This window comes from Amblyomma americanum, chromosome 6 (genome assembly GCF_052857255.1).
Source record: "Amblyomma americanum isolate KBUSLIRL-KWMA chromosome 6, ASM5285725v1, whole genome shotgun sequence".
NCBI classification, from domain to species: domain Eukaryota; kingdom Metazoa; phylum Arthropoda; class Arachnida; order Ixodida; family Ixodidae; genus Amblyomma; species Amblyomma americanum.
The window spans coordinates 24,097,603-24,167,328 of NC_135502.1; the positions used below are offsets into that span (position 1 = coordinate 24,097,603).

A 69,726-nucleotide genomic window follows, 5' to 3' on the forward strand; every position below is an offset into this window, starting at 1 on the left:
CGGAAATTTCGACCACCTGGGGTTCTTTAACGTGCACTGAAATCGCACAGTACACGGGCCTCTAGAATTTCGCCGCCATCGAAATTCGACCGCCGCGGCCGGTATCAAACCCGCGTCTTTCGGGCCAGCAGCCGAGCGCCATAACCACTCAGACACCGCGGCGGCACATACACGATTTCACATCGCTGATTACATCATACATGGCAAACAAAAAAAAGCATGACATGGCGAATAATGGCGCGAGTTGAAACGAAAGACGAAACGAGAGAAAGGTAGATTTGCGAGCCTACTAAACGTTGTGAGAATTTTGTAACAATCCTTCTTTAGATTATTTGTTACATTGGTCGTCCCCACCTTTGACACTTAAGCTAGTGAGTGGTATTACTTGACGGTCGCCAACCGTGGTGTCCCAGGCTGCAGTTGCCTTGGCTGATATGGCTCTATACTGAGTGAGAAACGGCATGGTTAAAAAATACTGCCCCAGGTCACCTCTAGCGTTGCGGCCACATCCGAATATGACGATAAGACGCCAGCGATGATACGCCCGTTTCAAACTATAGCTACGGTTGTCTTCAGGCATCGCATGAGGCGCCTCAGGCCGGAGAAGTTGCTTCCGGGTCGGACCGACCCCCGCAGCCTGAGCTGAGGCCCCCGCCACCGCTCCGCGACCAGCTGTCCTGGAATCCGACGCCCGTGCACGGGGACACGATTACTTCGAGGCCGTTCTGGAGTCCCGCGGGCAAAGGGTCCTCTATCGAAGACGAACATGTCCGACTGGCTCTGCTGTCGTCCGTCACGGCGTTCATGTTTATCCTCATTGGGTTCGCCTTCCTCAGCCGGGTTGTGTCCGAGGGACCGTGTTCGTCGCCAGCCTGCCAGCTCCACCGCGCGGTGATCGACGCCAACCTGAACATGTCGGTTCCACCGTGCCAGGACTTCTACGGCCGAGTATGTGGCCGATGGGAAGCGGAACATGGCGCCGAGTCTGTCAGGGACGCCATCTACCGAGAGTGAGTGAACGTTAGGATGGTGTACTGTACGATAAAGGGTTTTCCGAATCTGTATAACACATGACACCGCCACTTAAGCTTTGAAGGCAATGAAGGCGCGTAAAGAAAGGATACTCAACGGGTCAGGACTAGTTCTGTGCAAACAAGAACTACATGAAGTTTTCTGGGCGCCTCCTATTAAGAAAGAAGGAAAGAAAGAAGGAAAGAAAACAGAAAGAAAGATGGCTCTTATTTCAAGGAATAGCTCTCGGCCGCTGTCTAATGCACTTCATGCTAGAGGCGAATTCAACCTAAAAATGATGTTGAACTGGTCTAGTTTGAGAGATCTATTTCGAAAAATAGCAGATCTTTTCGTTCTAGGTAATAAACCAGACCGAACATTGTTTCTTCGTTTCTACATCCCTCCGTCTTCATTGCAAGGCGTCGGAATGTAGAAACAAAGAAACAATGTTCGGTCTGTTTCGTTACTTATAACGAGAACGAGCTGTTATTTTTCGAAATATAACTCTGAAACTAGGCAAGTTCAACACTATTTTTAGTTTGAGTTCACCTCTAATATGAGTGCTTTAGATGTATTTGGGGGTTTAAACTATGACTCTTATTAATTGAGTGGTGAAGAGGTTCGATCAGAGGTATACGTATGGCGGAGTATGCCTTCCCTATGCCTACTCTAACCTGGCATACATAGTCGTATCTAAAGTATCTGTGCCTTGGTGACAGTTGACAGGAACAAAAATTACACGTGTGCTAAGCCAAATGTGTAATTTACTCAACGGCCGCTTTTATACCTGGTTCACCGCCAAAGCAAAGTGCGAGTGACGCTCGGCTCCGGTCCATGCGTTCTCACATGAGGACAGCCGTCAAGGGAGAGCATTGGTCTAACTGGACGTTTGCATTTGGCGTTTGTAGGGTTCTGGCGCAGTTTTAAAACAGAACCTTTCTCGAGCTTTAAGCTATAGTCCCAGCGTCGAAAGAGAGCACGTTTTGCAGCCGCTTTTAACACCGAAACTTCAGTAATACTCAGTAAGAATAAGAGTAAACTCCGATGCGCAGCCAGCTTGAAATGTATAGGCATTTAGACGTTGTTGCTATTGTAAAAGGATACTTCCTCCGGCGCATATACTAATATTGTGAGAATTTCGTTATAGAACGGCTCGATGAGAGCTACAGAGGTGTTATAATAGACACGAAACAGAGGCATATATTTTAAACCCCGCAGGTTCGCGTTTCCTGTATCCTCTTGTTAGTTTCGGTACTGGTCAGGTCTTCGTCAATCTAGTTTGCTGCACGAGTGTTTTAGCAGTGGAAAATATTTTTCGTAATCGCCCCAGATGGTTTATGGGGTTTAATGTCCCAAAGAGACTCAGGCTATAAGGGATGCTGTAGGGGGGGGGGGGGGGGGCACTGCGATAATTAATTCCGACCACCTAGGGTTCTTTAACGTGCACTGGCGTACTACAGTACACGGGTTCTAGCATTTCGCCTTCATTGAAATATGACCGCCGCTATCGAGATCGAACCGGCGTCTTTTGGGTCAGCAGCCGGGTAGCAGAAATACTGGACCACCGCGACGGTTTATCGCCCCATATAGAACTGAATAACTAGCCTCCTGTGTCTTGTATACACTGAAACCTTCACGGCAGTGCGTTAACTGTTGCTTGCGCTTATGTGTTCGTTGTGTGATTTCTAGTCACATGGAAGATATCGGACTATCTTTCACAATAAATATAAATTGTACACAAGGATTTAAAATCTATGCAGTGAAGACAGCTGAGCGATGATTCCAAACATATTTTTTCTCTCTCTGCTTCCAGGTCCATAGTCTGATAATAATGCCCCCAAAAACATTTCACGACAACCTGCGGTTGAAATGCGCTGAATTTTCATGCAATCTTCCGCACAAAAGATCTCCCATTACTAATTTTGTCGTAAACCAGACGAACTTTTTCCATTATCGTCTCTTACCTACCTTTCGGGGTACAGCCAAATCCTTGTTTTCGTGATAGCGATGCTGACCATTTCGAATTAAATTTGAGGCTGACTCAGACTCAGTGTATTTTCCGATATGAGCCAATAAACACGCGGGACAGACACGTGATAAGCAACTAACTTTATAAACTCTACTTTGCGAACGGTACGACGAAACGGCGCTGACGAACGGGACAGAAGAAGAGACAGACATCAGCGCATGCGTCTGTCTCTTCCGTCCCGCCCGTCAGCACTGTTGGGTCGTACCGTTCATCATGAACCAACCAGCCTGACTCAGCTCTCTCCTTGGATCCACTTTGCGCCCAACCTTTTCACATAAGTGCTCTTCTTCAGATTCATGACCAAAGTGACGACGATGGCGACCGGCGTGAAAACGACGGAAAAGGGGCAGACTGCAGTGCAGAAAGCTGCCACATTCTATCGCTCCTGCACACTCGTCCACACGGGGAACCAGAATCACGTGAACGAGGTTCGGTCAATGTTGGTGGACTTTGGCGTCTACTGGCCTCAGGTAACCAACGCTTCGAGCATCCTGCACACCTTCCTGTCCATGGCCGCCGCGTGGAACTGGGCGAGCGTCCTGCAGTTCGTCGTGCAGCGGAACGGGCACGTCACGGTGCGACCCTCTCCCTACTTCTGGTCCGTGCTCTCAGCAAGGCAGCGCATGCTTGAGAATACCACCAACCAGAGCTTCTACCGGCAGTACTTCGACAGCGTGGTGGCTGCGTTCGGCCGGGCGGCGGAAGAGCATGCGTACACGTACGAGGAGCTCATTGCACTGGAGGACAACGTGGTGCCCGGCCTGAGGGCTGCGCTGCTGAGCCCGGAATGGAGCAGCCTGGAGAACAGCAGCCTAGACGCGATAGTGAGCAAGACCCGGAACCCTTTCTCGGCCACCGAGTGGGAGAGCAACCTGCGATCGAACTTCAACTTCTCCGATGGCTCCGTTTTGAGCATAAGCGTCGAGCACACGATGTTCTTCGTGCGCTTCTTCTCTCTGGTAGCCAGCGAGGGCGAAAGCCAGATGGCCTACTACGTTGGCTGGGTAGTCGTGCAGGCCCTTTCGCTCCTGGCCAGCTCGGAGATGGTCACGAAATACTATGTGGGTGACGGCGTCATAGCGTCTAGAGAGCACGCGCTCTTTTGCGCAAACCTCGCACACGTCTACATGGGCGTGGCTTTCTACGCGGATCACCAAGCGAGGGAAGTGATTGGCAGCGTCCTGCAAGACGTCTTTGCGGTTGAGACCCATGTTCAGACGGCGTTTCGCAGTAGCATGAAGGGGTCGCCGTTTTACAGCGCAGTCCCCTCGTCGATGGTCGGCAAGGAGGCACTCGTGCAATCTCTGAAGCTAGTGAAATCTCTTAACGCCGACAAGTTGAACAATATGTACAAGGACTTTTCCGACATGGGTGACAACGTGTTGGACAATGTGCGGCGAGCCGTCGAGGGTCGCCAGCTGACCGAAGCCGACACGAGCTTGCCGGACTTCGTGAACAACGGTAGCGCGCGCTTCTCTTTCTCTCCCCACCGCGGCTACTTCAAGCTCTTGCCTATCGCTCTTGAGAAGCCCTTCTACGAGCCGGGAGCACTGATGGTCGTCAAGTACGCGACTATAGGCGGGGAAGTAGCCGACGTCTTCTCGTCGGCCGCGTTCGCCGGCAGTCCGGAGGCGTTCGACCGGAAGCTTCAGTTGGCCTTCACGCTCAAGTCGACCTGCTTTTTCGGCACCCAGGTGCTTATGCGTCACCTGACACTTGAGGACATCGAGCTTGTGCGAAGGGTGACCTCACTTCGCGTGATCTTGGCCGCCCTGATGGTGTCGAACCAGGGACGCATGCGGTCCGCATTGCTAGCCGGTTACGAGTCCTGGACAGACTTCGAGCTGCTTTTGTTCTTCTGGTGCTTTGTGCAGTGCGGCAGTGTCAACGGTCGCCGCAGGTGTAACGGCCCACTAGCCATGGTGGACCAGTTCTCACGGGTCTTTGGCTGCAAGAAGGGTGACTCCATGTACACTGGACGCGATTGCAGCATATAGAGCTGAACGCAGGCAAGAAAAAAGTAACCACGACGATGACTTGACTTTGGACAAATTGATGGTAAGGTGCTTCATTTCGGCCATTAACTGCATAGTCAAGACGTTGTTTTAGTAGCGCTCAGTGCCAGCAGCGCTGTATTGTCATTTGTTGAGTGACTGGCTCATTCTTTTGTTGTTTCTTTTGTTCTGAAACGTTGGTTGCAATTTCCTTGGGACGAAAAGGCACCATGAGTGCTAGTGCGCTCGCCAGCTTGGTGGTCAAGCGCATTCCTGTGGCAAGAAAAATACAAACCCTCATTAATTACGATGAAAACGCAGGTTCCTTTCAGTATTTACTTGTTATCTTTTTCACCACTCCTGCATCAGATATTTACGTCCTATGAAATCCACCAAGAGGTCAGCTCTTAATTAAGTATAAATGCACTGCACTTTCGCTGAGTAGAATATTCTGTGACTTGAATGTGACTGGGTTTATTGGTGGTTGGTTTACCCAGGTTACACTATCAGAGGTTTTAGATCAGCTCTATGTCTTTGCAAGCCTGCACCGAACTCTTGTTGAGTCGCCGATAAATTAGAATGAATCCTATTCATTGTGCCAAGTATTTGTACGCACCTGCGAGTATTGCATCATGTTTTCCTTTTACGCGACAAGTTTATGTGCTGGATGTTAAGAGCGTCCGCGTGATGTATGATTTGGATCTGAGATTTCAGTTGACTAACGAGTGCCCGTGTCAAGAAATGCATGCAGTTTCTGTTCATTGGTTTCGTTAATCAATCTGTGCTGAAGATTTTGCCAGCGGACACAAAATCTAACTATAGTTGGTGCCTTAGCTGTGCTTATACTGGCTTGCACAGCGCTCTTCATGGTATAAACACTACCCTGTATCGCACCACGAAGTGTGAAGGCTCAGCGGCTTCTCTGACGCACCTGTTTCGCTCAATGTTCTCATGTAACGTAAAGAAAAACCGTTTTTCAGCGTCATGAGGGTTATTTAGGAAACTGTAGCATAAGTTCTTGCTTTTTTCTGAAGCGGCATTTCACTGTTGCAGTAATGCTCTGAAAGAAACTTTTTTAGTTTTTTTTTTGTTTGATTCTGTGCTATTTTTTACGCTTGTGTAAAACTGTCTTTTCCTTTTTCTCGATTTTTGGAATAACCGCCTTTGTTTTAATCTTTCTGACCTCTTTGAATGTTAGTTTTCTGAACAAGGATTTAGTAAAGCGTGCTTTCTGTGGTTCAGTCGCCGTAGTAAATTAAAGGGAACAATTGGAGTGTTCGACCAAAGGAGAAAGATGACGAAGGATTTTGTATCCCTGCAAAGGTGAAAGAGAATACAACAGGTGGATATGCTAAAGCTAGAGATGAATCCGTCCTTGATTCCATGGAATTAGTTTATGAAATCATTGAGGGAACCAGCGCCACTGAATTGTGGAGCATAAATATTGTATCATTAGTTTCCATCTCGTTCAGAGAAAGTGCTTGAAGAAGACAGATACTTGAATAAGTCGAAACATTATTCACCTTGGACGAAGGGTTAAACGACCGAAAAGAAATAAGAGCGTCACTTATTCCCACATTTGATTGACGGCGTGTGCAAGTAAATTTCTAGTCATTTAGCAACTTTAGCAGCTTTAGCAACTATAGCAACTTTAAGTCAGCAAGACATTTCATTAGTAAAGACTTTCACAATTAATTTAGTCGTGCCTTACAAGGACACCACTGAGTTGCTCTTTTTCTTTATTGCTAGTCGAGTTGCTCCTCCGATTAGATGCAATGCAAAAAAAAAAAATATTCACGTGGTTCAGACAACACCACAAATTGCTTTTTGTGCCGTTATGCTGAATTTTCTCTTCCTTTTTTAACGAAAATTTTCTGTTGATCTTTGCCATTCTATTCTGTGCCTCCCGATTGGTTAACATCCAGAGTTGTGCTTTGCCATAAGAAAGGAGACCGCAAGTGTTTGGGCAACTACCTTTCGATTTCCCTGACCAATTATTATAGGCTATTTGGACACATCGTCGCCAGGCACGTGTTTGAAATATTAAATACTGACCCGTGTTTCCTCCATTCCAACACTGCTTTAGGAAATGATTTTCTACTGCCACGAAGTTGGTTACACCCATCCATAACCTTCTTGCAGTATTAGATAAATCTGGGCAATTTAATTAATTTCTTAGAAGATATCAGCGAAGTATTCGACAAGGTTCTACACAATAAACTTCGTGCATCTTTAAATCTGGTAAACTGGATAGCTTTGTACCTCAAGAATCGAAATCAGTAGGCTAAGAGCTGTGGACACAGCTTGACAAACGCCCGGGACATCAATACATGGCAGTAGCGAACGTAAAAAAAAAAGTTGAAACACAATATGAAAGGTACACCAGACAACATGAGAGATGCATATTACAATCGCTTTTCAGTAAACAAAAAAGAAACGCATTGACAGCTGATGTAGAGTATCAATATTACATTAATAAACATACAAAAATTAAGAACTCAACACTTGAAAGTTTTATTTTTATAGGAACAACACATAAAGCAAAATAAAATTCAGTTCACTGTAGTACAGTTAGATTGGCAGGTTACATTTACATTTGCACAAAAGTGGTCCTTAGCTCCTTGGAACTAAAATCGGTTATGCACTTTTATTTGTTTAGTATAGTATATGGCAGATTATGAGCCAGTGAATGTAGTTTATAGTTAGTTCTTAAATGCGGTATTCCCAATATATCCGTGCTCCGAATTTTAACATTTATATTCCTGTAGCCCAAAGATCCGAGATTTTCTAGAAAATTTTTAGCACTTGATGTAGAAAGAGACACAACCTGTAGTAAACGAAAGCCATATATGATGAATACGTACCATGTTATATGTACTAATAGCATGGATAGTTTGTGCGTTGGCTGTATATTCGTAATGTGACAGATTGCTTTTTTTCTGTAGAAGCTTATATAATTATACAGACGCAAACATGTAGTAGCAATGTTGCCTCTAATGTTGTCGCATTCCACTCTGGAGGTGGCTTAAACGTCCGCATGATTTTTAATAAAGCACAAGGGTTACTTGGGCAAGGAGCTCCTTGGAAAGCGTGCGTGGTCTGCACTAAGCACGGCTAAAGACGCATTTTCCCATAGAAGTTCAGCCCACAGAGGCCGAGGACCAGGCCAGGATAATGCCTCTGTCCACTCCTCTCGCATACCAGGCGCATGCTGAAACCACTAGGCTACCATTGTGGTTTTCGGGCTCCAGAGCATTTTTAAAGTTTACTCTGCTCTCTTTCAGAAGCGTAATAATAGCAAAGGCATTTTTACAGCAACAGCTGTTCGGCGTCGTCACCGTCGGCTAACCGGTGGGTGCGTTAATGACATCCACCCACCACATCCATCCACATATAACATCCACCCACCGGGTGGATGTCATTAACGCTCCCACAGCTCATTAACGCACTCACCTTATGTCACGGTCAACCTGGGTCGCGTAACCCTACGGGTTGCTCTGTTTGGAACAGCCGCGTGCCACTGCAGGGGTGCATCACTTGTCCACTACACCAGTGCGATATGAGATAACTATCTTTTCTGCCTCAAAATATCCCCAAAACTAAATGCCTAAACAGCTATCGCTGAATCGCGCGTTACATTGTCGCAACCGTCCTGGTTTTTTTTTTTCTCGCAATTTCTATATGCCTGTAATTTATTACACGTAGTCATACGCCGTACGTTCGAGCACTGAGGCTGAGTTTATTGAGAATACAGAGAAAGAAATTAGAAATGCTCATTATGTACAGAGCAGTTCTATTTGCCTAGTATATTTGATTTTCCTAGATTGTTGAAAACGATTATACCTTGCGAACGACACACATGGCTCACGCTGGAAGTTATGTAGAACTCTCCACTCACCATATAAACTTGGAACACAATAATTATTGTAGATAAATTACTTTTCAGAGGCAACAACCAAGATCACACGATTCGGCAAGTTTCTGAACTGCCGCAATGTTTTGATTTATATATGAAGCGTCTAAATTTGTGTCTGTGTATTGTGAGAAACGATACTAACAGTTTTACAGTGCAGTTTCGTGGTAATATTCTACCTTTCTATACAAGTCAAACTTTGCCCATTAGTTTGTCGGAAATAACACTCCAAGAAGACGCAGAAGTTCGTATTTGCGAGGGAAAATGGCTGCAGAGGACACAGAGGACAAATGAACCAGTCGGCTACACGCATCAGTAGGATGTAAGTATAATTCCAAAGTGAGCCCCGTGTTAGATGTACGAGGCAGAGTGCTTTTGTCTGGACGTATAGGTTATGATATTGACTATTTAATACAGAACAAAATTATGGTTATGATACCAAAAAACGTGCGTCGTGTGGAATAGCTTTAAAGCCAAGGCTGAGCTGCGCTGAGCGGTTGCAAAACTTGCAGACCACGAAAACGTTTTCATACGTTCACGATATTGTTCATTTAAGTCCCTACCGAGCCATTATTAGATAGCGTAGTCAATTATTTCTGTCGTGGCAAACACTCACAGAGTGTTCTTGTAGCTTACAGTTCACGATGAATGACTAATTTTATAGTATATATATACGTTAACACAATTTCAAACCTGGACTGCCTTTTTCTGCTTTGTACTCCTTTTGCGTTGTCCCAAGGTTGATTCCCAATTCAATGTGTCCGCTGCGTCGAACACACTGCACAGTTTTTCAGGGCCACGCCCTGAATATGTTTGGTGAGAGAGGCGCCGGTCTCCGCAGCGAGCGCAGCTTATCACAGGCGCGTCATCTCCCTCACGAAAGACATGGGGTGGCGCGTGCTGTGGCCCAGGCTCAATTCTCGTCGCATGTGCGGGTTGCTGCTCGGTGTGTGCACAGCGCAGGCGCGAACGAACACCACCGTCGTCGCTCCGGCCACGATGACTGCTGCCAGCGTCAGGTACCAGTAACGCTGGGAGAAACAGTGCGGTATGGCTTTTGTCATGCTTTGTTTTCAAATTTAATAAAATAGTTATTTCGCAAGTCGAAAGCGAATAAACTGGATATTCTACTGGCTTAGAAGAAGCTATGAGAAGCTTAGCAAACGTCCAGGGAGCCTTTAGAGAGCACGGTGGTTGAAGCAGATTTGCAAGGTTCAAAAGGGGAAGCGAAAAATGGTACTTCATGGCGGGGAAGAAACGCGGAAGTTCGCTAAAAGGAATGTTGCACCTTGGGGACGAAAAAGATATACGGAAGGCAAAAATATCATACAATGAAAAAGGTGTGCGATGGAAATAGTATGGTATGCAATAACACTAAAAATAGTTTTCAGACGTCAGTTTAGAATACATTTCTCATGCGCCAGGCGTATTCCGGGCTTATCGCTCTTTGCCTGTAACCGTGGGTAAAGCACGTCGCCTTAATGCATGCAACTTTGAAAAAATCGATATAGAGCAATTTAAAGCTCTGGACAAAGCAATGGCCCAAGTCTTCCAACTGACTTATTTCAGAAAATATCCCTCCTGGGCTCGCTCAAAAGCATATATTGACGTGGCAATGAAAAGAAGCACTCCCAGCTACTCCATATCCCCTTCATTTTGTCTTTTTCGCACCTTTTATGGCGCTCAATTTCTGGACGAAGTGACAGAAGGCGGTTTGATGCCAGCACAGAACACCATGACAGTGAACAGTTTTGCGAAAAGATTCGCTCACAAGGGGACTCTATACGGCAGCGTGACGTTGGCTCCGGCGCAACTGCGGACGCCGCCTGCATGGCGGTGGGAAACGTTCGTGTTCCTAGTACGATATAATGGACTGCTGAAGGGTATAGTTAAAGATTACTTGATTAGATGGATAGTTCTTCTATTCGGGTCAGTGATTTAACAAATTCTATCTTTAATTAACTATGAAATCGAACTAAATGAGACGTCATTTAAAAGGCTACTCAAGTCAGACACGCATAGTTTGGCTTATTGCCGCGCCATTAATACAGCCACTCCTTAAAAATTACCTTGAAAATAGACCACGTCCTTGAAGTAAAAAAATAAAGAGTAGCTGAATAAATCACCAGTAAAGCGACACCACTAAAGCTGGTGGTTAGCACACGCTTCGCATATAAAGTTGCTTCTTACACAGGCTATAGCTGTGCACCGAAGAACACTAGTACAATTGAACCGGTTAGTCATTCCCTTTTAACACGCAAGCTCCCCAAAAGGTTTACTTATGGTTGTAAAATTCATGCGTTTCTATTCGATGCTTTCTCACATCGTGAATATTTCACAGAGTTTCCTCTTCAATTCACTCTTAGTTACGCACGAAGACTTTTCAGTAATGTGCATTCTTGCTCAAGTGTCTCATTTTGCGGCACGTGTGTTCCAGTTTTCCTTGCCAATATTTCATTTTGAGCTGCCAAGAACAAATGTCCTAGGGCCAATACAAACATTTCTTTTAGTTATCACCTTAACATGATTCGCCGATGCATGGCTGCTGGTCCGTGATGGTAGCCCGCAAAACAGAAGCCCTATCTGGATGTGCCTGATTAAGGATTATGTTGCTGTCTATAACATAATCAACAATAGTCCATTCGCATACCTATAATTATTTCCTTCACACCGCTAATATCAACGCGATAAGGAGCCTGAGTCACAGAAAAGCACGCGTTGTCGTCGTTGGCCGTGAGCGAAACATCCACGAAAAAATCTTGAAAGAAGCGACTTAAGTGGGCCGTGCACTTAGGTGGCCCACCTTGTTGGAAGGTGCGCTACCTAGGTCATGTGATTTTACGGTGTCGTCAGAAACTGTTCACCAGATTGTGAGCAAAATGCCCACCGTGGCAGGTGGCAGTTAAATCAACGATTGGTCGCGCGACGTTGCTCGGCAACATTGGTCTCATTATCCCAACCGGCGGTAGCACCTGCCATCGCATGGGAGCGGCGCATCGCTTAACCGCTGCACCACTGCGCCCGAAGTGGTATGATGAGTCCCAGGGATCTATGAATGTAAAGCAGAGAATGACCAGTTAATGACAGAGAATGACCAGTAATGGGCTTTAGCCCATTAACGCTTTCACGTTATACCTTTAGGCGAAGCTTGTCTCCTTCAATTTTTTAATGTCCCTTCTGGGTTCTTTTTTTCTTCCTCACGTAAAGTTTTTGAAAGTGCATTTTTTGTTGTAGTGTCTCGTTTTTCTTTTTGCAGCATTTCCATCAGCGGAAAAGTTTTCGGGCAGATTCATAAAACTTCCCTCACCTCTGACCGTAACTAGATTCGCTTATGAACGGCCGCTTGTCAGTGATGACGGTCAGCATGACAAAAACCTTATCGGGATGTTTAGCGAGCATAAAGAAATCACGAACTGCGTCCTAGTGAGACCAGTTTGGTGAACTAGGCCTGATTTACAGCTGCAAGGTTTCTCGAGATTTCGAAGCGAGCAAGTGCGAAATCATGATCCTCACCACGAGGGCACTGGCTGTGCCCTTGCCTCCGAACGCCAGCCGCTGTAGCCTGAAGAGGATGCCTTCGGCGTCGAGGAGACGGCATCTCTGGAAGACGTCGCAGTAGCCCTGCAGGTCGTAGCACGGAGCGCCAGGCTGCATGCGTCGGCCGCAGAAGTCTTTCATGCTCTCGAATGCGCAGGCCTCCTTGCACTCGCTTCCCGGCTCTGCAGCATGCAGAAAGCGCAAGCTGTTTCCCTGACACGTGTGTAAATATATCGGAGTTAGCTGACGAGGGTAATAATGTAAGGTCGACCACGCTTGTCTGGGGTAAAATCAACGAAAACACATTTAGCTTTCCCGACAGCAACAACAGCGAAGCTATATTTCTGAACAGGTAGTTGCTGTAAAGACTACTGCATACAAAACCTATTCAGGTAGGAATTTGTGAAGCTGGAAGAACTGCGAGATTTCGAGACATCCTCCGGAGAGTCAAGTTTGAGCACAACCCGTACAGTTTACACCTTCAGTATTCGGACAACCGTACTTCACACCGCCTCACAGCAATTGGATAGGGAGGCCGGTTGCTGGATGGCAGGCGAGTTGCCTTTGTCTAAATCATCTGTTGTACTTCGGGAATATGAAGATGATATTTTTTCTTTTGAACTTGTAACCGCCATTTCATCTGTGGGGATACACGTCTCTGCGCACGACTGGCGCCCCTGTGGGCCAACAACGCACACGCGGAGTAGTACTTTCTCCACCAAGTCACCTGGAGTACGCTCAGAGCGGTCTCGAAGCTCTTCGAATGTGCCCATATTTAAGCTACTATCTGTAAAACGTTTTGCTTCATTCTAGTTACCCACTTTTTTTGCTCATTCGGAAGAAGTTTCCGGCTGCCAATGTTCTAACAATGAATGCGATGGAGAAATGGCGCGAAAAAGACAAAGCAAGGAAAAACGAACACAGTACACAAGACGAGCGCTGGCCCAGCATTCGTTGCCTTGACTTCGGTCTTTTGTCTTTTTTTTCTCAGCTTTAGCGTGAAAGCACTGCTACGAGATACCTCACCCCCAATCTGGGAATCTGGCGTCAGGGTGAAGTGAAGCCTCATGCACCACTTCACGCGTGCACCATAGGCGATGAAGAGATTAGAGCACAAAGCTAGAAGCAAGGTAGCGATGGTCGAGGGCAACAAACGGCTGCGCTCGTTTTAGCGATAACATTACTGGAGAGACCGGAGCAGCGCCGATAGCGAGAGCCGAGGGGGATAAGCCGCTGCGCCCGTTTGCAATTCACGTCTAGCGGTGTTCGTGTCATTGAAAACGTTAATCGAGAGGCGTGGCAGCGTCGAGGTCCCTTTGCTGCTCGTGCTTTAAGGACCATTCTTGTTAGCGGAAATGTGTCTCTCTGCTCCCGAGAACTGCGCGCTTTGCCAGTCGTTGTTCAGTCCGCTCCCGGCTCTTAGCTTCCTCTCCTTGGGCCAAACCCCAGGATTCCAACGAGCAAGGATTTCAGATGCCAGCGAGGACCCAGAGCTGTTCAGGAGAGCAATGTATTTTGCGCTTCCTAGTTTACACCCAGAGCTGGTTCGGCGGGCTCACTACCCAGAGCAGCAAAGGCAACGCAGGCAACGAAGAGTGAGGCTAAACAGATCGAAGCATCCACCACTATATGTTGCAAGGAAGCGAGCTTGGGTAGTGGAACAGCAGCGTGCTCGCCGCCAGCGCCAACGAGGAGATGCACCAGCCTACCGTTGCACACTGGAAGAAGAATCAGCATCAGAGGGTCAACGAAAAACAAAAGCAAGGCATCATTTGGCAAAGATTTCATCATAAAAGTCAGGTAAAATCACGGCAGCTAACTAACGTTCACATCAGGATTGCCTGATCGCCCGTCCAGTTTTACTGACTACTAGGCTTTGTCTGCATGCCGAACGTTTAGTACAGCTAAAGCAACAGTTCTCTTTTAGAAGTTCTGCTGGTTGGCTAAGCTGTTATAGCATGAAGCTCGCAGCTTATGCAGGCGCTCGTGCAGTACACACGCATGTCTGACAGCTGTGAAGGCAGGGTGCACCAACCGTGCTCTTTGCAGGCGATGAGACACATGTCTTCCATGCTTAGGTGCGCCGCGGTGAGGTAGCACTCCTGGAGGTTGTACAGGCGGCACACCGGCTTTCTGCATTCGCCGCTCTCGCACAGCTGGGTGGCGCTGTTGCACAACGTGCCGTCCGGCTTCCAGTCCGACGAGGGGCATTCGCCGCTGTTGCCGCTGGACTCACAGTCAAGGCTGGTTGCGAAATGCGCCGCAGAAATCAACTTCCCATATCGACGGGTTTCGCTTTGTTGCTGAAGCGAACGACAGGGGGAACATGATCGTGAAGGGAAAGATATATGGCAGTTAATAGTAACTCACAACGGTAGGAACTTGGCCGAGTCGGTAATGGTGATCCATAGTATGTGAGGGTAGCGCAAAACGGGACAAAGGACAAAGAAAGACGCACACAACACAGCGGCTGTGCTATGTGCGTCTTTCTTTGTCCCTTGTCCCGTTTTGCGCTACCCTCATATATAATAGGGACTGAAAAGCCTACCGGCCTAACTAAATTACCCGGAGCTTCGGGCTCGTGAATTTTGAGTGCAGCAGGGTAAAAGATGTATATTACAGGGTCACATAACCGATGCTCCAGGGGTTGCGAACAAATTTTTCAAAAGATGTTTTCGTGGATAAAAAATTGGTAGACAGCTCAAACGTAGCTAAAGATTAAATTCTCGTGCCATTCTCCCTGCTACAGTGAGTGACGGGGCTAATTTGTGGCATGCACCACACTAGCCGACTAGCCGGCCAGTTGAATCCCCAGAGGTTTAACCTTAACAATAAAAATAATGCCGTTTTTTTTTATTTCGGCTTTTGACTCTCGCTATCTTTCGTAGGCGTTCGAGGCTGGCCTTGTGTGACGGTGCTGGAAGAGGCTTTCCTAAGATGCATCTTTGTGTAATCAGATGTAACTCAAGAACGAAGAGGCAAACGCCCCTTAAAGGAAGGCCTGCAGCCAATGGCGTCAACCGATTGTCATGACGTCATGGTAAATTGCCTTGCACCTACTAGCCTAACATGTTAGGAGGCTGGCAGATGCAAAGATATTAACCGCCGATGAACAGGAATAATCGAGACGTCATGACAGTCGGTCGATGCCATTAGCTGTATTCACCCCTTTGAGGGACATTTGCAGCTTTTTTTTTTTTTTGCGTGCGACTACAGCTCAGTGTAATCAAATCTGGTGGAATGCGTTGTGGAAGTTGTCATGCTACCATGATGGAAGGGCTATGTAAACGCAGGCTCTTTATGTAACGCTGCAAAAGAAGTGCGTCCCAGAAAAGGGGGGGGGGGGTAGCACCAGAGAGTGATAGTGACGTTGTATTGGACTTCTCAGGGTGGAGAGAACAATATGTTCCAGTAAGATTAGTTCCGGTCGCACCATAAACTGCGCTTGGTGTGGCTTTGCAAACTGAACGCACAGGTATCCGACGTCATGCGACAAAGCTTTAGTACTGCGGAATTCCATGGTAGTAAGATGGAGATAATGCTCAAACAACTGCGCTGGCCAATAACATTGTTATCCGTGTGGGTCGGACGGAGTGGACGCTCTTCAGAATATGCTATGTGTAGATAGGGGTGTGACGTGGTAGAGGCAGTGTTTTCGTAACCTTTCACGAAATGAGCCACCGCTTTCTCAGGGAGAACAATTGGCCATGCTCTAGCAGAATAAAAGGGATATGATTTTTTTCACAGACTGAACCCCTGTAGAAGATCGAGTGGGTCTCGCTGAAAATCAGTGAGGGCAAGCCTACAAAGGATACTCGCAGAAAGCCTCGAAGATGCAGTCGTCTTCAGGTCTGCACACTACCGATGTGTTGTGAAAGCGGCACTGTGCGCTGCAGCAGGCGTCATTGCTTGGGCTGCAAATGGCAGGAAGAGGTTGAGCATACGTATTCTTTCAAAGCGTTTCGCTTTCTCATCGTTAGTCACAGCCAGAGCTCCGTACTTTGTGAAATATGCACAGGAGTTGCGGTGAGTGTACCATATACTCTCCGAACCTGAAGCCCAGTTACGCTCAAGCCGCTCTCTGCTTAAGTCAGCAAGGTTTGCGCAAAGCGCTTTCCTGCTGAGAACTGCTTCTGGAACAGGTCAGTGCGCGTTAAACAACACCAAATGGTAGCAATTAATCCGGAGCTCACCAAACTGGTGCCTCATTCTTTGTTCCTTCTTTTATTCCTTTTTCATTCCTTTCCCCATGGCGCAGTTTATGTGTGCAGCGAGAGTAAGACAGCAATTTCCCTTTAATTTCCTTACAGCTAATCTTCTAGAATAGGATAGATCATGAACAGAATACTTCGTAGCCAACGCAGCGTTCATTAGGCAGCATAACACGCAAAATAGTGGTAACGTGTTGAACGGCGGGGCCCATAAATAGTTATTTGTGTACAGATCTCCATTCGTTGTGCATGTGGATCTAAAATAAAATCTTTTCCGGCGAGGCGCTTAAACGGAGCTTCGAAAGAAAAGACAAATTTCCCACTTTAAAACTAATGCAAAATCACTGATATTCCTGAAACAAAAGCTCGATTCTTGGTTGCGGAGCTTCAATAGAATTTAAGACAAAATTCCCAAGTTTATTTCTCCGCTTTCAAAGTTGTGGATAGACTGCTGCTCTTGGAGAAACTAATGTTGCGCTCTGTCACCAGAACCCTTTACGGTTGAGATACTTTCTTTTGCGAGAAAAAAATAACAGTCAACTGGATTAATTAGAGATAAAACTATTACGCTCGCATGAATGAGAATGTCCGCAGTGAAAAGCATGGAGTACAAGACAGTTGAACATCAGAACTGTTCTTTTTGTTTTTTGTCTGGAACACGCACTGGAACACCTGAATGTATTTTCTAGCTTCCACGCCAGCTCGAACGAATTGAGGGACAGAGTGCGCGCTTAAGAATATGAGCAGAATTGAGGTGATGGAATTGACAACGCTTAGAGGAATGTGCGAGGTTATCAGGAAGGACGGAGTATGAAATGACCATATCGAAAGTATACAGGTAGCGTCGCAAACATAGGAGCGGAGCTACCGAAGTCAAGGTACTGTTGGTTTGATAAAGTCACGAGAAGTTGTCTTTGTAGCCATCACAGGACAGGAAGGAGCGGGAGAACTGGTTGACAACCTCTCCCTAGAACAGCGAGATGAGCTGAAGGAGGAAGAAGCGCGTGCATACCTGCACACAGCCCCCGGTTTGAGCGTGCACGCCTTGCGGTTGATTTCGCCGTGCTGGCGCGCGTAGCAGCACGTGTCGACGCCGCAGTCCTGTCGCTCCCAGCCGCAGTCGCACTCCTCGTTCTCCTCGCGGATGGAGTTGCCGCAGAACGGGCCACGGGGTTCTGCGCGGGCGAGCCAAAGAAGCCACTGGTGGAGATGGTGTCCTAGCTCACACCACTAGATTTCACCATGTATTATCACTATTACCATAGACAATTCCTTTAGTAACCACGCGCTGCAAGTACCATTCCAATACATACTTTTTTTTTTATCAGCCCGGTGATCCCTTCTCTGTTTAAAAAAGATGTTCTCAGATTTATTCTGTTTATAAAATTATATGCTGTTTTGGCGTTTACTTGAGTGCAAACCATTGTCTGACCCAGGGTGGCGTGACGTCATCAGGCAGTTTACTGCCTTTGGCCGCATCACCCAAGACAATAGTCCTGTTTTCCTGTCTTGGATAAATACAATTAAAATCATCATCGTCATCATCATGTCGTGAGGTTTATGTACTAACAACTCTCGTAAATGTTTTCCACCGGATGCACTGATGTATTGACTCAATCTTATTTACTATTATTACTGCATAAAACCAACACATATGTCTAATGCAGTAAAACACTGCGTTGAGTGAGAGCAGGTTTATAGTTGTGTAAGCGACGTTGATTTTTTGGGGGGCTCATGCGTTGGCGTTCACCTTTAACACATATTAACTATCGCACATACACAGACACGGACAGAGAGAGGGAATAGGACGCACGCTAGCCGCGTATCTGTCCGTGTCTATCTATATATGCGATAGTTAACATGTATGATTACTACGACCAACTAGCACAATTGACAGCCTTAGCAGTTCACTTTTCCTGAACAGTTTGTTTCTTTTTGCGCTCCGTGCTTTCATTTCGGAGTTTTTCGCATAGGTGTCCTTGGACACGTATGCGAACCTTAGGAAGAGCGTGTCAGGATGGCATGTTGGTGGGCAATCGCGCGGGCCATGTTTCAGCCTTTCTCTGCTTTGGTTTACGAGCGCCGTTTGTGCGGTCGCATGCGTGAGAGGTGAGTCACTCTGACAAGCTTTTCCACAGTGGGATGGATTTTCGCCTCGATCTTCATGATCGCTTTCCCACACCAGCTAGGCGTCTGTTTTGAGAAAGCGAGGCACAGGGAAAGGGGGGGGGGCGGTCAAAGGAGGCGATATTCCCTCGTTCGACTAAGAATCTGACGCAGTCGTGATGTCACCTTTGACGAATAATATCAGTGAAAAACGAAGTAATGACTGGGTTTAGCATTTGTTATATTTGTTTTCTAAAAAATGTGCAGAGGCTCTATAAGCACTGCATCGCGCACCTTCCGAGCCGCCTTTCTCTCGCTCCACTTTCTGATGGGCGCGTGCTCAAGCAGGCCTAGCTCAGGGGGTTGCTTTTTTGTTGCCAGCTGGGACGCGGCGTCCCTTGCTTCAACGTTGGACGGTTGGCTAAGTCTGCCGCGGATAGTTTCATCGGCATGCTTACATGTAAATCATCGTGTAAATAGTTTGGATAAAGCCTTCGCCCGCCCAACGCTTCTCGTCTCCGTCTTCTTCAATCTACAGCGTCCTCTGCGCTCAAGCAGCGCACCAAGCCACCGACAACTGGTTCGGCTTTGCTGGCATCATCATCGTCTTAAGAGCGCATACTCAAGGAAAGTTTCCCCTGCCTTTGAAATTCAATTAAACCTAGCCTACTCCAGCTGCGACCACCTTTTACCCGCAAAATTTCCAACTTTATCCGCCCGCCGAACTCTCTGCCTCCTGCTGCGATGTTCGCTGTTCCTGAAAACCCACTTTGTTACCCTGAGGGACCATGGTTATCTCCTATTCGCACAACAAGCCCTGCCGATGCAAATTTCTCATTCTTGATTTCAGCTAGGACATGAGCGACATGCCCTTGTTCTCTGCCCACTCTGCTCGCTTCCTGTGTCTTACGTCGCAGTCAGACAAAGAGTACAACAACCGCTATTTCCGTGACGTTGAACCCCACCTTGGAGGCAGTTCGGTCGGGAGCCCTTGTTTGAGAGCATCTGCATAAGGACGGCCGCGATGCTGCGTACGCTGCACACGGAGAAGCGCCGGTTGTTCCGCCTATCGCCATGCGTGGCGCTGGCGAACATGATGTAGTTGCCGCTGACGCCGTCGGGCAGGCACTCGGGAAGTTCGTCGTGCTGCGTCAGAGAAATGCACTAAACGCATGCACTCGGTAGTACCGTATTTACTCGCGCATGAATGCTTTCGTAAAATTAATGCTCCCTTAACCTTGGCTTTCAAAAAGTGCATTTTTTTCTCTCGCGTATTGGGCGCACCGCATTATTTTCGCACGCAGTCTGCTGCTGATAATAGTGAATGCGAGCAGGTGCCCTCTTGTGACCGCCAGGACAACAAAGATGTATGTATGTATGTATGTATGTATGTATGTATGTATGTATGTATGTATGTATGTATGTATGTATGTATGTATGTATGTATGTATGTATGTATGTATGTATGTATGTATGTATGTATGTATGTATGTATGTATGTATGTATGTATGTATGTATGTATGTATGTATGTATGTATGTATGTATGTATGTATGTATGTATGTATGTATGTATGTATGTATGTATGTATGTATGTATGTATGTATGTATGTATGTATGTATGTATGTATGTATGTATGTATGTATGTATGTATGTATGTATGTATGTATGTATGTATGTATGTATGTATGTATGTATGTATGTACGTATGTACGTATGTATGTATGTACGTATGTACGTATGTACGTACGTATGTACGTATGTACGTATGTACGTATGTATGTATGTATGTATGTACGTATGGATGGATGGATGGATGGATGGATGGATGGATGGATGGATGGAAGTTAGCAGCGCCCACATTGAAGCGGCGTGGTGCCAGCATGCTCGTCTTTTCTTTCCTGATATTTTTCCAGCAATCCGTCAGACTTAACGATATTATTTATGTCTATAAATTCACCATTCTTGTTTAAATAAAATTTTTAATCCCGAACTTGTAGCCTTACGTCACCGCCCTCCTGCTTTTAACTTCTACCGCAGGTTCATTCACTTTAGCTTTGTTATCTATTAATTCTAAAGCATCAGGGAGAGTGACTGAGCCTGCATCGACATTCGGAGGAAAACTGCCGCATTCTATAGATGCTCTTTGTTTCTACAGATTTACCACATATTAGACATGTTTAATCTTCCTGGGTAAATTTCTCTTTGTACCTTCACGTTCTAAGGACCCTGACCTATAGCTTCGAAAAATACGGCGCTGCATCTTGAGCTGTCATAGAATTACTCTTTCCTGATTTGCCTTTTTCTATTTCTATATAGTTCTACATTCTGCTCCTATGTCCATTGAATTAATCGTTTTTTTTTAATTTCTGCGCTTTTTACTTGTCGTTTAAAGCTCATTACTCCTCCGTTCTTGTTTCATGCACACTTGCTGGTTAGTTTCCAAGCCCTTTTCCACCACTGTGAGTCAACGCTTGTTCTTTATATGTATTTAAATATCTTAGCTGCCCACCTGTTGCTGTCCAAATTGTTCAAGCATTCTTCATATAATAATTTACTGTGAGCTTCACGTACTTCGAACAATGTCCAGTCCAGTTCCCCTTTACTGCCTCATTTGTGGTCTTGCTGTGAGCAGCTAGTGCTAATCTTCCAACAACTCTGATTTATTTCTAGTCCCGACTGAACTTGGACCTTTCGGCACACAACCTCATTCCCAAAAGTATGGCTTGGAACCATTACTCCTTTTCAAATACCTCTCAGTACTTCACTCCAGTTGTGCCCCCATAATGCCCTGTGCTTCATTATCGCGGCATTTTTTCGTCCTTTCGCCTTAACAGCCTGTTACTGCTTTTCCTTGTATTCATGTCCTTCGTTTACTTGTACCCCTGGACATTTATATCTTGCCAGTCAAGGTAACTCATGGCCTTACATTATAAGCAGATGATCAATGGAACCGTTTAAAATCATCAGACCTGAATTAGTTGTTCTAAACGTAAAGCCTGGACTTTCTCCTTTCCGTTGTCTGCACAAGAATTAACCAGAGTTTGCAAATCTTCCTGGCTATCTGCTAAGAGTGCAATATTGTCCGCATACATTAAACCGGGGAGCCGCTGCTCAACGACCTTTCCGCCTTTCCGCCTAATCTGCAGATTTTCTTGCAGCTGCCTTTCCATATTTATCATATAAAACATTAACATCAGCGGTGATAGAGGACAACCTTGCTTTAATCTTTTGCGCACCTCGACAGTTGTCGTACTTCTTATGTCTTCGCATGTAATTTAAACTTTATTATCTCAGTATATTTCCTGTAGGAAATCAATTACTTCATGACCAATGCCTTCATCTTTCAGTCTTTTCTACAAGAATTACCTGTTTACGTTGTCGTACGCACCACTTATATCCAGGAAGGCTAAATACAGAGGCCTCTTTTCTACCCTAACTATTTCTATGCATTGGGCAAGCATGTACTGGGTAAGCATGAATCTAAGCGCTTATGAACCCGACCTGAAGTTCTCAGGATATCTTATTATTTTTTAAAATCTCACCGCCAGCATTGCCAGGATGTTATCGTAATCGGTCTGAAGGATTTAATGTTCGTCCTATCTCCTTTCTCTTTGTGAATCAAATTCAATCGATGATGTCACTAGCTGTCCGGAATTTGCTTTTTTTCTATTACTTCATTAAGAACCTCACATGAACTGATATCTGCAACCATGGCCGGTACGCGTGACGCATAACCTTAAGGCAGGCTTTGGTCTGTATGGATGTTCTGTGCTCCTACATAGATCCTGACGATCACATTCGAGGGTAGCAACAATAAACGAGCCTGGAGCATCTGTGTAGGCCACGGAAATTAGTCAGGTGGTAGGTAGGCGCCATAACTGAGCCAGGAACGTCTGTGGAAAACGATCACAAGCTCACATACAAAACCTTGCTACCGTATTTGACATCGCACGAATTTACGCTGTTCTCCAGTCATTTAGCTGCAAACAACCATATCTGGCTTGTTTATGCACAAAAGTACACCATACATTTATAGCACAAAAAAAATTGTAGTAGAAACATGTTGATGGTTACTGTTGGTGATCCTCCGTGTCGTTTTGACCTGAACCCTTTCAGCACCGTCTTACCACCTGTCTCTGTTTTACGGCTCAGTACATGGAGAAAAAGCCGGCGGGCCAATACCTTCTGCGAACAAGAACAGTATTGGGTCACTCGATCACTGGCAATACCGTAACCACCACGTGACGTACCGGCGCGCCGAAATTGTGTCCGAGCTCGTGTGCGAAAGTGATCTCGGAGATCCGCAGCGCCACGCGCATGTTCTTGTTGAGGAAGGTGACCACGCCCGTGTTAAGGCTGAGCTTCCCGACGTAACCGCTGGTGGCGCTGTCCGCCGCAAAGCCAGGGCTGGCCTCGAACGGCTCGCAGATGCCGCCCGAGAATCCTGCCCGAAAAAAAAAACTAGTATCACTCACCGTTTCATTTAATAATGAGTCCACGCTCACACTGAGCTTCTGCAGAAGGAAACGCGCATAATGCACATGATGCATGATGATACTCGCTTGAATAAGTGAAGACCGCTAAGCTTTTAGTTTTGACTGTCGCGCCAGAGGCCGCACCTAAGTTTAGGGCGTAGAAAGCAACTCAAGATTTTCAAGCCTCCTTTGTTAATGGCTCACAAATAATATAAAACGGTACACCGTCAACCAATAAGGGCCACAGAAACGGCACATTGCCCATAAAAGCCATTATCTCACTTCTTGTTTCGAGACTACACATTTAAATCAACCAATAGTTTATAATGAGAACTTAAAAATGTCCCCTTTTGTGATGAGAACATGAAAGGCTTCATGAATCCACACGTTCTAAGCACCCGCCATATAGCACTGGCCAGTGTTACTGACCGTCGGGTTCGGCCATGTAAGCGAGGCCCAGTGTTCCACCGGGTAAGTCTCGATGAGTCCACAGGTACGAGGCGCAGAAGCCGTCGTGGTTCTGCTTGGACAGCTCGTACAGCATGTGCGGGGCATCAAGGTTGTCCCGGCAGAAAGGGTTTGTCGGCGCTGACGCTGCTTCACAAGCGCTGGAGTCATTTATCTGTAATGGCGCCCCGAATGACTAAGCAGGCGTATCGAAATCGAACGTACAATAGATGCGTTCGAGAAGACTTCAATATCAACTGCTTCATCGGCAGTGGGGTTTTCCGTTAAATGGACACTGATGTGAAATAGAAGTTGACCTCCATCCTTAGATTAGCGCGTAATACTAACAAAAAGCCTACTTTCATTGCCAATGTAGTTTTTATAAGCCACAAACGGCCTAGCAGTTAACAGTAAATATCGCTGAGAATCACTGATTTAGCCGTCAAGACAGCGTAATTTTTTCGCTCAGGTAGGACCAGGCTAATTCGCATTTCACTTCCAAACAGTGACTACGGACGCCTCGTCGGTCCTGACGGCACGAGTTTGCGTCCAACGGCGGTGAATTATGTTCTTTTTATTAAAGCACTTTTAAGAGTAAAAACGCATCTTTTGGAGCCAAAAAAATAACAGCATAGGCAGAACCAGTACGATTGATTTCTGCTAAGAACACATTTTTCATGCAGCTTGGACCATCTTCAGCGTTTCATTAAAGAGAGCTCCTTCTTCCAGCAAGATTGAGAAAATTGACATTGTGTCAGCAGCTGCTCAAAATATAAGGAGTATTATTTCGGCGCAAGTTTTAATGCGTCGAAACAATGAAATCAATGTTTTCATTTCAATAGCATAGAAGAAGCCGTTGTCTGTTTGGGGAGAGAGAGAAAAAGATAGGAAGCGAGTACATCGTTTATTAAATCAAGTTAAGGAGCTAGTCGATGACGGATTGTTTCTAGACTATTACAGCATACCCGGCGTCACATGCTGTATTCATCGAGTCACTTATCTGGATTCAGCAACCGTCCTGTAATGTCTGCCTGTGTGCTCGTCTGAGACAAGTAGCGCTGAATTACTATTCTAGAAACGTCTCCAATGAATTCGCTTCAAGTTTCGGCGCTAGTCGTAGCAGTTCTCACCACAAGCCGCTGCACCACGAATGTGATGTCGGTGATTCCGTTGAAGTTCGTGCTTCTGAAGATATCCGAGACAGCGTTCACGTGCTTCGACACCATACTGGTCAGTTCCTGCCGGGTCCTGAGCATCCTTTCGTGGCCGCCCCCCTGCCACGAAGCGACGGCCTCGAACAGCGTGTGGTCGATGGCGATCTCCAAGTTGCACACTCGCTGCACGTACGTCTTCTGCGGCTGCTCGCGCGCAGCCAAGAGGCTACGCTGGCGCGGCGCTGAGCCGGAGACATTTCCGCCCTGTATGTTGGATCTGTGCGTCGTGGCGGTTCTGTCAATCTTTCCGGCCGTTGAAGAGACCTCCAGTTCGACGTCTCGCGCAGACCGCTTTCGCCGGTGCACCTTGTGAGACTGTTCGAAAGAAGCGAAAGAGTTAACAGGTAATCTTCTTAGTGAGTATTGGAGGTCAGCAATCTAACAACATCAAGCACAATGATGCCATACTGTGGAGGACTGCCACACTCTTTGTCACCAACACGGACGACTCGTCCACATCAGTGGTTGCCTAGTATGTTTTGAGTTACGTTAGCACTGATAGCTAGTTACCTGGAATTTATGTCGCCTGTAGCGGTGCCGTATTCGGTCCAGGGCGTCCTTGGTGGCCCCGTAAAGCCCGCAGCGTCCACCGGCGAAGCTGACGTCGCGTGCCGAGTAGATGAGCGAGTGGAAGGGCACCGAGTCCGGGAAGAATCGGCCGGCGCGCTCCACGTAGAATTCTTCTCCCTCGCGGGGCAGCGAGATGCTTCCGCTGAACACGCCGCCTATGATGGACCCGACGACGCGACTTCCGGGCGCCCCTGGGCAAAAGGGTGGAAGCCACTCTTCAAGCTAGTCTGCAGAAGTGACCTAGCTTGCGCTAAATATATGAACGAAGGCGCTCTACACCTTCGAATTCGTAACAATTGCAACGCATCTTGTGTGACCTCATTTCTTGCTGGTATACCACTTGAAACTGACAGTACACTGAGGAAGATGAATGGAGAGAGTCCGAACCGAAGGTCATTGCTTATTTCTGGAAGCCTTGCGCGCAGTCTAGACTCTAAAGTGTGTTTGATGCTTTTATGTACTTGGGATCGTTTATTTATTGTGCATGCGAAGACAATATTGGTGAGTTCAATTTCTACACCGTTGTTCATAAATAAGGGAAACATAATAATTCAGAAATAATTAAGTGTTCACATATCAGATAGCTTTTGCCCGTTTGCACCAAAAAATTCCGGAACGTGAAGGCTACTTGCGTTCGATAATCTTAGGTTTGCACTAGACTATGATACCTGTGTTTCAGCGAAGGTGAACCAAATATTTTTAAAATAGGCTTTTTCCGCTATGAATGCGGCTTCAGCGGCACAATAATAGTTGCGTTGGCAGACATCAGAAAACATGTAAATAATGTCAACTAGTTAACGGCTAAACTATTTTCTGATAATTAACTTTTTGACTATAACAGTTAGGGCACCGGCTGCATTTAGAGACTTCGATTAGTTACGTCCACTGGAGGGGTTGCTTCCCTTGCATGCTTTTTGAAAGCTCATGTATTTTCGCACGATGCAGCCAAATTTTAACTAGCCACAGCGCGGAGATTAATCCCGTTTTATAAATTCTAGAAACTGACATGGCTATTACTAACGACCGGCTACAAATCTCTAATTGCAACCAGTACGCTAACTGTTATATTTAAAAAGTTAATTATCAGAAATTAGTTAAGCGGCTAACTAGTTAACATTATTTACATGTTTTCTGATGTACGACAACGCAAGTATTATTGTGCCGCAGAAGCCGCCTTAATACCTGAAAGAGCCTCTTTATAAAAAAGTTTTGGTTCACCTTCGCTGGAACTCGTGGTACATCGTACTCCTTGAAAACTAAACATTTTGACAGATTTGCCTGTCTGGTTGGGTTTGAAGACTTATAATAAACTGTACATCTCCAACCAAAAATTTTTGGTTGGAGATGTACAGTTTATTATAAATCGTACTCTCGAATTACACTGCAACTGCCATCGTCGGGTTTCTGAAGCTGGCTTACAAAGGATCCCGAGCACTGGAAGAGCAATGCTGATAACGCTAATGAGCGTGGACAAAATTGTGTTAGAATATTATTGTTATGACGTGGCAAAAGGAAGCTGCAATCCGACGTAAGTATAGCATCATGTTGCAGTTAAGCTGAGAGAGGAAGTAGGGACAGTTGTGATTGAGACTCTTGTACCGTACTCAAAGGATTACCTTTGGCCTAGTCGGTATTTCACACTTATGATTACAGTTGGTACACAAAGACAGCGGCGACAGAACTGTCTGGGGGTAACATAACTTACCAATGACGTGACCCGAGTAGAGATGGTCGAGGCTGGGCGGAACAGAACTACTTTGCATCTGGACGGTGAAGTCGTTGGAGAAAGCGGACCGGTCTTGCTGAAGGTGCAGCCTGAACGTTCTGGGGCATAGCACAAAAAGCACATGGTGACGTCCGTTAGCTTCTGCTTGAAGTAATTCAGGTTCGCAACAAAGGGGAAGACAGCAACCTATCGATGTGAAAGGCTGCGAGTTCATCATAGGCACAGAATCTGACAGACAGTGTTGGTCACCATAGATTCTGGGAACACGTTTGGCGAAACTTTCAAGTCAGGACGAGCTGAGCGATGTCTAATGCTGAAAAGCAATGCGGGTTATGCTGGAATGCCTACACCTAATTTCAACACTATTCCACTAGACCGAAACTACCGCCATTAACCAAGTTCTCTATCGATGCTCTGAATGAACCGACTGCAAATATCAAGAGCGTTAGATACGGCTACGTGGTAACCAGCTTTCACAAGGTAACAAAGCTACCTCCTATCGAATGGAATCGCAAGCTCTTAAAGGTGACCTTCCCAAGCAACAGGTACCGATGAAGGACAGCTGGAATGGCCAGTATTACCAAGGCAGCACCTCAGTTTCCAGGCTTTGGTGGTACGAGCGATCCGTGCAGGGGGATGAGCTGGCGCAATCATTAGGCATTAGCAGAAGGATCTTATCGTTCTTGCCTCAGTGCCAAGACTCCAAACTTAATACATGTGAACATGTTCTCAAGTGTTCGTAATGCAGTTGTTTCCAGGATCAGAAAACTGTTTCCATAAGCTGGCGGCAACATGAAATACGAAAGTAAAGGACATTATGGGGAGAAGTGTTCTTGCTTATTCAAACTGGAGGAGCTCCTGTCGAGGAAACAACACAGAAATTAGACCTAGAAGAACAACGACACTACATGCGGGTTTTCCTTACATTGCTGTGGTAGTATAGTAGTACTTGGGTGTAACACCTTCAGTCCTGTCGTACACATATCTATACGGAACTTGTTTTGCGAGAACCTGCGTAGAGCAGTTTTATGCCAGGCATGCGTAAGCAACGAAAAAATCTGCTTGTGTCTGTGCACTTGTTTCGTCCTTTGTCCCTTGCGGTGCAGAAAAATAATGCCACACACACTTGCCCAAGCTTCTACAGTATCTTCTTCAACGATTGACGCCTCTCCTTTAAACGTAAGCGCCGGTGTAGCCCCGGAACATATGTGCATTCGTTCGTTGATTTCGCACTCAACTGCTTTTTAAAAGGCTACATTGAGTTGAATTCTGTACATGATGGCTTCCTACACATATCAATGAAACAAAGTACGATTGACATCTTGAAGACAATGTAGGGCCACGATTTGGAGATATCAGGACCCGGCAGAAATTGCATAATAAATAAGCAGATGATGGAATTTTTTAGTCCGGAATATACGTGTCCTTAAAAAAAATAGCAATTTTCAAGTTATTTTGCTGGGTAATAATTCGTAACTAATGCGTAAAACACAGGATATCTGGCATTTTTTAGCCTAAACTGGGTATGTTCCTTAAAAGAATTTAACCGCAGCGGTGACCTGGTGGTCTGAGAGCCCGCCTCGCGTGCGGGAGGTGCGAGGTTTGATCCCCAGTGCCACCGGGTACCCACCAGTGATACAATGGGTACAAGCTTTCCCCTGGTCTGGTACTCTGCTTATTTAGGGTGAAATGTTCGGGAAATGGGTCATTGATCCCACCTTGAGTAGAAGAAAATAACTTGTGCTATGGCTCTTTTTGGCCACAGATGCCCTTGTGTCATTAAAATTAATCATCATCATCATAATCATCATCACCTTATAAGAATTTGGAGTTTTGTAATTTTTCTTCGATTAGATAATAATTAATGACTAATGCGTCAAACACAGCATGGTTATTGTTATACGTTTTGCTATACACTCTATCTTTTTGCTGCCCTCTTACCATGATGTAGCAATGACCGGCTTTACTCCGAGCTGGTTCTCTCACGCTCACCTGTTGTGGGCCCTGAATGCCAGCTGAACGTTGCGCATGGAGTGGTGTTGCGCAGCCGAGCGCTTCCAGCGTCTGCCCAGCTCGCGGACGGGCTCGTACGAGAGCGGCTCGTAGTGCAGAACAAAGTCGTTGAGAACACGCGCTGCGTAGATGAATGCAGACGGGGTGTAACATTTTTCAGGTTTTAGAGGAAATTTATTCGTCATTCCTGTAAGTCAGTAAAATGGGTGCATATATAGCGCACTTTTACTGTTTCTCTGACCTGTACTTTCATATATTGTTTTAATCAGTCGCGTTACTTCATTGAGGATCATCGTTTATATGGGCATAGCTATGACTCGTGATTTTTGAAAGCAAACAATCAAAAACATCTGTTCAGTAACAGTAAGTAAATGACTGCAAGCGGAAGTGGCCACCTGTGAAATTAAAGAAGGCAAGTAAAAAAGAAAAACGGAATCTAGAACTGGCTGAGGAGGGCGAAAGCTGGGGCATGAGAGCGGCTTGAACAGCCTTATTCGGCACATACTGCCCCCCCCCCCCCCCCCCCCCCGTCATTCACAATACAGGAATACATGGACGAATAAAAAGCGATTAGTCAACTGGCTATTTAGGACAGGTACCGTAAATGTAGAAGCAGAGAGGACCTCTTGATACTAACATTTTTCATGGCCTGGACTAATCCACTGTACTCAATCGCAAACCCACTCATGCAGCAGTGGGCTAACCGTATAACTACTGGTAATTTTTCACAAGTTCAGTTCGTTGCTTCCAGCTACTGACTTCCGTCTCGTGCTGGCTTGAAACCATGTGGGCAAGACAGCAGATTTTAAATTGAAGCTCGCATTCATGCTCTAAGGTATACTTAATATTAGTTGTTACGTTATCGCTGTAGGTAAATAAAAGCATTAGACTAAGTATGATAGTGAAAAGCTGTTGCAAAGCACAGCTGTGACCAAGGCCCCGAAAAAGCGTGATTTAAGACTAAATGTAGTAGAAATCACGATGAGCATAGGAACCCACCTGAGTAAGCAAGGGAGGCCATCCAGGGGAACGTTGCAGCTGCAAAGCAAAAGGTTCCCAGGCCAACCATGAACAGCGCAGGGGAAGCAGCAGCCCTTACGCGAGTCTCAGTTCTTCTTCTGCTTCTTCCATGCTTCTTACGAAGCTCGCCCGTGCTGGTAGAATCGTGTCTTTCACAACCGAGTTCCGGTAAAGCAACGAAGGGCCTAAATATGTTGCTGTGAATACGCCGCATGAAACTAAAAAATACGTGCATATGCTTGGGCACTTAATAAATTGTCGTATTTTGTACAAATATCTGAAGCAAACTGACTTTTCAGTAGTTTTAACATTCGACCGTGTGTCGTGGCCACCATTACCGCTTGGCGTGACAGAATGAAAAAAAAAGACGAGAACAAGGCAGTAAAGTTTATGTATATGCAGATGATATAGCTTTTTTCGCATCAGCAAAGGATATTCATGTGCTCTACGGGTATTTACAGGCATATCTGAATGCTCTTGAAGTCTGGTTGGACCAAATCAATTTATCACTTAATATCAGCAAATGTGGCGTGCTGGTATTTCCACCCGACGCTCCTATGTACATCTCGCTAGCCTACCGCTCCACTCCAATTCCGCAGGTGGAGTCGGTTAAATACCTAGGTGTTACTTATGACCAAAATTTGGACTGGCAACACCATATTAAGAATAATGTTATTAAAGGGGAACGTGCACTGGGCCGTTTGACCCGAGTTGGCAATAAAAAGTTTGGCATGCGTCGTGACACGCTACTGTTGCTCTATAAGGCTTATATGAGACCGATTCTGGAATTTGGTTGCCCCTTGTTCTCTGGTAGCGCGAACTACAAGCTGCAGCCATTAGCCTTACTGGAAAGGCGTGCCCTACGGCTATGCCTCGGGCTCCCAAAATCAGCTTCCAACGCTGTCCTTTATCTGGAAGCCCGTATCCCCAACCTCTATTCCCGCTTCCAACTTCTAACAGTGCGTACTTTCCTCAAGTCTTTTGACCCGGCCCCAGGCGTTAGTATTCCAATTTTTGTATCCCAACCACACCTTTTTTTGACTAATCACTGGCCACGTTATCAGCTTCCGCAAGTTAGGTTCACGCAGAATCTGTTAGCTCCGCTTCAGGTTGATCTGATCTCCTTGCAACGAGTTGCTGACACGCAGGCTGATCCCGTCTTCTATTACGACTTTATTTTCCCGTCCCATGCGAAGCATATGCCCGCACATACCCTAAATGGTCTTCTTTCTGAACACCTACAGAATTTTCCACATCATACTGTTCTCTCCACTGATGCCTCCGGCAGCTGTGAGAAGGCGGCGATTGGCATATATTCGCAGGATCTAGCTTGGAGCTACTCCGTTCGTATCCCTGATTATACTCCTATATTCGTCGAAATCAAGAGAAAGAAATGGGCTTGGGCAGGGCATGTAATGCGAAGGCAGGATAACCGCTGGTCTTTAAGGGTAACGGTGTGGGTTCCAAGAGAAAGTAAGCGTAGCAGGGGGCGGCAGAAGGTTAGGTGGGCGGATGAGATTAAGAAGTTTGCAGGCAAAGGGTGGATGCAGCTGGCAAAGGATAGGGTTAATTGGAGAGACATGGGAGAGGCCTTTGCCCTGCAGTGGGTATAGTAAGGCTGATGATGATGATGATGATGATGATGATGATTCTTCGCAGAGTTTTTGGCCATTGGTTTGGCTCTTCTCAAAATTCCCAGACATGTCGCACGGGTTCTTATTCTTACAGACTGCCTTTCAGTTATTGTCTCTCTCCAAAATTCGGAAAAATATTTCTTGACTCGTTCACTTAGGTTTTTTGTTCCGAGCACAGTGCGCGAGATCCGTTTGGTCTGGATACCTGGGCATTCAGGCGTCTATTTTAACGAGGTGGCTGATTTATTGGCAAGGTCAGCTCTCAGCGCACCTGTAATATATCCCGTCCCTCACCATATTCTGTTAGCAGCTTCACGTTTCCAGCGGTTCCAACATATTTCAGCCACTTTGAATGATCCGTTGCTCAATACCGTGGACTTTAAACACCTAAAGTACCCATGGAATATCCGGTGGTGTAAGTCAAGGCTTTGTGAAGTGTCCATGACGCTCCTGATATGTAGAATCCCTCACTTAAACTTGTACTTATGCAGGTGCGGGTTCGCTGCGACAAACCTTTGTGTATCATGTGGGCAAGTTGAATCAATCGATCATTTTCTCCTCTCTTGCCGGCGGTTCGTGGTTCAGAGAAAGCAATATCTGGAGGTTCCTCTTTCGAGACTAGGACTGCCTCTGTCTCTTACAGTTCTTCTATCGTTCGGTGCGAGTGCCAAGGGATTCCCGTTAAGCAGTGTATGCGGCTAACTTCACGATTACATAAGTGCAACTAATCGATTATCTTGTTAGCTATATACAAAATTCTTTCGCATGTCCAAAAAAGGCTAGATTGATTCTATTCCGGATGACTCATACCTCTTGAATTCATTTTATTTTTCCAATTTTTTTATCTTGATTCAGTCTTCTGACGTTTCCTTCCCCGCGCAAATGCTTCATTGGCAGTCTACTCTATACCTTGGCCAATCTCCCCCACGTGGGTATGTGCCATATTACTTGAGGAGAAGAAGAAGAAGAAGAAGAAAAATAGGAGGAAATAACACCTAAGGTTCGAAAGATCAATCGAAGTACAGGTGGACGCAGAGGGAAAGAAAACCGACAATTGCTTAGAAGGCAGATCCACAAAAGCCAAATTCATGGGCACAAAACCACATTTAATGCTGTCCTTTCAGGAAACATACCCTGTGTTTAATTGTCTCTTTGCTCGAGTTTGCCCACCTTTGCGTAAAGACACTTGCATAGCGACAACTGAGATGGCTTTCATGTTGACAGCAATACAAATCGTAGCGCTAACGTGGCGTTAATTAGACGAGTTAAGTCCATGAGTAAATACAGCCGGAGCCTTAGAGGTAACTGTGGTATTCAGCGATTTCTCTTTGAGCATGGAAGAGGCGCTTTCTTAAATACATTCTTCTTCAGTCGAAATGACGCGTGGCGCCTGCAGGGACTAAAGATGCCAAGGTGGTCAGAATTAATCTGGAGTCCTCTCATACCTCGTCCCTCACAGCCCTCCTGCAACTTTACTGCAGTGGTGGCCTTGTGGCAGAGCATCCACCTCGCATGCATGTGGTGCTCCGTTTGATCCCCCGTGCCAGCGGACGCCCATCGGTTTTCTAATGATGACAAGCTTTTCCCCGCCTGCTGCCCGGCTTTCCAGGGGCGAAATACTAGAGGGAAATCATGTTTGGCCAACCCCTTTCTTCCTTTATGAAGGGATTTTAATAGAGAGAAAAAACTTGTCTAATCCGCTAGAATAGATGTGCCCAACACTCTAATAAAATGTCTTTTTTTTCTGTATTAACTTGGAGAACATCTCTCAGCTCTCAGACACAAGGGTAAATGCCATTATCACTCATTCCGCGAGATCTCGCGCTATTTTACCGGATCCAACTGGTTCGTGTATATCGCATGTTACGAAGGGGCCTACATTCTTTCATGACTGGGCTTGCAAAACTGCAGTCCTGTGTGCGCACGATGCCCACATTAACGGATCCTGAAATAATCCATGCAACTGGAAACGTTTCTTGCGACAAGTGGAGACGAGTCTTGATCAGTAATGCTACAAGTCAGACAGTCGGAAGCGAGAAAGACCTAATGGTATGTATATTATAGCATAACAGCTCGGTTATCAGTGATGGCGCAAGGTTAATTGAAATTTTACAGTTCGGGAGGAGATGTGATGACCGGTGCTTTCTGCCGCATCGCAGATATTGTTTTAATGCATATTGATAGTCATCGTTCATGTTCCGCTACTTGCGCCTTGGGCTGCAGCGACAGAATTGGTGGTTCGCCAAATTCCGATGTGAAATAACTGTGCGAAGTTTCGACAACCATATACGTACAATTTTGCGGATGAAGTTTTTGGGTAATTTGATGTCATATAGTTGTCCGTTCGGTTACGGGAGACATTATGTTCCTAAAATTTGCTGAGCATTGCACTAGCTATCTCAAAGTATTTCTAGGTAAATAAGGGGAAAATTTCCTTAAGATTCACACTTCAGAAAAATATCCATTACCGTCCTGTAGTGCTGCTTTAAACGTTTGATAAAAAGAAAATACGATACTAAAAAGAGAAGAACCTTTAACGACGTCAACCGGCAGTGTAACTCCCATCCATCACGCACAGCCAGGCAACTGCAAGCCAGTGGCAATCAGCCGATGAAAAACAATCATGTATGTCAGGCTCATTTTGAACAGATCCGCATTCCTGCTCTGCGGCGCAGTGGAATGTCATGTGAATGCCGGTCTAGAGCACAACTTTTCTAAAAGATGATGTGCCAACTAGCCCGCCAGAAAGCCTTGCTCCTGTGAAATTTACAGTCACTGGAAAATGAATGGTACGCGCGTCCGCCCGTTTACTTCTTTGACACGATTTCCAAACTGTTTGGCATTTCCGTATTTTTCCCGACACGACTAGTGCCATTTTTTATTGGATTTCTACAAAGGCTTTGCATTTCAGTGCCTATAAACACACTGTTGAGTGTGTGCGCTATCGTTTAGGTCACTTCTTGCAGTATTAGAGGTATTTTAAATTGGCGCTGTTAAGCGCTGTACATGATATGATTTGTAGAGGTGCCCACAATCGTGCTAAATCTTTCTTTCAAAACTGCGCTGAGAAATCTTGTCATGCCACACAGCCCTTCCCCTAACTGCACGCTCTTAAAGTAAGACGCTACTGGTGATAATAAAAAACAATGACAGTAGCGCTGAAGTATTCTATGTCAGTGTTCTCTGCTCGGAATCACGCAGCGTTCATAATGACATGTTGTGGTTTTCAATTTTTTATTAAATTCCTTATTATATATCCACTTTTTGAAAATATGTAGTTTTTATTTACCACAGAATTTTTCTGTATTTTAGTGGCGGGATGCATTGTATAATAACAAATATTAGCTTATTTTATACCCTCGGGAGATAGCATAAATTTTGAGCTTTAATAAACAATAATGTATAATAAGTCATTACGCTGGCAGAATGATTGTAAATGCCGTTGGCCACTGGCACTTCAAGTGGTGGCATTGAAGCGGCTAAAGTAGTGTCACTAACTTTCCTTCTTATCTTCAGCCTTCAGCACCTCGTTGTAGCAAAGCAGAATAAGAAACTAGCTGCACGGATAAAACTTCCTCCCCTGCCGTGGGTACGTGCCATTCAGCCTGAGGACATCATCATCACCATCATCATCATCATCATCATCATCATCATCATCATCATCATCAAAAATGCTTCAGCAACGACTGAAGGAAAAGTTTTACTTAAAAGAACTCTATGCAAATCAGAGAAAGCAAACCAACAGTATTGCTAGGTAGAACAACTTCTTCGCACTGTGTGCTTTATAGTCCTTTTCGTTCTTTTCTAAAAACAAAAGTTAGAAGAAATCCTTAAAACACTGTGGAGCCAGCACTTATAGGAAACTGCAGCTTTTGTTATTTACTGCTCTGCAAATATTTTATTATTTCATGTGTACATAGTTTCCGCTTACCAAGAGATCGCAGGCGACGGCCTCCTTTTCGTTGCCGCGTGCGATTCAGAGATCGCAAAAAAAGAAGTACATCTGTGAGCGCGTTACCGCGAGACCCATCCTGAAGACTGCTTTCTTGAGACCAGAAGAACAGTCGCCATGATGCCAAACTCCAGCCGAAGCTTTCAATCGGCAACCCGTTCCCCACCGCCTAGAGAGCGACGGGTCTGCTTCGCCGAACCAAGCGTTGAGGAGAGCACAGAAAAAACTACCCTGAGCTCTTCAGAAACCTTTGCTCAGCCCGGGCCTGCATTCCATGGCTCGAGCAGGGGAGGCATCTGGGGCCGCAGCAGCCCGGACTACGGAGCCCACATCGCGCCCACGGTATCGTCCACAGCCGCCTTGTTCGGGCGGCCGCTGCTGTCACCGAACAGCCAGTTCGTAGAGGAACCCGCGTTCCCTCCCACACCCTGCTGGACAGTGCCTTCGTTCAGCAGGTGGCCGGAAGCCTTCGACCCTTCCTCGGAAGCGGAGTCCTTCCCGGGGGTTCCAGAAGAGGAGCGAGGCATGTCGGCAGTGCCCTGGCTCCGAGCCATTGGAGTCGGACTGCTGGCAGCGGTACTTCTGACCATCGCGTTTGCCCTGGCCCTTACTGTGGACCTTCCGCCTCCAGGATTCGAGCCGGCAAGCACGGCTATGCCGCGCGTGATGGAGATTGGCGCGAGTGACAGCAAGATTGCTGTCCCGCTGCGGCCGCTGAAGGTACCAACGAGGGAGCAACAGACCGAGACCGTGGGCCGCCCTGGTGTCTCCCGTAGTACGACCAATTTCCGACGACATGTATCGAGAACGACGCATCGTGGGCGAATGAGCAAACCAGAAGTCCGCCTCCGGCATCCCGTTGAGAACCGAACGGTAGGTGGTTGGTTTTGGCCAAGTGAGCATCAACTTGCTGTAAGCTCATGTGAGGCAGGGATACGTGTTACGCTGCATTGACGATGAGCAAAAGAACCCTGTTCATCCAAACACCCCAATGTACATTATATTGTGATGGCCGGAGAACTGGCAGGCGGAGGAAGGGATACGTGTTACGCTGCCTTGACGATGAGCAAAATAACCTTGTTCATTCAAACACCCCAATGTACATTTGTGATGTCCGAGCCCCGCGCGTTGCGGGCGAGCGCCAGAGAACGAACAGCCAACACAGAGTCCGGTGAACGACTGCCTTTATTCATGTTCGCGCGCTCCGCGAACTGTGCAGTTAAGCACAGCAATGGGGCGGTGCCGCCATCTGTTGGACTCTTGGCCAAATACGACACCCCTCCCCACCCACACAAAGAAGGTAACGTGAACAGGCCTCACGGCGAATAGCGTACATTGGGCCGTCTTGCTCTTGAGCTTCTTCGCAACGGTGGTGTTTGCGGCTCACACTTGGGAAGCTCTGGATCAACCGGCACACCCAGTGCTGAATTATCCCTTGGTGGAGCCTCGTGCTGTACAGATCCGTCCTCGCTGCCGGCATTCAGGTGTGATTGCATGGCAGAGGTCTGTTGGTCATCTGCACTCACATCACGTGTACCGACTTGATGTTTTGCTGCAGCCGGCGGAGACACTTCGGTTGCGGAGAAATCGTGTCGCAGATGTTCTTGGTGTCGCCTCCAGGACCGACCATCAGGCAATGTGACATCGGCGATGTGGTCGCCCGATGTAGCAGTCACCATTGCAGGAAACCAGGGTGGACCATCTCGAAAGTTTCGTGCATATACAGAATCCCCTGGCTGCACAAGCGGCGTCCGATGGGCATGCTGCTCGTGCGCAACTTTCTGCTTTAGCTGCCTTGTAAGAACTGTGGACCTCATGTCAGGCCGCAGTAGGGTCAAAGCTGTCTTCAGCTTGCGCCCCATCATCAACTCAGCCGGGGAGCACCCAGTAGTCTCGTGCGGCGTTGACCTGTAGTTCAGCAGGACGCGGGCTAGCTGACAGTCGAAGCTTCCACCCACTGCTTTCTTCAGCTTTGCCTTGATAGTTTGCACTGCACTCTCCGCAGCACCATTTGATGCCGGGTGATACGGTGGCGTCAGCACATGCTTTATGCCATTGCGCTGAAGGAATTCCTTGAACGAGGCACTCACGAATGCTGGCCCATTATCCGACACAATCACGTCTGGCAAACCATGGGCAGCAAACATAGTCCGTAGGCATGGAATCGTGGCATCTGCTGATGGTGTGGTCACAGGAACAACTTCTATCCATTTTGAAAAAGCATCCGTCACGATCAGCAAGTAGCGATTCTTGAGAGGTCCAGCAAAGTCGATGTGAATTCGTGACCACGGCTTCTCGGGATACGGCCATGGCGTCATAGCTACTGGCCGCGCAGTTCTCTGGTTCTCCTGACACACACGGCATCCACGCACCGTATTCGTAATGTCTTCATCCAGGGTCGACCACCACACATGGCTTCGAGCAACTGCCTTCATTTTTGAAATTCCAGGGTGGCCTTCATGGAGTAGACGCAGCACTTGAGGTTGCAGTGTACTAGGAATAACCACTCGCGAACCCAGCAGGATGCAATTTTCTTGGACGCTCATTTGCGTTGTGCGATTGGCATATGGCTTTAGCACAGGATCCCGCAGCTCTGTTCCAGCCCACAGTGCCTCGCGAACCTTTGCTAACACAGGGTCTTTGGAAGTGGCTTCCGCCACAACAGACGCCACCAAAACCCTGGGGTAAACAGCCTCAAGCATGAATACTTCAGCTGGCCGCTCAACAGTGTGTTCCGAAGTAGGCAGCGGCAGCCGACTCAAGCAGTCAGCGCTGGCGATGCTGGCTCCGGGTCTGTACCTAAGCTTGTAGTTATAAGCGGCCAGCATCAGTGACCAGCGCAGCACTCGAGGAGAGCACGTCTCTGGCACGGGTTTGTCAGCGGAGAGCAGGCCTAGCAAAGGCTTGTGGTCGGTGACCGCCTCAAACTCTCTGCCCCAGACATATTGCCGAAACTTGGTCACTCCAAACACCAGGGCAAGTGCCTCTTTATCCAAGTGACTATAGTTGCGCTCAGCTGATGTGAGACTTCTTGATGCAAAAGCGATCGGACGCTCAGCGCCCGTGTCCTCACGGTGAGCCAGCACAGCCCCCACTCCATACGGTGATGCATCGCAAATCAGCACCAATGTTTTCCTAGGGTCGTAGTGTGCCAAAACCGCAGCAGACACCAGCAACTCCTTGCTTTCCCTAAACGCGCGTTCCTGGTCAGCACCCCACATCCACGGTGTCTTGGCTCCAAGTAATTGATTCAGTGGATGAAGAACAGCAGACAGATTTGGCAGGAATCGCCGGTAGAAATTTACCAGTCCCAAATAACTTTGCAGTGACTTCACATCGCTAGGCTTGGGGGCCTTCAGCACAGCCTCAGTCTTTTCAGGGTTAGGATGGAAACCAGCCGACGTGACAACGTGGCCCAGGTATTCCACTTTTGGACCCATGAAGGTGTACTTGTCAAGCTTCAGCTTCAGACCGGCTTCCTTCAAGCGATGCAGTACTCGGCACAAGTTCTGAAGGTGATCCTTATCATTGCGCCCAGTCACCAGGATGTCATCGAAGTACACGACCACGTGTGGTAGACCGCGCATCAAGTTGTCCATCTCCCTCTGGAAAATCGACGGTGCTGAGGTTACGCCGAAAGGCAGGCGTGTGTATTGGTACAGCCCCCTTGGCGTGTTGACGGTCAGCAGTTTCGAGGACGCCTCGTCCAGCTCCACTTGCAAGTAGGCATCCTTGAGGTCGAGCTTGGAGAACTTCTCACCCCCACTCAGTCTGGCGAATAGATCCTCAACACGCGGTATCGGATAGTTCTCCGGCACAGTCACAGGATTCACCGTGACCTTGAAGTCACCACAGATTCGAATCTGTCCGTTGCGCTTGAGAATAGGCACAATGGGTGCAGCCCATTCTGATGATCTTACCGGTTGCAGCACTCCAGCGCGTTCCATACGGAGCAGCTCCTCGTTAACACGATCGATCATCGCGAACGGTACAGATCGAGGCTTGAAAAACCTTGGCTTGGCATTGTCTTGAATGGTGATCTTGGCAGCCACGCCCTTGAGAGTTCCAAGTTTGCCATCAAAAACAGTGGAGTACGCAGCCAGTACATCCTCAAGCGACGACACAGCATTGAGCTCTCTCGCATTGCATAATTCCAAACCAAGACCCTTCATCCAACCGCGCCCCATGAGGGACGGGCAATCACCAGAAACAACGTACAACACCTCCTCGCACTTCCGGTTCCCCAGCTGAACAGTCACAGGCAAACTTCCTAGTACAGGAGACAGTTCACCTGAGTAGCTCTTCAACACAACAGTTGAAGGCTTCAGACGTGCCGACGGAAACTTTCGGTGAAATGTGTCCCCAGATACGACGGATACACTTGCTCCCGTGTCAACTTCCATTAGCAGCGAAGTTCCGTTCACCGCGACTTCCATGCGGTATGGCTGAGTAACTCCTGCAGTGCCTTGCAGACTCCACAATTCGTATACCTGAAGCGCATCCGGTCGCTCATTGGCTTCATCACACTTGGCATCGTTCACGACATGCACAGATTTATTCACAGACGGCGGCGCCGCTTTCCTGGTATTTGCTACATCTTTCGCTCTCCTGGTGTTTGTCGCATTTTTTCTCCCCTTGCACACACGAGAGAGATGGCCCTTAATCCCACAGTTGTGGCAGACACTGTTTAGATGTCGGCACTGCGTCGCCAGATGCCCGCCACCACAGCGAAAGCACAAAATGGCCGTTTCTTCTCGCCTCGGCTTCGTAGAGTCACGTGACACAGACTTGGTCGGCGCGACAAAGGGCGCGGGCGCCGTTGAAAGCACTTGCTAATCCTTGTTTGCCGCTTCCATCGCGATAACCGTTTTCTTCGCCATGTCAAGCGTCAAGTCCGACAGCTCCAACAGTCGTCTCTGCATCGATTCATCGTTAATTCCTGCCACTATACGGTCGCGCAGCATTCTCTCACGAAAGGTGCCAAACCCGCATTCATCGGCCAGCTTGTTCAGGGCTGCGAAGTAGTCAGCAGCCGCTTCACCCGCCTGTCGTGTTCTGGAGTTGAACTTGAATGAGGCAACAACTTCCGACGGCTGTGGCGAGAAATGCCTCCCGAGGACATCAAAAATGGTAGTCAAACTTGCCTCGCACGGCTTCACGGGCGCCAGCAGATTCCGCAGCAAGGTGTATGTGGCCGGGTCACAACACGTGAGCAAGACAGCTCGTTTCTTGTCATCCGGCACATCGTTGGCAATAAAGTACTGAACAGCTCTCTCTCGGTACTCGTCCCAGTTCGTCTGCGTGTCGAACGGCTCTAGCTTGCCGACGCCTGGCATTTCCGAAGTACAGGAACGCTTCAAACAGTTCAACACGTGTTCCTCGTCGCCATTGTGATGTCCGAGCCCCGCGCGTTGCGGGCGAGCGCCAGAGAACGAACAGCCAACACAGAGTCCGGTGAACGACTGCCTTTATTCATGTTCGCGCGCTCCGCGAACTGTGCAGTTAAGCACAGCAATGGGGCGGTGCCGCCATCTGTTGGACTCTTGGCCAAATACGACAACATTATATTGTGATGGCCGGAGAACTGGCAGGCGGAAAGTACAGAACACTTTTATTCGGATACTAGCATGACAGCATACAGCGGCGCAATACATAATACTGTGTTCACTGCACGTATGGTTCGAAGCATAATTTCTGCTACTTAAGTACTGAATAACAGTTATCAACCGCGAGTCCGCTCTTTTCCTTTCTTGCTCCAATCCCGCCACTGTTTAATACAGAACCGCACCCCTTATGACATCACCAGCATTCGTATAATCCGTTAACCATTCAATGCGACATCCTAGACAATTAGGAGCAGGCTCCTCTGGGGAAAGAACTGAGCAGAGGGCGGACTGCCATGTACAGGGTCCATCAAAAGTAGTGGCGTGATATTCATTATTGAGAACATTTGACGGGGAAGCATGTGAGCACTACGCCAGTGGTCACGTGGCTATACGCTTAAACAGCTACCGCTGAATCTCGTGTTACATGTTCGTAACCATCCTTTGAGTTTTTTTTTTGAGGACATTTAAATTTGGTTTCAAAGAACCTATAATGACAACTTCAGCAATTTTCACTGGCACTGCGGCACCGCCGTTCTCTATTCAGCGCCGGTCGCACGGCTGCGGCAGCCACTTCTACACGTACTGCGCCGTCGGGAGGGGAAGCGAGGTCTTCTACAGCTCCTCGTCCCAATCCTGCGTGAAGGCAGCTGCCGACAACGTGCACGTGTGCAACCACGGAGCCAATCGGTTCATGAGTCTTGGCAGCTGCCTGTCCAGCTGCGTGCACGCGGTCGGTGGCAGACCATTGGACCAGTGCTACGAGAGCACTCTTTTCAGCACGTGCACGAGGTGAGCGCCCTTACAGCGAATACGGCTAAGCTGTAAGGAAGCACAGCCACAGACTTCGGGGCGCCTGTTTGTTGATGATCACAATGTACATCGCGGAACACTGGACAAACATGAACTTTGTGGTGTCTACCCAAGACCATTACGACCTAACTTGCACGTGAACATTGTGTTTTCTCTGTCTTCTACCGACATAGTAAGGAAAATATGATGAGGGGGTCGTTAGGGTACAATACGAAAGAAGCTAACATTCTTTATAACCAAGATTACAGTGACTGCTTCCTTTTTTTCGTATGTACCACTATGTAGCTTAAAACTTGAGCTTGAAATTTAAGCCACTTCTTAAAGGGTCTGACAGTATGTGGCGTGTACGTAAGTCGGAAGTGTTATTTACTCAAGCCCAGTAAGGGCAGCGCTCGGATTTACTCGCTTTTTGAAGTTAAAAGTAAGGTTATGAAGAGATAAAGGCGCATGGTTATGACGAGGCTTCAGGCGCGTTCGCCTTTAACATATTTAAAAGTTTGTGACAAAGCGCATTTGTCTCCGCTGGCTACGGTTGGCATGTGCAGGCTAGATGCGGCGGAGACGTGGTGGTTCTTCGAGGGGTCAGAGTGCATCCAGTGGGAGTTCCCGCAGGGCCGCTGCCCTTCCGAGGGAAGCCGAGTGTTCCACTCGCAGCGAGAGTGCGAAGGAGTGTGCTTGCACCGGGGGGTAGACGAGAACGACGGCGGCCGATGCGATGTTCCAACCGCAGCGCCCTGCTTCCCGAGCCAGCTGAGGCACCCGTACTTCGCCGACATGCGGGTGGAAGGCAGCGCCCGTTGCGTCAAGGCCACGAGTCTCACGCTCGGGAAGCGGCGCTGCCTCGTCGGATCGAACAAATTCGACACCGAAGCCAGCTGCCAGCGGGCCTGTCTGGGCCAGTGACGCTATCTGGGATGCGACAATACGGTGCTTCCAAGACATGGACTGTGTGGCACCCTGGAATAAACTTCACGAAATCATACCTATTCAATGCGCGGAGCAGACAGGCGTCTTCACTGTGTACTTATCCAAGCCTGCTGGGCGCTGCATATAGAGCCATGAAAGTCACATTGTTAGCTCTTAGCGTCACTGCATCAATGTAGTCTGCGCAAGCTTGTCGTGTATTTCCGCAAGGTACCGCTGAACTGAAACTGAAAACGTCGGATGAGCCTCCGCGTGATGATGAATCTTACCCCCGAGCTGCGGCTTGCGAGGCTGCCGACTACAAAGGTAGAGGAATGGTCCTCGTGATCTCGTGAGCTTTCTGGAGTAAACTGTTCGGCCGGAACTCAGAGCTAATGGGCATTGTGTGTGGCCGCCTCCATCCGTGTTCGCGCTCAGCGGAACTTTTAAAGCGCATAAAGCTCTCGCCGCTGCAAATAACACGAAATAGTTCGCGATAGGTTTGGGAAATTTAACCGACGCGGCATCGATGTTGGGGCGGTATGCTGGGCTGGGTACAAGCGGCAACGCTGCAACGATGGCGAAGCCACCCTTGCGTACGTTTTCTCCGATCGGCGTTCCGAAGCAGTCTAAACGTGACGCCGAAAGGTTAGAAAAACACGATTGGATGCCGAGATACTTGGGGAGGCGTAGCGTCGACAGCCGACAGGTGACTGTGACATTACAGTCGCCCGTAGGTGCCAAGAGTAACGCCGCGGGACTAGAGGCCTCGATTGCAGTATATCGCGCATGTAATTTGTAAAGTTCAACCACACCAAGCAGCCCTAAAGCAGAGAGTACCGTACCTTCAGAACATCACAATAATTTGTTAAACGAATAAACAAACTGTGTAAAAAGCAAACAAACAAACAAGCAAGCAAGCAAGCAGACAGCTCGCAGGACTGTTAAGGGTGTGACGCTAATGTCAGAGCGTTCGCCGTGGTGTGAGGGAGGGAGGGAAAAAGCAGGCGGCCCAACTGCCACCTATGTCACGTGATCTTGTGACGTGATCACAACCTGCCGACCATGACAGGTGGCAGTTAATGATTGGACGCGCGAGCCTCACAAGCCTCACCGATGGCTGTGTGTGAGACAGCCACCTTAACGCTTAACGGCGAATCCCTCTGCACAGCCAGGATTGGTATGAGGATTCTCAGCTATCTATGAATGTAGAAAGTGACAAATTCCGCATATATGGGTATTTTCGCATTAATGCCATCGTGTCATACATTAAGGCGGAGCTTAAGTGTCCCCTCCACTTTTTAGAAATCTGGACGAGTCAGGTGGGTGGAATCCTTAATTCAGGACTCTGATGGCTTGCGTTGATGTCTGGACCCATCGGATGATTCGACGTTAGTCCTTCGGACCACTGCTGGTCAGGGCTGCCTCCCACCGCTCGTACAATGTATGCGATGTTCTTACGTGGCATCGGTTTCTTTCGCAACTCTTAAGAAATGTGGAATAGTGTGGGCTTCCCCCCTCACCAGGGAGAGGGGTGGATTGGTGTCTGGGAGGGCGCAAGTACAGGTTAGGGAAGATGTTTGCCTGTTTAAGCCTGCGGAATGTGGGTTGCTGTGAGAATTTAATATGGGGGCGGGTTGGAGAGGGGAAGGAAGGAAGGAAGGAAAACGTTTATTGGGGCTCTAGAGAGTACGTGAGCAATTTGGCGGAGTAAGGTGTGTCGTCCGTCTTCTTAGCAATGGTCGTCTGCCCCTAGTCCAGGGCTCCGCTGGATGCCGCTGCCAGCTGTGCTCGCCGGATCAGCCCAAGTTGGACGTTCTGACGGTCGCTGGAGAGCATTCCTTCCCATTGCTCCGCACTCGGGTTTGGTATTTTTGGTGCCACCTCTATTTTCTGGCAGGCCCACGTTATGTGATATTTCCTTTGATTCAGTCTTAGCATTTCTAGCCGTTGGCCATGGGAAACTATTGCAACCGTACTTATAATTCTTTACCTTCCACACTATAAAACCAAAAATACAAGCAACATAGAAAATAACTCTGGACGAGTGACAACCTTGACGACACCATTGATTCTGAGTTTGTGAACAGCCGCATCGCCTTTTTTTAACTTCTGAAACGTCTCAATAGGTGCTAGTATTTAGGAAGAAATAATACGCAGCGTTTTACTTTGCATACCGCGCTGCGTGTTTATACTTTCCATGTGAATTTAGATCAGTTCAGTCTGTTTTGTTGTAAAGGAGCAACACTTGAGGGATGCGCGGCAGTTCGTATTGGAAGCGAGAATTGTGGAAGTTGACATAGGTGACTATGGATACGACACATGTTGAATAGTAGAATGGAAAACGGCAATTTTTGGCATAAATGAAACCTTGTGTTTGTCGTACATCCGAGTTTCTTTTGACTTAACAAAGAATTTGTGACACGCATGCAAGCAATTCACCAGAAAAAAAGAAAAAAAACCTCGATACAATAACCTCTTCATGCCGCAAAGATACGTGGGATCTGTAGATGAATGTTAAAATGAAGACCAAAACTTAAGCCCTGTCTAGGTGATAAATTTATTCCTTACGAAAACATATCAGTGCCTTCATGGTATAGTTCAGTTTGGGTTTGGTCCTACCGCGCTATTATAACATTCTGTCTATTGTTATGAACTTTCTGCACCGACGAAATCTAACAGAGACACCTTGTAGCTCATAATTCGAGATCGACAATATAAATATTAACACGAATTCATCCGAGAACCGTGCTTCCATGCTGGCCACTTATTTTTCATTCGTGTGCAAGTGTTGATTCTCGATATAACTTTTCCGTGAAGTCAGGCACACTACAAAGTTTTTCAGTCCCACGCCCGGAAGGTGGTGGGTGACAAAGAGCAGGCTCTCCGAAGCCAGCACATTCAATCACAGGTACGTCATCTCCTTGAAGAAGGACATGGGGTGACGCGCGCTGTGCCCCAAGCTCATTTCCGGCCGCATGTGTGGGTTGGTGCTCGGCGTGTACACGGCACAGGCACGAACGAACATCAGCGTCGCAGCAGAGCCGATGATGATTGCCGCCAGCGTCACGTACCAGTAACGCTGCAAGGAAACGCGCGGTACAGCTTTGTGACGCTGCTTTCAGTTCTTAACTGAAATAAAATTACATTATTTTATTTTCCACGGTAACATGCAGTGTTCCTTAAGGCTCTCCTAGAAAAAAGGCTATGCATACTAAGACAAATTTCTTATCCACAGCACAGGAAGATGATGCACGGAAAGCAACAATATCCTACAAAGAAAAGTTAGACGGCATAGAATATTGCCCGGTGCGGTAGCTCAGTGGTTGAGGCGCTCGTCTACTGAGACAGACTATCCGGGTTCGAACTCGACCGCAGCGGTCGCGTTTCGATGGAGGCGAAACGCAAAAGGCGCCCGTGTGCTGTGCGATGTCAGTGGACGTTCAAGATCCCCAGGTGATCAAAATTATTCCGGAGAACTCCACTACGGCACCTTTTTCTTCCTTTCTTCTTTCACTCAGATCCCCCTTCATCCCTTCTCTTACGGCGCGGTTCGGGTGTCCGCCGAGATATGTGAGACAGCTCCTGCGTCATTTCCTTTCCTCAAAACCATTTTTCATTTTTCATACAGTATTAAACATATTAACAATAATGAAATGCGTATTGAGAGCGTTCAGTTTTATTTATTGGATATTTCTGGAGGATTTACTGGGTAAAATCTACTAGGTCAGCTCGGCTATGTCCGGGAAACTACTACAAGGCACGGCGTACAGTATGTGTGACAGGTCATAGCTACAACTACGAGTGTACCAGCCCATAAAAGTCATAAAATGCATTAAAGAAAGAAAACTAAACAAACAGAGACAGCGAGTACGCACATGAATAGCAATGGTTCAATAATTGCAATAAAAAGAAATTAACCAGCACAACCATTTGTACAAGCATAAGAAATTAGATTAAGAAATGACTCATAGGTAAACAAAGCAAACAAAAACCTGTCACATTTTTATAGTGTAGCTCCGTAGTTAGTTACTATTATAGTGAGCATTGTCTGTAAATGTAATTGAAGTTCGGAGTGGGTTGCGGCTCATAATTTGTAGGAGTTGTTAGGAAAAAAAACGGTGATGTCCATACATCCTGATTTCTTGTGAGCACCAAGTCTAGCGCAGTTCGAAAGATGCTCAAGCTGATAAATAATTGGAACATGGGTGGACAGAAAATATAGTCACGGGTGGTACAGCTCGGTTGGATACGTCAAAGTAGGTGACTGCAGCGGACGTCAGTAGCAGTCCCAAAAGCGGAGCATTCGCAGCCAGACACTTCGGATTCTTTTTCTAAGGCCAGCTCGCGCGCGCATTCCGCGCTCTCGTGGTTCTAGTAGAACGACGACGATGAATGGGCGGTGTCATTACTCCCCGGCAAAAAGAAGCATCGTCCCGATGCTGGGAGTGAGTGGAGAGGTCGGAAGGACTGAACGGGGTTAGTGGGCGAGGCTACCGATCGTGATAAGGCTTCAGGCGGACCACGTGAACCACTTCAGGGCACGGGGACCGTCGGGACTTCTGAAATCCATCGGGAATGACCTCGTAGTTGAGGTCGCCCAATGACCTGATCACGCGGTATGGTCCGAAGTAGCGATGGAGGAGTTTTTCGCTCAGTCCTCGTCGCCGAATGGGGAACCACACCCACACACGGTCGCCAGGCGCATAATGGACGTCGTGACGGCGCCGATTGTAGCGATCTGCATCTCGAAGTTGTTGGTCCTGAATTCGAACTTTGGCCAGTTGGCGAGCAGCTTCGGCGCGTTCCAGGAACGTGTAGGTATCAGTGTGAAGGCTAGAGTCGTCCAGAAGTGGTAACATTGCGTCGAGCATCGTCGTCACTGCACGGCCGTAGACGAGTTGGAATGGGGACATCTGCGTTGTTTCTTGCATGGCCGTATTGTAGGCGAAGGTGACATAAGGAAGCACTTCGTCCCACGTTTTGTGTTCAATATCGACGTACATGGAAATCATGTCAGAAAGGGTTCGGTTCAGTCTTTCAGTCAACCCGCTCGTTTGAGGGTGGTACGACGTTGTTCGGTGGTGGTCGATATGACTGTAAACCAAGATCTCCTGCAGCAGCTCAGCCATGAACGCAGGGCCTCTGTCAGTGATCAGCACTTCAGGTGCCCTATGGCGGAGTACGGTCTGATGCACGAAGAACTTAGCGACTTCTAAAGCGGTGCCGCTGGGTAGAGCTGACGTCTCTGCATAGCGGGTAAGGTAGTCCGTCGCGACAATTATCCATTTGTTGCCAGAGTTCGAACGTGGGAACGGACCCAGCATGTCCATTCCTATTCGTTGGAAGGGCCTTGTGGGTGGTCTAATGGGCATCAAGAACCCAGCTTGTTTGGTTGACGGTACCTTGCGACGCTGACAGGCTCGGCACGTTCTGACGTAGTGAGTGACATCAGCACGGAGACGAGGCCAGTAGTAATTCTCTTGGATTCGGGCTAGCGTACGGGCTATGCCCAAATGTCCAGAAGTGGGTTCGTCATGGGAGGCTTGGAGGATTTGGATTTCATTGCGCAGGCTAGGCGGTACGACGATTAGGTATTGCGTATTGCTGGAGCGAAATTTTTCTTGACCAGAAGACCATTGCGGATGCATAAAGATGGAAACACGCGCCTGAAAGCGCGTGGGGCGGTCGTGTTGCTGCCGTTGAGAAATTCCATTACGTCTCGAAGTTCGAGGTCGGCGCATTGTTGGTCAGCGAGGCAGGAGGCGCTGAACGAACCGCTTGGGTTGAGCGAGACTCCAGAAGCCCAAACTCGGGTTGAAGGCCTTGGAGCCGGCGGCTGCCGTGGTGTACAGGCGTCACCTCGATGGCAGATGACCCTCGAGGACTTGATTCCCTGCTTGCTGGGGGAGTCCGAGGCATGGAATGCGTTACCCAGCGCCCTCCACCAGATGTCACGGGTGGTACAGCTCGGTTGGATACGTCAAAGTAGGTGACTGCAGCGGACGTCAGTAGCAGTCCCAAAAGCGGAGCATTCGCAGCAAGACACTTAGGCTTCTTTTTCTAAGCCCAGCTCGCGCGCGCATTCCGCGCTCTCGTGGTTCTAGTAGAACGACGACGATGAATGGGCCGTGTCAATATATTGTTTGGAAAAGACGAAATTTATATAGTTTGCTTACAAGGATGGTGCAGTGTGCTTGGAAAACATCGCGACGGCACGAAAACCGGCGTATTCGCGAATATATAATTCGTATATAAAAACCCTGCTACTGCGGTGTGTAAGCGTTAACTATCAAGTGTAGAACAGTTGTATCCATTCGACGAATGATATATGTCAGTAATCTTTAAAAAGCATGCTACTCACTGAGAATAGTACCTCTGCAAAAAATATTTATTGATTGTAAAATCTATGCATATCCCTCCACATCTCTCTTTCACGCTGTTAATATTTTAACAGATTGCCGTCTTGTGTTCACTCTTCGTTCCATTGAAAACATTCGTGACATCACGTTTTTATACTGTGGTGCAGTTTTCATCTCCCATAGTACAGTCGTTGTCAGCTAAGTGTGAAAAATTTTTTCAGGAGATTCACTAAATTTCCGCCACGTTATATGTCTAAGGCGAATCAACGGATTGCTGCCATTGGTCAGTGATGACAACCAACACGACAAAAGTGCACCCTCGCAATGTTCACCAGGAGTAGGCACCTGAAATTTCTGAACAGCGTCCCGGTGGGACAAAATTTTAACCGCGCCTGGTTTTTCGCTGTAAGCTTTTTCTTCGCTGCAATGCCCGCTCTATATAGTACGAAGCGATCCTCACCACGATGGCGCTGGTGGCTCCCTTGCCGCCGAAGACCAGCCGCTGAAGTCTGAAGAGGATGCCCTCGGCGTCAGTGAGACGGCACTTTTGGAAGACGTCGCAGTAGCCCAGCAGGTCGTAGCAGGGGGCACCGGGCTGCATGCGTCGGCCACAGAAGTCCTTCATATGGCCGAACGCGCAGGCTTCCCTGCACTCGCTTCCGGGCTCTGGACCGGGCGTAAGAGGAGAGGTGCTTCCTTAGCACGTGACTAAATAATGTGGAATAAGCTGCGGAATTAAACAATGTGGAGCCAACTGCACTTGCCGAAGAAAAAACCAAGAAACACAATCTGAGTCCACCGAAGGAAAGCAACAGCGATGATTCTAGAGTCACTTTAAGCTTATCTCCTTACGGACGCATTTTTTTGAAAATGATACCAAAATGGACACTTAGTACTCGCGCAGCATTATGTCGATAAACCACAACAATCTGGACAAGCGCTACCCCTTAAACCGAACAGAAAGTGCCAGAAAACACTTGACCAGCTGTATTTGTCAAGAGCAATAAAAGAGATTCAGCCTATGGCGAGTCTGGCTCGTCCAAGTTTGCTGGGGGGGGGGGGGGGGGGGGTTAACAGCTGTAAAACTTATTGCGCGGTGATAGATTATCTGACAGAATAATTCGGGGAGTCGAAATTGTTTTGAGGCTGTTTACTTTCTGCACACCGAAAAGTTCGATTGAAACCCTAAATTCGAACCGTGAATATTCGCGCCGCTTAACGAAGTCATCAAAACATTGTCAAAGTTTTTACTTCAGTACTTCCCCTTTTTATAGCGACAGCTGTTAAGCGCACTTTCCTTGACTTCGCGTCGTAGTAGTACAGGTAGTATGGCGTAGTAGTCATTGGCGTAACCGGTGGGTGCGTTGCCTCGGGAACCTCTCGGAGGGTGGTTGCTGTAGAAGAGGGAGAGTATGACGTGAATGGAGGAAACCGTAACCGGTGGGTGGTTACCACCGGAACCATGCGATGGTGGTTACCGTAACAGAAGGAGGGTATCACGAGAGTGGAGGAATGCCCAACCGGAGGACGGTTACCGTGGAAGGAGGAGATTATGGTGAGGGCGTAAGAAGACGCGACTGATGGGTGGTTGCCACGGGAACCACATGAAGGGCAGTTCCCTAGAAGGAGGAGGCGGGCATGTCGAAAGTGCAGGAACGCATTACTAGAATGTGGTTACCGCGGGGACCGACCGGAAGGTGGTTACCGTGAAATGAGGAGGGTATGGTGAGAGCGTAGAAAGGCATAATAGAGGGTGGTCGCCACGAGAATCGCTCGGAAGGTGGTTACCGTGAAATGAGGAGGGTATGGCGAGAGCGTAGAAAGGCATAAGGGGAGAGTGGTCGCCACGAGAATCGCTCGGAATGTGGTTACTGTGAAATGAGGAGGGTATGGCGAGAGCGTAGAAAGGCATAACGGGAAGGTGGTCGCCACGAGAATCGCTCGGAAGGTGGTTACCGTGAAATGAGGGTATGGCGAAAGCGTAGAAAGGCATAACGGGAGAGTGGTCGCCACGAGAATCTCTCGGAAGGTGGTTACCGCGAAATGAGGAGGGTATGGTGAGAAAGTAGAAAGGCACAACGAGATGGTGGTCGCCACGAGAATCGCTCGGAAGGTGGTTACCGTGAAATGAGGAGGGTATGGCGAGAGCGTAGAAAGGCATAAGGGGAGAGTGGTCGCCACGAGAATCGCTCGGAGGGTGGTTACCGTGGATTGAGGAGGGTGTGGCGAGAGCGTAGGATTCACAACCGGAGGATGGTTGCCGTGGAAGGAAGATGATATGGCGAGAGCGTAAAAAAGGCGCAGCCGGTGGGTGGTTGTCACGGGACCCGCACGGGAAGATAGTTACCCTGGGAAGAGGAGGAGAAGGGCTACCTTGGATAGAGGAGGGTACGATGAGAGTGTAGGAATGCGCAACAGCACGTGGTTACCACGGGAACCGTCCAGAGGGTGGTTACCGTGGGAGGAGGACGGAGAGTATGGTGAGAACGGAGGAAGTGTAGCACGCCACAGAGGTACCAGCCTATATGGGCGCACAATGTGGCGGGGACGAGATATGGAATAAAAGGGTAGGAGAGCCTGCAAAGACTTAGCTCATTGCAGTGCTGAGGCCGCAACAAAAAGAGCCAGTGGTAACACAGACAGCAATGAATGCGGCCGAGAGGAAGCGCTGTCCTGGACACGCTTAGCAGCAGCGGGAGGCCAGAGCACAGAAAAGAGCGGCATGTGCATTAGACGATGAACGCGCTCAGGGCGCTGGCTCAAAATGGACAGCGCGAGGGTATTCCGCGAATCCAGATACCGAATGTACCGCCGTCGACACTAAAGCAAGGCAAGTTCATCGAGAAGATTCAGCACTCCATGCCACCGAAATTATTGCTGAAATTGGCTTTACAAATGGCAACAGTCCCTTGAGTTTTACTTCTGGAGCTGGACCCCTTAAATAGGTAGCGTGGCCTGTGGGTCTTCGCGTATCAGTGCACACAGTAGGCGGTCTAGTCGGTCGACTAGATCGCGTGTTGTACCTAGATCGCGTTGTAGACTAGATCGCGTACCTGCAATGGGCAACTTGTCATGTTCGGCAAGGCACAGTAGTGGTTTCGATCTCGGGTGTCCAATATGCACATTTCTAAGCGTAAAATAGTGGTCTTAATTTATTAAAAAAGTTATGCTTTTCAACCGAAGTTCACGGTTGTCACGTGCAAGCGTACTTTCGAAATATCCCTCGAAGGCTTGTTGTCACTGTGCAAAGCCCAGGACTAGCACAGAGCTTATTAGCGTACGGCGTGTGTGAAACAGTTACTGCGCCAGCGTGCACCCACGGCTTCCCTGCATGCGATAAGGCACATGTCCTCCATGCTCAGGTGCGCCGCGGTGAGGTAGCACTCCTGAAGGTTGTACAGGCGGCACACCGACTGACTGCATTCGCCGCTCTCGCACAGCTGGGTGGCGCTGTTGCACAACGTGCCGTCCGGCTTCCAGTCTGACGCCGGACATTCGCACTGATGCCGCTGGACTCACAGTCAAGGCTGGTCGGTAAAAGCGCTGTATAAAGAGCTTCGTACTACCTACTAAGAGCTACCTAAGAAAAATTTCAGTAATCATTGAGCAGTAAGCATGAGATCCGACTGGCGCAGAAATATGTATTATTTGGCTAGAAAAGTTAAGAGGACGCATATTCTCGACAAAAAAAAAAATTGTGCCGCTCCGTACCACCCAGAAGGAGTATGCTCATACCCACACACCTGCAGATATTTTCCGGCCATTGGCCTGCATGTCTACATGATAATAATTTTCTCCAGCTCACCCACAGACCGTAAACTTTTGTCAGTACGCGTTAAGTACTCCGTGGAAGTTGGGGATCGAACCCAGCCCCTCCTGCATGTGAGGCAGATGCTGTGCCGATGGGCCATCGACGCGGCTTGTTTTTAACATCTTTCCACCTTGGCGGATAAACGACCTTGAGGGACAGATTCCTTGTGCGGTAAAGCCCATGTAGCTCTTTTTTCGTCTACGCGATGAGAGAAGGGGGTCAAATACACATTTTCGAAGCATTTAATCAGAAAGGAGGGAAAACCTTGTACCCATTGTATCAAGGGTTGAAGCCCGGCGGCACTCCGTGGAGGTAGGGATGCCGAAAAACTACCGTAACCTCGCTGCCTACATGGTGTATTACACGGGAGTGGTGGAGATACACTGGCGGAATAGAAGGGCATATGGTTGGTTCCCTGTAATTTTCCTCGATAGACAATCGAGTGGTTCTTGCTGAAAGTTAGTGAGCGCTAGGCTTCGGAGGATACTCGCAGAAAGCTTCGTAGGTGCAGTCGTCTTCAGGTCTGCAGACCATCGACGTGTTGTGAAAGCGGCACTGTGAGCTGCAGCAGGCGCCATTGCTGGGACTGCAAATAAGAGGAAGTCGTTTATTGCGTTGGTTTAGTTTTACAGGGTTTAACGTTCCAAAGAAACTCAGGCTATGATAGCGCCGTAGTGGAGGGCTCCGGATAATTTCGACCACCTGGGATTCTTTAACGTGCACTGACATTCCACAATAAATGGGGCCTCCATAATTTCGCCTCCATCGAAAGGCGACCCCCGCGGCCGGCATCAAACCCGCGTCTTTCGAGGCAACAGCCGAATGCCATAACCACTGAGCTACCGCGGCGGCGGAAGTCTGATATGTGCGCACTTTCAAGTTATTTCGCTTTTCTTTTACTGTGCAGCGGTTAATGACTCGTTTAAAGGTTGAGCCTCGGTCTGGCCAACTCAAGCAGCGCACATCTCTGGGCCACTACCACCACATACCTCAAAGCGCGAATATTAGTCTGATGGCAGTATTAGTTGATGAAGAGGACTATGTGCAATGCACAGTGCGATAATGTTCTGCAGTTTAACAGCAGGCGTGTTCGGCTGCGGTGACAGCCTAGTGCTTTCGCGTAGTGGCCAGCAAAGTTGATCTGCTCGCGACGCCGCGGATACGAATCTCAGTTGCGGATATTTTTTTATATATTTTTGTTTGTTTCAAATGGAAGAAACCCACAAACACGGCAAGATCTTGCTCGGGATTCACCCATAGAAGTAGCGCTTTCGGACTAATAAAGCATTAATAAATATCGCATCTTGCTCCGAGTTGCTCATTTCGTCACAGTCAAAGCTCTGCGGTTTGTGATTGTTTAAACTACAGTCGCGGTGAAAGTACCGATAACCTCCCTAAATGAGAACCCTGATTACTCTTAAGCTCTTCGTTGCGGAGGCTAGAAAGGTGGGCAAACTGTGCCCTTCTGTCGGGCACTGGTTCTGAAACAGGTTAGTGAGCACAGGATCTGGAACAGGTTCGTTTAACCAAACGTTTAGCAATTCGAAGTGGACGAAATTCAAGCGGAGCCCTTCACTATGGCGCATCGTTCTCCCTTCTTCATCCTTTTTCTCCATGTCGCGTTTTAAATGTTCACCGAGAATGACTGAGTTGTTGGGTCTTTAATTTCACCGTAACAAATTTTCAGGATTACGAAAAGCGCGACCCTAATGCTGATTGGGCATCTCAACGTCATGTGGGACCGAGCAACACGCAAAAAAGCTGTCGGCGTGTCGACGTCGCGCCAATTAAAAGAGTTCTTGGTGCGTTATTCATTCCGTTTGGACATGTTAAGGAAGTGTTTTCAGGCTGAGCCTAAGACAAGTCGCTTTTATTGATGCTAACTATGAAACGCTATTCCAAACGACATAAGATCTTATCAAAATGTTTGCTCTTACAGGAGAAAAATTCTTTCGGCACGTGCACATTGCACCCGCCGCAGTGGCTCACGGTTAGGGCGCTCGGCTTCTGATCCGGAGTTCTCGGGTTCGAACCCGACCGCGGTGGCCGAGTTTCGATGGAGGCGAAACGCAAATGCGTCTGTGTGCTATGCGATCACAGTGCACGTTCAAGATCCCAGGCGGCTGAAATTATTTCGGGGACCTCCACTATGACGCCTCTTTCTTCTTTTCCTTCTCTCAGTCCCTGCTTTAATCCCTTTCCTTACGCGCGGTTCAGGCGTCCGCCGATTTGTGCGATAGATACCGCGACATATCTTGCCCCCAAGAACCAATTTTCAATTTTACGTGCGTATTGCAAGTTAAGCTTACTCTACGACTGTGGGCATCCAATTTTTTAAACATGTACGATGTTTCTTAATCTTATGTAATTGTTCCTCGTGATTTTTTATTTTTGCATTTATATATATGTATACATATCTCTCTCCTCGCTGTCCCAAGTTGGAGCCTTGTAATTGATGGAGTGTCTGCGTGATTATATTTAAGTTTTTGGACTTATGACTAGCCTATGGCTATGGGTCCAGAAAGTGTTGGGACACATCTTTATTGGGATTTGAAGTATAGGAATTTCGGTGTGAAGGAGGAAGAAGCGCGTGCATACCTGCACACAGCCCCCCGGTTTGAGCGTGCACGCCTTGCGGTTGATTTCGCCGTGCTGGCGCGCGTAGCAGCACGTGTCGACGCCGCAGTCCTGTCGCTCCCAGCCGCAGTCGCACTCCTCGTTCTCCTCTCGGATGGAGTCTGCCGCAGAACGGGCCACGGGGTTCTGCGCGCGCGAGCCAAAGAAGCCATTGGTGGAGATGGTTTTCGTGCCCTCAGAACTCCACCTCACAACTCTTAACATTACAATCACCTTCATCATCATGTCACGTGGGCTGTGCAGCAACAAAACTTTTTAGTCCATGTGAAGCACTCCGTGTAGCGATTCCACATTATTTAGTATTAGTACATAAAGCCTACACTGATGTCTTCAACATCAGGTGATTGCAGGTTTGGTAAGCCATGGTAAAGAGCTCCGAAATGTATTTATTCGAAGGCTAAATTAGCTTCCTTACTGACTATGCGGGAATTACTTTGACGCAGCGATTTGTTGTAGGCTACTCCTCGGTTTTACAGCTAAGGAGAAAAAAAAATAATAAGTTTCGTATGGCTGAGGGAGTCAGTACACCTATGGAATGGAATTTTGGCTCTTGTGGGCATGACCCCGTGAACAAATCTACAGATAATAATATTAATAATGATAAGGCACACTCGAGTTCGCTTGCGAGCTCGAGAATAAAGCGACAGCCCAAGTTTTTGGCCCAAAATAGAAAATAGGCTGTAGTCGCGGTGACAAAGGAATAATTAAATATTCTTGGTACAAAAGAAATAGTGTTCGCTGTCCTATCCGCGCCATTTGTTGACTTTCCGGTTGCTCTGAAGCAGTGGTTGATGCATCCCACTGTCGTGAAGTTCAGTGTTCATGGCAGTCGGCTGCAGAGCGTATGGTAATGGGACAGCATCTCTGCCCTGGCGAACATATTTTGACTTTGGCGAAATGCAAAAATGCCTGCCCAGCTGTGCAATTGTAAGCGACTTCAGAGCCCTACGATTCTGTCTGTTTTTTTTTCAGTCTTTCCTTCCTCCTTTATCTTGCGGCGCGGTTAGGGCGATCAGCTACATGCGCCTTTCCTGTACTTAACAAATTGCATCATGCAAAACATGAAACAACGCCAGGATGGTCATTTTCACTTAGAACCTCACCCTGGAGGCAGTTCGGTCTGGAGCCTTTGTTGGAGAACATTTGCATTAAGACGGCCGCAATGCTGCGCACACTGCAAACGGAGAAACGCCGGTTGTTCGGTTTGGTGCCACGTGTGGCGCTGGCGAACATGATGAAGTTTCCGCCGGTTCCTTCGGGAATGCACTCCGGAAGGTCGTCGTGCTGCACCAAAGGGAGGCGCCAAAGCCTTAATTTTAATGACAATATAGTCCATATTTTGTGCAGTGAACGTCGTGATCCTTTTTTCGTCTTTCTGGTAACCATGCAAAGAAAATACACGCAGTATTGTTGAGCCGAGCGTTACTTCATGAAGTGTGAACGCCAGGATTCGCTTTGGCTGAAGCCGCCAAGGTATTTCATCTAAGCTCATGATCACGTTACCCGTTATGACGCCTCTGTGAGCATTCATAGTTCTAAAGTACCACATTTTAGACAAAAACGATAAACAAACACAGAATGTCTGTGTAGGTGACACGATTTAGTCCTATGGCAGCTCGGGACAGCAATCGCGCCGATAACGTTCATAACCACGATAACAAGCTTACATATGAAACCACGCTGCGTTGTCATCATCTCGAGTATTGAAGTAGTTTGCCATATTCTCCGCTCATTTAGCTACAAATGGAGAGCCAGAATTAGTCTTTTCACTTATAGATAAAGCACACCTTTAGCGCACATAAGTATATAGCGATTAGTCACCCGAACCATTCATTGCTTTTGCCCGAACCATTTCGACAACGTCTTAGAACCTGTCTGTTTTACGACTCAGTATAAGAAGAGAAAGCGGGAAAGCGATATTTTTGTCTGTAACAAGAGCAGTATTGGATTACTCGATTAATAGTAAACCCCCCGCAGTGGCTCAGTGGTTAGGGCGCTCGACTACTGATCCGGAGTTCCCGGGTTCGAACCCGACCGCGGCGGCTGCGTTTTTATGGAGGAAAAACGCTAAGGTGCCCGTGTGCTGTGCGATGTCAGTGCGCGTTAAAGATCCCCAGGTGGTCAAAATTTTCCGGAGCCCTCCACTACGGCATCTCTTTCTTCCTTTCTTCTTTCACCCCCTCCCATATCCCTTCCCTTACGGCGCGGTTCAGGTGTCCAACGATATATGAGACAGATACTGCGCCATTTCCTTTCCACAAAAACCAATTATAATTATTAATAGTAATACCGTAATCACCACAGGAGTTGGGACTTACCATCGCGCCGAAGTTGTGTCCGAGCTCGTGGGCGAAAGTGATCTCGGAGACCCGCTGCGGCACGCGCACGTTCTTGCGGAGGAATGTGACGACGCCAGTGTTAAAGCTGAGCCTCCCGAAGTAGCCGGTGGTAAAGCTGTCCACGACGGCGACCGTACTGGGCTGGAACCGCTCGCAGATGCCGCCCGCAAATTCTGCCCCAAGAGAATGGTTCGACTGATCGTTCCGGGTGGCAACAGGGCCATATCGAAAGTTAGTTCGCTTATAAGATGCTCAACTGTGCGCGCACTAAACTATTCATTTAGGAGAAGCAAATGCGCGGGACGCGTATATGAGGACTGGTTAAATAATATAGACTTTAAGCGTCTACCGTAAGCTGTCTTTCCCGAGGCTGTGTTTAAGCTGGGGAATTCGAAAACAATTCAAGGTTTCAGTGTTGTTTTTAAGCGACACCTGAATAATGTGGAACCGTATCCACTAATTATTAGTATAAGAGCAGCGTGTAGGGCTGGAATATCTTTACCTGCCTTTTTGCCCCCAAAATGAGTTATTAAAATAATTCAGTTATTTATAATAAGAACTTGATAGAAGGTTTATGTTTATCCTCACGACCTTAAATTATGATCACATCAGCAAACATGTTTAGTGTCCCCGCCATGTAGTAGCGGCCCGGTTACTGACCATCAGCGAGGTAGGCGAGGCCCAGCGTTCCTCCAGGAAACTCCCGGTAGGTCCACAGATACGAGGCGCAGAAGCCATCATGGTTTATCTTTGACAGCTCGAACAGTGCGTGCGGAGCGTCCAGGTTGTCCCCACAGAACGGGTTTGTCTGCATCGACGCTCCTTCGCAGGCGTTGGAGCCGTTGATCTGCAACGACGCGACCCAAATGACTAAAGCAGGTGCCTTCAAACATGACCCTAAAGGGTCCCAGAAAACTGCAATGTCAATTGCTCTTCTTTTTCTACACTCTAAATAGCAATACACCCATATTGGAGTAAAAAGAGAGTAAATTGTACTCTAGGGTGTGCGCTGCAGGACAGCTTACTCCCTTTTTACTGCTTTCTGTTTAGAGTGTAGTGATCCGCGGCAGTTCTCACCACGAGTCGCTGCACCTCAAATCTGATGTCAGTGATGCCGTTGAAGTTCGTGCTGCCGAAGATGTCTGAGACGGCTTTCACGTGCTTCGACACCATGCTGATCGCATCCTGGCGTGCTCTCAGCATATTTTCGTGCTCGCCTGCCTGCCAAGAAACCACGGCCTCGAACAGCGTGTGGTCGATGACGATCTCCAGATTGCACACCCGCGGCACGTGTGTCTTCCACGGCTGCTGGGCTGCGGTGAAGACGTGCCGTTGGCGCGGCTGTCGCAGCGTCACGTTTCCGCCCGGTATGTTGGAATGATGCGCAGTGGCGTTCCTTTCGATCCTCCTGGCCGTTGACGCAGTCCCCAGGTTGGCATCTAGCGCAGACCGCTTTCGACGAGGTTGCTTGTGAGGCTGTTCGAGTGAAACGAGATAGTTGAGCCTATTAGAACGTCTACATTTCAAAGAGAACATTGGTTGAAGCGGATGGGCAAAGCTGGAAAATTATAGTGAGCAATATGGTGACACGAAAGAAGTAGTCTTTTTAATGGTCTATCCTTTACTTATTGTACTATTTTACCGCTACAGCTTATGTAATACGTTATCCGCTTATGTGGATTGCCCTAATGGATAAACAATACTTGTGGATAAACAATCCTTGTGGCCAACATTAAACCCAGCTCAGTGGTTAGGGCGCTCGGCTACTGATCCGGAGTTCCCGGGTTCGAGCCCAACCGCAGCGCCAGCGTTTCGATGGCGGCGAAACGCACAGGCGGCCGTGTGCTGTGCGATGTGAGTGCACGATAAAGATCCCCAGGTGGTTGAAATTATTCCGGAGCCCTCCACTATGACATCTCTTTCGTCCTTTCTTCCCTTAGTCTCTCCTTTATTCCTTCCCTTACGGCGCGGTTCAGGTGTCCGCCGAGATGTGCGACAGATACTGCGCCATTTCCTTTCCCCACAAAACAATTTTCATTTCATTTTAAACACCAAATTTGTCGACTTGTCGACATCATTAGCTGCCGAGTAATTCAGTTATTACGTCAGCTGCGGCAGTTCACCGTACCTGGAATTGATGCGGCCTGTAGCGGTGTCGTATTCGGTCCAGGGCGTCCTTGGTGGCCCCGTAAAGCCCGCAGCGTCCACCGGCGAAGCTGACGTCGCGTGCCGAGTAGATGAGCGAGTGGAAGGGCACCGAGTCCGGGAAGAATCGGCCTGCGCGCTCCACGTAGAACTCTTCTCCCTCGTGAGGCAGCAGGATGCTTCCGCTGAACACGCCGCCTATGATGGACCCGACGACGCGACTTCCGGGCGCCCCTGGAGAAAGGCATGGAAACAGCTCTTTAAGCTCGTCTGATGAGCTGGTCATGCTTGAACTAAACGTCTGAATGGAGGCACCTGCGAACTGACTTCTGGCGCAGTGCATCCGTCACCCAACTTGTCGTTGTTACCATTTCAAAGTGGCAAAATGCTGGCGCTGCTTAATGGGATGACGCCAACCTGAAGATCGTTGGCTATTTATGAAAGCCTTTGCGCGCACTCTGTTGTGAATGCGGCGAGACAGAAGTCGCTCAAAGGCGCGACTTCTGTCTCGCCTCGACGCTGTGGAGGATTCTGCCCACTGCACCTCGGAAGGTGTTGGAGTCCTATCTTCGTGCAAGACAATATCATCCAAAGATTCTGTAAATTGCACCATGTTCTTCCTAGCCGAGAAATTGCGGTGTGTTCTACTAACTGACAAGGGGGGAGGTTTCGCTGTCCTTTTGCATTCAGTGTGTAAAGAAAATATTGCAAACTGTTACGCTAATGGCACAACACGGCTTAACCCATAGAAAAACTGGCGCGGTTCTCCGAGCGCACATGTCGTCGTCTATGGACGGTTTGCGCTTAGCGGGAGGACGTGGCGACAACTACGCCCTGTCTTTGGCTACCGTGGCCATAGAGGACATTCATCTTCCGGCTATGCTCGGTCTGATCCCAGTGACGACCAGGTGCCGGCTCGACTGCGCTCACAGCAGTGTTTTTCCAGCTGTGCCACTGTCTTTATCACTTTTGAGCGTGGCGCTCGTCGGGCTTCTGCAGCTGCAGTGGGTGAGGCTGTGCATCTGCTGTGGCACCTTGCGCTCTGCGCGACGGCAATGCTGGTATGTCGTGCTAATCGCAGAGCGATTCTGTGTTAGGCACGCTAAGCAGCTGCAGCCGGCGATTTAATGCTGATGGCTATCGCGATTGAGATCCATATAACAGCTTTTCAGTGTAAAACTTGACCATGGTGTTTTTACTGTGAGCTGTAACGAAAAGCTCAGAAAAAAAGAAGACGTCTTCTTCCTGTCGCTTAGTAGCAACAAGACTTACCCATGACGTGGCCTGAATAGAGATGGTCGAGGCTGGGAGGCAGAGAACTTGTTTGCATCTGAAGTGTGAAGTCCTCGGAGAAAGCGGACCTGTCATGCCGGAGGCGAAGCCTGAACTCTCTGGAAAATAACACGAAACGCATGGCATCATACTTACGCCTCGGCCCGTAATCTTTCAGGATCGCAGCACAGGGTAAGAGGGCGACACTTAGAGAGGAAAGGTTGGGAGTACTTCACAACACTGTATATGGCTGACTGGACTGGTGAACACCGGTGTTCATCAATCCGACCTGTCAGATCATGCGTTTGCAAGCAGCGCTTTCAAATTGGGGAGACTTGGTAAACGCCCAATAGTAGAACGCCAAGCTGGTTGTGTCGAGAGCCTATGCATAATTAGAATTATTTTGTTCCTGTGTATGGAACGCCCGGCAGTAACCGTGGCCTTAGCTAAAGTGAAGACTGAACTGCTAACTAAGATCAAGGAGGCTGCGCGGCGCCGCAATAACCACTTTTTCCGCGGCGAGTAAGTTATTAACAATCCACAGCAAACGTAACCTTTTCAAGGTACACTCACTAAAACATTAATGTCCGACGGGAAACAGTTGGGGAGGCCAGTAAAACCTAGCTTGACATCCCAGTAAATGTACTAGCTTGGCATTTCATTGAGACTGTTTCCTAATCTCCTTGTGCAAGTACAGTTCCGTAGTTGATTCTCTTACTGTTAATCATTAATTTGTTTTGTGATGTACAATCTTATAGCAATTTTCGTCTTGTTGAATGTATTCTTTTGCGCTTGGTAGGTTGTTGTGCCATCCCTTTTTTAGTGACTGCTTCTCTGTAACAAAACCTACGTTTAGATTATGCTTCCCGAAGCATTGAAAAATAGTTCATTTTTATGTGTATCTTACCGCCTGCCTGATCGTCTTAGACTGCAGTACGTTCTAAATAAAATAAATAAATAGATTGTGTGCGAGATCTGGGGCTTTGCTAGTAAGAGCAAGTTATGTTATGAGATGAAAAGGCAAGAATTATTAGTCAGCATTTCATCGACGATCGCGCTCAACGTCGTGCCTCATGCAGTTAAAACATGTAAGCCATATTTAGGGCTTTCGCCATGGAGTTCTCCTACTGGTCTGAACCATTGCCTCTGCAAGTAGATGACGGCATGAAAGACGAATCGGATGAGTTTACAGTGAAATTTGTTGTTCGTACTGGAGGAGCTTTTTTTGAGGAAACAGCGTAGACATGGAACGTAGAGAATGGCAAAACAAGGGCGCTCTCTTTGCATCGAGATGTGCTTATACGCCATGCCTCTGCACCGTTTTCTCAACTCGGCATCTCCCCAACTAGTCAGACTGTTAATGCTCACCTGTTGTGGGCTCTGAATGCCAGCTGGACGTTGCGCGTGGATTGGTGTTGCACAGTCGCGCGCTTCCATCGTCCACTGGCCGTGCGGACGGGCTCGTACGAGAGTGGTTCGTAGTGGAGCACGAAGTCATTGAGAACACGCGCTGTTGGAATAAACGAGCACGCCCACTTTCCAGGTATTCCATTTGGCATTCCTTGTTCCCCGCAATTTTATAGGGTAGAGGTATCTCTTTCACACAATTAGTATTTGCTAGCCTTGTACATTTATATGCTGTAATTATCACATGTGTTGTTTTACTGAGGAGCCTCTCTTGCTTGGGCCAAAGCTATGACACCCACTGTTGGAGAAAAAATGCAATTAAAGACGCTATTCAAAGGTGTAAGTAAATGAGCAAGTTCCAGCCTGAGAGTAAAAATAAAGCAAATGAGAGAATGAAGAAGGAACATAGAAGGCCTGGGAAAAACCTATCATAAATGTAGAAAACAGATCAAAACGTGCCATTCAGATTAACCCCTCCCCACCTCCTACCACACACGCTCTCCTCATTGCACCCCACCCCATCTTTCACGGCGAAAGTAATCACTTAATCGACCGGTTGCTTAGGGCAGCCGATGTGGAAATCAAAGGAAACTGAACCGCTTGATACCACACTCTATAACGACCTGAACTATTCTGACATACTCTACTGTAATCGCACACATGCTGGAGGAGGCCATCCGTAGTACTGACGAAGTCAAGTGTTAGCACAAGAAGTCGATAACTGCCGTTAATGTGCGTTTCTTGCACTTAGCTCTGGTTAGTGAATGTTCTACCTCGTGGCGGCTTAAAACCGAGTAGGGAAGACGAACAGCATTTATAGTCAAACCCACATTCATATTCTTCAGTAAACTTCATATGAGTTGTTCGATTACTTATGCAGGCAAATAAAAGCATGTGACGAAAACGGATTGCGTAAGGCTGTTGAAACACCCCTATGCTCAAACCCGCCAAAGGTCATAATTTAGGACTGAAAGCGCTAGAAATGGAACGGCCATTGAGTATTACCTGAATAAACAATAGAGGCCATCCAGGAGAACGTCGCAACTGCAAAGCAAAAGGTTCCAAGGCTGACCATGAACAGCGCACATAAAATAGCGATCTTACGCGAGTCTCCGTTCTTCTTCTACTTCTTAGCTCCTTACGGCGCTGGCTCGTGCAGGCGGAGGCACATCGCTTAATACTGAGGACGTAGTGCAACCGCGGAACGACTAAAGACGTCACTGTGTGGCGTGAAATTGATAATTATATGCTTGTGATAGTATACTAGACCGTCGTATTTCGTGTGTTTGTGGGGCACCAATTTACTTCGTTCAGCAGTTTTATCATTCCATTGCATTTATAGCATTGACTTCAGATGGTGATGATGGTGATGGCGACGATGCCTCTTGAAGTGGCGAGGCCAAAGACAAAAAAGAATTATGAGAGAAAACAAGAGTTGAAGAGGGCTGAAAAACACTACCTGTTTGCTGGCTCCACACTTGAATATGTCCGCTAGATCCTCTAAATGCTGAGGTCACGATTTGCTTCACAACATGAGGGTGTCCAGAAGTACGGTGTTTGCCAGCCACTCTAAACCTTTTCGTGGAACATCGGTGGCTCAGTGGTTATGACGCTCGGCTGCTGACCCGAAAGACGCGGGTTTGATTCCGGCAGCGGCGGTCGAATTTCGATGGTGGCGAAATTCTAGAGGCGTGTGTACTGTGCAATGTCAGTGCATGTTAACGAACCCCAGGTGGTCGAAATTTCCGGAGCCCTTCACTACGGCGTCTCTCATAGCCTGAGTCGCTTTGGGACGTTAAACCCCGTAAACCCGTAAACCTTTTCGTGGAATATTGTGGCGCTGGTAGTAGTAAGCGTTTGCCGTCAGCTGAACTGAACGCTGGCTTCTTGTATTTTTCTCAGCTGCCAAATGCCATAAGATATGGTGCGATGTACTTTCTTATCGTTCCAAACGTGTTAGCTTCAAGGGACATTGTGAGCCTTATGAGCGAAGATGTCGGTGTTGGCGATTCTCGCAGCTTGGAAGCCGGAGATGTCCTTCACAGCGGATTCCATCGCCGCCGTTCTCTCGGCATCGTCGGCGTTGCTATAGCAATGGAGTCGCTGGCGGGTCTTACAGTGGTAGAAGTAGTTGTGGTTTAGTAAAATTATTACAAAAAAGAAGGATAAGATTTTTGATAGCCCCAGATTCTGCCATCGATACTGAAGCACCTGAGCTGGGGCAGCGGAAATAAAAAAAAGCAGGCAGAATGAAGAAATTGCGGATGCTTTTCGGTGGCCGGCGCCTCGGAAGTCTAGCGCAACCTTACTCCCCTCACGAAAACGTTTTTTGGGCCGCGCTTTCATCTTTGAGGCTTGGCTGAGTCACCAGAGCAATGCCACTGCAATTTAGGAGCCGAAAACAAAACAAAACAAAGTGCACTGCTGCGCTTTTACTCCTGAGATGCAGACACTCCCAAATACAACGCGACGGTAGCCTGGACACCACGGCCGCGAGTGCCGCTTTGTGGGAACAGTCCCTTCGAACGGGCGCGCAGAACAGTGCGCTTGCTCGTTGCGCGCATGAAGAGCTACCCTGAGGCTTGAAGCAAGAATTGATGCGCTTGAGAAAAGTATCCTGCTTGCTCCAACAGTTCGTACCGAATTTAAAATTTTCTGCTATGCAGCGCGAAATGCTGGTGATGCACCGCTCTCAACTAAAGGGATATTGTCCCCGGCGGAGAGCTGGCCTCCCGGAAAGAAAAAGAAACGCCAATGGAAAAGTGTGTATAGCTTCGCTTGCTTGCGGTTTTGTTTGCCGCTTTCCATTCAGAGTGGCACTGCGCTTGTGCTGTCAGGTGCGGCTAATCAGGTGTAGGGTTAACAGGCGACATACTCACTGAAAGGCCGATAGGGCGCAGTTGGCATCCATATAAAATATTTTTTCGTGGCGTCCTCAGAACTCATGCAGAGATTGGAAGCAGAGGTGTGATTCGACCATGTGTGCGCGCTGTCAGCAGAAAAGAAAGTACAGTAATAGCGTTTAAACATATCAAAACGATGCTTTGCTTACTTCCAAAAAACAAACAGCAAATTCATCAATAAAGTGGTTGAGGATATGTCTCCTGAAAAAAATTCTGAAGCATACAGCACATAAAGTAGACGGAAGCACGAAAAGTAGACGTAACGTGCGCTTGCTGTCAACATACTTTATTTTAAAGATGCCCCAACTTATTATACCTTCTTCACTAAGGCAAAAGACGTGACACAGGTGAGGTACAGCAAAACATAAGCGACGTGACACGCGAAGCTCAATAAAGTTTTGAAAGAGAAACAATGTTTAACAGATTAAGTTTTTTTTTGTTATAGTGATACGAACGGCGTGTTGACACACAGTGATCGCGCAACGAAGAAAATAAATGGGCATGCAGCAAACCCGACGACCCGATTTTTAAATTTTGTTGCCTCTTTTGTTTGTAAAGCGTCCACACAATAGCAGTCCGCTGAAAGAAATATTGAACACTTGACATTTCGTGTTGGGCGACACAGCTCTTCCTTTGTCTACGAGTCAAGGTTTATATATTTAATATTTTGCCAAAAGTTGCATTTCAGAGATACATTACAGTTAGTATTTGAAAGTGAAATTAGTGGCCGTGCAGACACAGGAGAAATGAGTTCGTGCATATCGATCTAGACTTATCGGTACGATAGATGTAGAACAATAGAAAGCTGAATTAAATATGTTAGCAGTAACTAAACCAATGTTAGCCATACGATGAACATTTTTTTTGTAGCTTAATGCAGAATTAGTGGTACACACTTTTGCCATTCAGCAGAAACAAACATAAAAAGACGTGGAAAACCAGTTTTGACATTCGACTGGGTCAGCTTCAAGCGGTCGCAACGATTATCGTTCCAAACAGTAATAAACCTGGCTGTGGACTCAGTGGCGCTCATGGTGGTTGCGTCTGTTCTCGGTTGTGCCGAGCACTGGCTTCTCAAATCTCTCTCTATATAGGCAATCTTGTCAAGTCGTATTACATCGTATTATATGCTCTGATGTCCTATTTTATCTCGGCATGAATCATTGACTCCCAATCCCACCGCAGGCCTTATGCGCGAGGGCCGTGATGTTAGCTTTTCTCGCAGCCTCGGCGCTCGTGATGAAGGTTAGCTGACGGAGCGCTTGTCCGGTGTCCGTCTTGCCACCTTGGGAAGCCACCATGAATGCATGCTTCTTCTTGACTGCCTGTTTATGGCCAGAAGGAAGATAAACCATACACCACAGTCACGGAACCCTTCACTATCACTTTGCAGCTAATCAAGTGCACGACAAACTGACAAGTGTTTATCTGAAACTCAGAAGAGCAAGGTTCCGGGCTAGTTGGTAATGCATTTAAGGGGAGAAACAGCGCAATGAAACACGGACACACGAAGAACAGCGCTCGTGTGTGTCCGTTCTTCGTGTGTCCGTGTTTCATTGCGCTGTTTCTCCCCTTAAATTTATCTGAAACGTCAGGGGCAGTTGGTCTCTATACGGGATACTTTTCTTTGGTGGGCTCTGAACTTATGCACTAACTTGCAGAGGTGGTGCAATCGGAATAGATGTGCCCGCTTGCAGAAAAAATTACGTCGGTAAAGCTGTTCCTTCACATGAACAAGTCAGCGAAAAGCTGTCCCCGTGGAGGCGTTCCTGCTACTGTTCGACTCTGCGCGCACGTTGTTCATTCGTTAACGGCCAACACCAGAGGTAAAACAGCGGCTGCTGCAGGAGCGCCTCGTCCTGGGATAAGGTTGAGTCATCCGATCTGGCCTGCAGTGGAGATCACTCGAAGCTTGCATAATGGCCGCAGCTTCGAACAACCGGCAGAGATCCGCTGCCTTCTTCGCACGGAAGGAATTCGGATAGTAGGGACAAACGACAATGGCCGCTATTAAATTCAGTGCGTGAAATAAGTCGTTTTTACATCGATGGGAGATGACTGCAACACTACAACACTTTTGCCAGAACACGGCGTTAACACGATAGCAGCGCCCTTTCGCTGCCCGAGTGAAGAGGCGCACATGGCGCAGCCAGCCGCTCTTGTGCCTCAGCCCACATCCCTCTGGCTTGGAACCTCCTCATTGAATCCGTCCGGCAGCGGCATCGACGAGTCGGCCGCAAATGGTCCAGTAGCAGCCGCCTAGCAACGCGCGGCGTTGTTTACTGGTTGCCAAAGCTGGCTTTTCCTTATAAATTCGCCCTGCCAAGGGCGCTGGTCATGCCAGGAGGGAGGAATGCCTCGATAGGAAAACGCATAAACTTGCGAGCCTTGAGCGGGACATTTGGGGGAAGGGGGGGGGGGGTACCGTGGAAACGCAGATAGGATGACCGACCGGCCTCGCCGATGCCACGACTGGTGGTAATGGCGAAAGCTTTTCTCGGTTACTGTGACTTTCGTGCCCTCTTGTTAACACTTCGCTGTTTTGCCCGCAGGTCTCGTGGAAGGGACAGCTGCGCCTGCTGTGGGACTCAGATTTCAAGGCCATCGTGGGTGAGCTCCCTAAAACAATTTTTCGCCATAAAAATGTAAATCGAGTAATTACGTCTACATCGCTGCACCAGATTTGACTTCTGGAAACAGAGCTTTGCTTAATTACAGTTAAACTGCGTTTCTGCTACTTAATAGGTTAACTCAGAGCGAAGGAAAGAGGACACGAAGGAGAACATGCAACACAGGACGGGCGCCTCTGTTGGCGCCGCGGTGGCTTCAGTGGTTATGGCGCTTGGCTGCTGACCCTAAAGACGCGGGTTCGATCCCGGCCCCAGAGGTCGAATTTCGATGGAGGCACGTGTCAGTGCACGTTAAAGAACCCCAGGTGGTCGAAATTCCCGGAGCCCTTCACTACGGCGTCCCTCACAGCATTAGTCGCTTTGGGACGTTAAAGCCCCACGCACACTAAACGCTTCCAATGTTTGTTCTCAAGTGCAAGAGACTATAGAACATGTTTTAGTGGCGTGTCCAACATATACACATGAAACACTTATGCTTGCATCTGTTTTGAGGTCTATGGACACAAGGCTCCTCTCGGAGGTTTTCATCCTCGGCGCTTGGCCAGATAGTTTGAAAACTGTACAGGCAACGCGAGCGCTCTCACGTTTGTAAGCGACATGGACCTTGCCTCGCGTTTGTGATGTTAGAGTGTGCCTTGTTTTTTTATAATGTTTTTTTTATCTGCCTCCTCCAATCACCCCCCTTCGTGACCCTCTTTTTTCTCCTCTTCCCGTTCCCCACTGCAGAGTAGCAGGCCAGATATCTTTCAGGCCAGCCTCTCTGCCTTTCAAGTCAATTAACCCTCTTTCTCTCTTTCAAAGAAGTTCACAAATAGCCTGAGTCAGACGTAAGTTCTTCGCTCCAGTAAGGCGTGCACATCGATTTTTTAAAAACTGGCACTGTTTTCAGAGAAACGTGTGCGATTATAAGGCGTGCAAGTGTAAGACGTTTAAGAAACGTGGAAGTATAAGAGATGGCGTGAGAACATGGTTGAATTTAGCACAGCAGCAACTTATTTTTATTAGAGCATTGTTTCGAACTTGAATTTTCACCTCGCAGCCTTAT

The 69,726-nt window shown here is 47.8% G+C and overlaps 5 protein-coding genes and 1 pseudogene across 6 annotated transcripts in view; 2 read left to right on the forward strand and 4 right to left on the reverse strand.

Moving 5' to 3' along the window:
- The window catches only part of LOC144094498 (uncharacterized), a 9,432-nt gene extending 4,388 nt beyond the window's left edge, over nt 1–5,044 (forward strand). The window contains exons 3-4 of the mRNA XM_077628422.1: nt 577–1,010; nt 3,333–5,044. Coding sequence (XP_077484548.1) covers nt 577–1,010; nt 3,333–5,037 — 2,139 coding nt within the window. The 3' untranslated portion in view covers nt 5,038–5,044. The remainder of the gene's footprint in view (nt 1–576; nt 1,011–3,332) is intronic.
- Nucleotides 5,045–9,684: 4,640 nt separating this feature from the next.
- Nucleotides 9,685–25,100, reverse strand: LOC144094604 (disintegrin and metalloproteinase domain-containing protein 10-like). The gene is made up of 9 exons (XM_077628521.1): nt 24,858–25,100; nt 23,710–23,902; nt 23,056–23,249; nt 19,767–19,947; nt 17,708–17,870; nt 16,300–16,398; nt 14,520–14,710; nt 12,461–12,666; nt 9,685–9,978 (listed from the first exon to the last, which is right to left on the reverse strand). Exons 1-9 carry the CDS (start codon nt 24,981–24,983, stop codon nt 9,802–9,804), a joined length of 1,530 nt encoding a protein of 509 aa, XP_077484647.1. The 5' UTR covers nt 24,984–25,100; the 3' UTR covers nt 9,685–9,801.
- Nucleotides 25,101–25,430: 330 nt separating this feature from the next.
- Nucleotides 25,431–30,334, reverse strand: LOC144094499 (disintegrin and metalloproteinase domain-containing protein 10-like). The gene is made up of 4 exons (XM_077628423.1): nt 30,250–30,334; nt 29,230–29,371; nt 27,217–27,335; nt 25,431–25,702 (listed from the first exon to the last, which is right to left on the reverse strand). Exons 1-4 carry the CDS (start codon nt 30,317–30,319, stop codon nt 25,431–25,433), a joined length of 603 nt encoding a protein of 200 aa, XP_077484549.1. The 5' UTR covers nt 30,320–30,334.
- A 5,615-nt stretch (nt 30,335–35,949) lies between these two features.
- LOC144094605 (uncharacterized) lies at nt 35,950–43,264 on the forward strand. The gene is made up of 3 exons (XM_077628522.1): nt 35,950–36,729; nt 42,007–42,251; nt 42,818–43,264. Exons 1-3 carry the CDS (start codon nt 35,974–35,976, stop codon nt 43,173–43,175), a joined length of 1,359 nt encoding a protein of 452 aa, XP_077484648.1. The 5' UTR covers nt 35,950–35,973; the 3' UTR covers nt 43,176–43,264.
- Nucleotides 43,265–45,802: 2,538 nt separating this feature from the next.
- Nucleotides 45,803–59,151, reverse strand: LOC144094500 (disintegrin and metalloproteinase domain-containing protein 10 homolog; annotated as a pseudogene). Its single transcript, XR_013306503.1, has 8 exons — nt 58,985–59,151; nt 58,304–58,497; nt 57,089–57,269; nt 55,958–56,111; nt 53,817–53,944; nt 52,854–53,046; nt 49,998–50,203; nt 45,803–46,257 (listed from the first exon to the last, which is right to left on the reverse strand). The product of XR_013306503.1 is annotated as a disintegrin and metalloproteinase domain-containing protein 10 homolog (transcript).
- A 2,244-nt stretch (nt 59,152–61,395) lies between these two features.
- On the reverse strand, nt 61,396–64,221 carry LOC144094501 (disintegrin and metalloproteinase domain-containing protein 10-like). The gene is made up of 4 exons (XM_077628424.1): nt 64,154–64,221; nt 63,110–63,251; nt 61,742–61,860; nt 61,396–61,511 (listed from the first exon to the last, which is right to left on the reverse strand). Exons 1-4 carry the CDS (start codon nt 64,173–64,175, stop codon nt 61,396–61,398), a joined length of 399 nt encoding a protein of 132 aa, XP_077484550.1. The 5' UTR covers nt 64,176–64,221.
- Nucleotides 64,222–69,726: the final 5,505 nt, after the last annotated feature.

Coding starts and splice junctions, on each gene's coding strand:
- LOC144094604 (XM_077628521.1), bottom strand. CDS start 24,983: ATGCTCAGGACCCGGCAGGAACTGACCAGTATGGTGTCGAAGCACGTG. Junction 17,871..19,766: donor CCGACCGAACTGCCTCCAAG/GTGGGGTTCAAC, acceptor TCGCCCGCGCAG/AACCCCGTGGCCCGTTCTGC. Junction 12,667..14,519: donor CATCGCCTGCAAAGAGCACG/GTTGGTGCACCC, acceptor TGCATGCTGCAG/AGCCGGGAAGCGAGTGCAAG.
- LOC144094499 (XM_077628423.1), bottom strand. CDS start 30,319: ATGGTTGGCCTGGGAACCTTTTGCTTTGCAGCTGCAACGTTCCCCTGG. Junction 29,372..30,249: donor GGCCTCCCTTGCTTACTCAG/GTGGGTTCCTAT, acceptor TCATCTACGCAG/CGCGTGTTCTCAACGACTTT. Junction 25,703..27,216: donor CTACTCGGGTCACGTCATTG/GTAAGTTATGTT, acceptor CCTTTTGCCCAG/GGGCGCCCGGAAGTCGCGTC.
- LOC144094605 (XM_077628522.1), top strand. CDS start 35,974: ATGATGCCAAACTCCAGCCGAAGCTTTCAATCGGCAACCCGTTCCCCA. Junction 36,730..42,006: donor ATCCCGTTGAGAACCGAACG/GTAGGTGGTTGG, acceptor TTCTCTATTCAG/CGCCGGTCGCACGGCTGCGG. Junction 42,252..42,817: donor CTTTTCAGCACGTGCACGAG/GTGAGCGCCCTT, acceptor TGGCATGTGCAG/GCTAGATGCGGCGGAGACGT.
- LOC144094501 (XM_077628424.1), bottom strand. CDS start 64,175: ATGGCCTCTATTGTTTATTCAG. Junction 63,252..64,153: donor GGCCTCTATTGTTTATTCAG/GTAATACTCAAT, acceptor TTATTCCAACAG/CGCGTGTTCTCAATGACTTC. Junction 61,861..63,109: donor GCATTCAGAGCCCACAACAG/GTGAGCATTAAC, acceptor GTTATTTTCCAG/AGAGTTCAGGCTTCGCCTCC.